Source organism: Centruroides sculpturatus, unplaced genomic scaffold, assembly GCF_000671375.1.
Source record: "Centruroides sculpturatus isolate CEXI.00-Female unplaced genomic scaffold, Cexi_2.0 scaffold17, whole genome shotgun sequence".
Lineage (NCBI taxonomy): Eukaryota > Metazoa > Arthropoda > Arachnida > Scorpiones > Buthidae > Centruroides > Centruroides sculpturatus.
Genome location: NW_019384462.1, coordinates 1,365,228 through 1,437,316, shown reverse-complemented (window position 1 = coordinate 1,437,316; position 72,089 = coordinate 1,365,228). Strand labels below are relative to the sequence as shown.

Here is a 72,089-nt window from a genome sequence, read left to right as displayed (position 1 = left end):
AATCATTACATTGATAGTTTTTCTTAAGGTATACAATAGGAGTATTGACAAATGGAAGCTTTTTCTTGCTTTTCAAAGAGCAGTTCGTTAACCGTGAGCATGCATTCTGACAGAACAATTTGTAATCTTTATTTCATCCTTGTTGAACCACTTTATTGTGTTGGCATTGTCTTTTTTAAAGAATTTTTTAAGCCATTTTTTAAATCACAAAATTATCTGTTCCTTTGGCTGGTAGGTTTTGATCATCTGTGAATGTTGTTTCAAGGAAATTTTCTGCCAAGCCATTGGCTTTTGTCATAGGATACTAATGAAAATGAGGTCTAATTTCTACATTAAAGAAATTACACAATACGAAAATTTTTATTATTATGAATGAATAATGATTATGAAAATGATTAAAATATTGCAACATATATTATTTATAATGTATTTTCATCTTACTAAATCACCTACGATTTGTATATATTTAGAGGAGAATAATATTTCAGCTAAATAAATATTCAGAAATAGACCCTACTAAATAAACATTAATATTTAAAATTAATTGACAAATGAGTGATTCAAACATTAATGAAGGATATGAGTCAAAAGTATTTAGTAACAGATTTTGTCATAATTTTAGAAAATATATTTATAGATATTATCACTTCCTGAATATCTGAAATGTATTGTGTGACTATTTAATAGAATGTAATTATGATGTCACAAACATTTAAATATTAACAATAGTAAATTCATTGCTTATATTATTTTTTTGTTTTTATTTCATAAAACAAATTAATAAAAAGTATGAAAACTCTATTTGGCATGTTGTGTTTAATTAGTCATAAGAAGTTGAAAAAGAAACTGGTTTTATTTATTTATTTAGAGAAATTTCCTATCCAATTTATTCTCTTCAAAACAATAAATATTTCTTTGCAACATTTTTAGAATTTTTGTGGCTGTACTAATATAGTTTAATGATAATTTTAGAGGGCTTTTTTATCGAGCCCATCGCGGGTTTGGTCAGGTCCACAATGGGGCAGTCAGTCGATGAGGGAAATAGCCCAACACGTCCAAGATCGACTCCCAAAAATTCCTGGGGATTTTTTTGATCTGCCCAATTTATTCCAGAGCTCCAGAGCAGCAGACTGTCACCTTAACTGTTCAGCTGTCTGACTAACTGTTTAACAATATTGTAAAAAATTGCAAAAAGATTGTAACTTCACTCAAACCTATTTTCTTAACCATTCTTAACCACTGTCCGACGCGCCGGCGGTCATACTAATTAGGGCCGTACGGAGCCATCCGACTGCCCAATGTTGCTATAACCAATGTAGTTTCACTCAAGGTTAAATTATCTTGGCCTTGTAAGACATTGTTTTACATCCTAGTGGTGGTCTCTCGCGCACATCTATAAAGTTGGCTCCGACCGCCGGCAGTCGTATGGCTCTGTACGGCCCTAATTAGTACGACCGCCGGCACGTCGGATAGCGGTTAACACGTTAAAAATTNGAATAATCCTAAAATTTTTAGCAAAATATCTCATTAGATTTTTTTTAATTAAATCTTTTTAAATTAATATTTTATAGAATACAAGAAGGTGCAGAAAAACCGCCAAAAGTTATGACCGAAACATCTTCAAGCGAAGAAGAAGAAGACGAAACAGAAGAGGAAAGAGGTAAACATTAGAAGTATTTTACTTAGAAAATTGCATTTGAATTCTATTTTAGTGTATATGTAGTACTGTTTTGAAAGGATGTGATTTGTCTTAAATGGAAGCACAATTTAGCAAAAATATTATGTATATATCTTATCATTAACTGATACAGTGCACTTAACAAGACACTTTCTTCTGAAATCCATCTTCAACAGCAAAGAGCTTTGATAACTAATTTTGTTACATAAGCAGATTAAAAAGTTACCTAAATTATCAATTTCAGATTATATTTTAAATTTTTATAACTTTTCCTCTAGTATGTAATGTTTGATTTACAAATTTATTTAAATTACGTTACTTTTTATATTGAAATGCTAGATATCAGCTATCGCAAAATTATGTCCTCTTCAAATCCATCTGTCATACATAGAGTAAAAACTAGCCAGATGCCAAATATAATTATTATATGCCAACTGTTTTGCTGGTTGATTGGTACAAATGTTTAGATAGGCACAATTATGTCTTTGTTCTGATCGGATCGAGTTGGAAATTACAGAAATTCAATTTTTCTAATTTTGCATTAAATTAACTAAACACAGATTGGTCGAATATAATAAAACAAAGTAAATTTTAAAATTTTTATTTCTTAGATGATTTGTGAGATAAATTTATAATAAATCTGAAAATAAATTGCATCCTGTTCAATATATTACATGTAATGAATTCAAGTAGAGAATATATGTCGAGATTATCTTTTATATAAGATGTTTTATAAACAGAGACCGAATATAATGATAAATACTGCCAAATGTTAAAATAATTTTTGTATAATGATTAATTTAGCGCATAAGTATTTGAATTTAGTCATTACGGATAGTCGTTTTCCTGGCCGTTTACAATTTTTAATATTACAAAACTATAGCCTTAATCACTCCTTTCCAGCAGATAATTTCAGTCTTACACTAATGTTTTTGACTTCCTTGAGAAGTCCTCCTCAGATATTTACAGTTTTTAATCACTAAAATAAATAACAGCTTATAGTGGTGTTTAAATCCATAAGCTTTGTATGCTAATACAGTATTCACATTGTCATTTAAACAGGCTTAAAATATGTGAACTTAAGCAACACTATGTAAGTGAAGCTGATTAAAACCTTGCTTTAAATTTAAGAAAGTGATTCGTATTAATTTGCTTTCTGAAACAAACTTAAGTTGTTTCATGACAAAGTTTTCTCTGATATCCATTCTTATATTCAAAATATGATGGGAATAAATAGGCGTATTTCTTTTCATTCACTTCTATTATAATAATTCTTCTCTTTCCAAATATATAATATTTGATGCAATATAAACCGTCAAGCCATTTATGTATCTTTGAGTGGTATAAGTCGCACTGAAATTTTGTTTTCAGTAATGCAACTTAATTTAATCCTGCTTAAAGATTATTCCAGTAGTATGAATACAGTATAAAGGGATAAATTTACTAATTGTAAATTGAAAATGGCTATGACTTATAGTAGAATTTCTGCAGGTATGAAATGTCAAAACCAACATAAATCACATGGTAGTGTACTGTTATCATGGTATCATTTGCAAATAACGTTATTTAACTTAAGCCGCAGATGATTAAAAACTTTCTATTTAATGGGAAAGTATGTATTTAGTAATACTAGGTTAGTATTTATTAATATATTTTGGTTTTGTTTTGATATTTTTAAAGAAAATTTTTGCTTATACACCAGATATCTACTACAGTTTAAAGCAAATCTACGCAATATTCAAAATTCAGTTTAAACATCAGTACTGTAATTTTCAACTATGTGAAATTAATGTTTGTATCTGAAATTTGCAGCCAAACGGAAGCTTTTTGAATATAAAAGAAAAACGCATTACAACGAATTCTATGCAGTGAAACTTGCACGCAAATTAATGTCGGCAGATGAGGACGAGGACGAAGACGAAGAAGAAGAAGAGAGTAACAGTAACGTAGAATCTAGTGAAAGACAAGTAGAAAATAAAAACTGTTCGGATTAGAAGCGGTTTGATTTAAAAAAATATATATCAAAATAAAATTCGATAATTTGTATTTTGATATGACAAAATTTCATATGGCATTTTATCTTCCCGATAAATGTTGCCATTTCTTGTCATTGCCATAAAATTAAAAAAAAAAAATTTAATAGACATAATTCTTAAGATTAAAAACTGTCATCAGAATTTGACAATTTTTTTTTTAGCACTTGGGGTTGTTTTTACACNCTAATGAAAATGAGGTCAGCAAGTGATTCTTTTGTGACTTTTAAGAAAGATGCAAAAATCAATAGAGAGGTTGAGGCACATGTATTTAGCCCAAAACATGTACGGGTAACGGGTGAGCGTCGCCATCTGGCAGTTCTGGACCGTCGATAATGGCGTTTGCTACGTGTAGCTTGGTGAGTACACAATCAACTTAAACGTCTTCATTTTTTTGTGTTTGGGGTTAAAATTATGATTTATTTTGCTTCCGCCATTTTTTCAACTTATTTCCCGTGAGTCAATGTGCGATGTTCACTGAGTCACGTGATGTTATGAACGTGTGCCTCAATGATTATTACTTGGACTTGGAACGTGTACTTCTGCTACCTGTACACGTTTAACGTTTGAACTTGTGCCTCAACCTCTCTAATATTACAAGAAAAGCTGTGGATTGTAAATACTCCTAATGAAAGCTTAAAATTTTACTTTCAAATAAGTAAATTAACTGTATATTAGTTATAAATTAGCTAAACACAATTAAAAACATTATATTTCTGTTAAAATTTTAAATTTTAATACACGAAAAAATTTGTCAAAAGGAAAGAGTATAATTTACTTTGGAAATGGACGGTTTTGTATCTTATACCATAATAAATTGGAAAATATTCAATATACGTCATTATCATAAATTTTCAAATGGCCATATTTAATCTCTCTATTGTTTAAAATGTATAACTGAATATAAAAGAAGCACATGAATATTCACTGTTTTAATTAAAACAGATTCTTCACAACAAAATTTTAAGAATTATTTAAATGTACAGTAACTGTGCATGTAGTTTCATCTCATCAATTACTCATTAGCAGCTGAATAAATATTTATATCTATTTTAGAAAAACCCATATTTAACCACACAGCATGTACTGTGAGTTTACTATGTAACAACCATTTTCAAACAATCAAATGTTTATTTTTTTAATATGGAATTTTTTTGTTTTTTCTATTCAAACTGTTGTTAAAATTTAATTTTTAACAACAATAATTTGAAAATTTTAAGAATAATCCTAAAATTTTTAGCAAAATATCTCATTAGATTTTTTTTAATTAAATCTTTTTAAATTAATATTTTATAGAATACAAGAAGGTGCAGAAAAACCGCCAAAAGTTATGACCGAAACATCTTCAAGCGAAGAAGAAGAAGACGAAACAGAAGAGGAAAGAGGTAAACATTAGAAGTATTTTACTTAGAAAATTGCATTTGAATTCTATTTTAGTGTATATGTAGTACTGTTTTGAAAGGATGTGATTTGTCTTAAATGGAAGCACAATTTAGCAAAAATATTATGTATATATCTTATCATTAACTGATACAGTGCACTTAACAAGACACTTTCTTCTGAAATCCATCTTCAACAGCAAAGAGCTTTGATAACTAATTTTGTTACATAAGCAGATTAAAAAGTTACCTAAATTATCAATTTCAGATTATATTTTAAATTTTTATAACTTTTCCTCTAGTATGTAATGTTTGATTTACAAATTTATTTAAATTACGTTACTTTTTATATTGAAATGCTAGATATCAGCTATCGCAAAATTATGTCCTCTTCAAATCCATCTGTCATACATAGAGTAAAAACTAGCCAGATGCCAAATATAATTATTATATGCCAACTGTTTTGCTGGTTGATTGGTACAAATGTTTAGATAGGCACAATTATGTCTTTGTTCTGATCAGATCGAGTTGGAAATTACAGAAATTCAATTTTTCTAATTTTGCATTAAATTAACTAAACACAGATTGGTCGAATATAATAAAACAAAGTAAATTTTAAAATTTTTATTTCTTAGATGATTTGTGAGATAAATTTATAATAAATCTGAAAATAAATTGCATCCTGTTCAATATATTACATGTAATGAATTCAAGTAGAGAATATATGTCGAGATTATCTTTTATATAAGATGTTTTATAAACAGAGACCGAATATAATGATAAATACTGCCAAATGTTAAAATAATTTTTGTATAATGATTAATTTAGCGCATAAGTATTTGAATTTAGTCATTACGGATAGTCGTTTTCCTGGCCGTTTACAATTTTTAATATTACAAAACTATAGCCTTAATCACTCCTTTCCAGCAGATAATTTCAGTCTTACACTAATGTTTTTGACTTCCTTGAGAAGTCCTCCTCAGATATTTACAGTTTTTAATCACTAAAATAAATAACAGCTTATAGTGGTGTTTAAATCCATAAGCTTTGTATGCTAATACAGTATTCACATTGTCATTTAAACAGGCTTAAAATATGTGAACTTAAGCAACACTATGTAAGTGAAGCTGATTAAAACCTTGCTTTAAATTTAAGAAAGTGATTCGTATTAATTTGCTTTCTGAAACAAACTTAAGTTGTTTCATGACAAAGTTTTCTCTGATATCCATTCTTATATTCAAAATATGATGGGAATAAATAGGCGTATTTCTTTTCATTCACTTCTATTATAATAATTCTTCTCTTTCCAAATATATAATATTTGATGCAATATAAACCGTCAAGCCATTTATGTATCTTTGAGTGGTATAAGTCGCACTGAAATTTTGTTTTCAGTAATGCAACTTAATTTAATCCTGCTTAAAGATTATTCCAGTAGTATGAATACAGTATAAAGGGATAAATTTACTAATTGTAAATTGAAAATGGCTATGACTTATAGTAGAATTTCTGCAGGTATGAAATGTCAAAACCAACATAAATCACATGGTAGTGTACTGTTATCATGGTATCATTTGCAAATAACGTTATTTAACTTAAGCCGCAGATGATTAAAAACTTTCTATTTAATGGGAAAGTATGTATTTAGTAATACTAGGTTAGTATTTATTAATATATTTTGGTTTTGTTTTGATATTTTTAAAGAAAATTTTTGCTTATACACCAGATATCTACTACAGTTTAAAGCAAATCTACGCAATATTCAAAATTCAGTTTAAACATCAGTACTGTAATTTTCAACTATGTGAAATTAATGTTTGTATCTGAAATTTGCAGCCAAACGGAAGCTTTTTGAATATAAAAGAAAAACGCATTACAACGAATTCTATGCAGTGAAACTTGCACGCAAATTAATGTCGGCAGATGAGGACGAGGACGAAGACGAAGAAGAAGAAGAGAGTAACAGTAACGTAGAATCTAGTGAAAGACAAGTAGAAAATAAAAACTGTTCGGATTAGAAGCGGTTTGATTTAAAAAAATATATATCAAAATAAAATTCGATAATTTGTATTTTGATATGACAAAATTTCATATGGCATTTTATCTTCCCGATAAATGTTGCCATTTCTTGTCATTGCCATAAAATTAAAAAAAAAAAAAATTTAATAGACATAATTCTTAAGATTAAAAACTGTCATCAGAATTTGACAATTTTTTTTTTAGCACTTGGGGTTGTTTTTACACAATGTAAATTATTAATATGTAAAATATATGTTTGTATGTATATTTGTTTTCTTTTTTTTTTATTTTGTATTGATTTGCTGTCTAGACTATTTATTTCATAAATGGAATTAATGCATTACATTTTACCGCAAGACGATACCAAGTTTCTTGTCATCCGATTTCATCGAACTAAATGCAGGTGTATAAACTCATTTTGTTGTTAATTTGAAAAAGAAAAAATAATGTATTGTAGCAAGTTTTATATTGGAATCAATCTTGCATATATACTGCCAAATAAATCTTGTTGTTATTTAAATTTTATATATTAATTTTTAAAAAAATTCATTTACATTAAGTTCGTTAAGTTATTGAATTTCTTTGATGGACGAATTTTATTTGGTTCAAATTTATATAGAGAAGTTATTTTTGGATTGTTTGCATGAATTTTTCTATATTTTGTCTTAACAGTATTACATATTCCTTTTATCGACTGGGATTTTTTTTTTTCTTTCTCTTCTCTTTGATTGAAAAAAACAAACAATCATTTAATAATCATTAACAGTAAAATAATCATGTACAGGATGGCAATAACTTAAAACTTAAAATAATTTATCCATCCATAACATTTTTAGACGGTGTAATGCTTCTAAATATTTTTGATAGCTTTTAAAATTCATTTTCTTTGTGATCATGTATGTCGATATGTTTGTATGTATACTTATATGAATTGCATTTATATACGTATACAAAAGTTACCTTTTAATTTAGGTACTTTATAAAAACGAAGAGCGTGTTTTAAAATTTTAAGCGCGGGATGACGCAACTGTAAAAAAGCAGCTATATATTGAGCCTGCTGCTTTACATATATATATTTTGGCTTCTTAACGTTTTTTTTTTTTATTTATAAGAATGTACGTTTCTTCTACATAATTTTTCATAAAAATTATATTTTATATTTACATTATATGCTGTGACGTTTATGCCGAAACATTTCGAAGTTGTGTCATCCTTTTTAAAGTAGTAATATATTAAGATAAAATGAAATTGTATAAGAAAATAAATATACAATGCTGGAAAACTTAGAGATTTGTCCACAAAGTTTGGATTTATGATAAAATATTGCTTCCAAAAATAATTTTAAGAGAAATTTTATAAGCAAATGCATTTTGATAACTAAATTTTATATTGACAATAATAATAATAATTGCCATTTTATTGCTTTCTGGACAGATCTCTCGACCATTTTTAATATGCATTGCAAAGCTTTATTTTTTTGAATTGGGGGAAAGTTGTATGTATTGTATATATATATATAATAACGAAACACTGTAAATTATAAAACTTTAAAGTTAACAGTTCCTTTACAGATATAATCGTTATTGATTTTGTGAATTTAATTCTTTCGTATTGATTTCTACTCGCACTAAAAATTTCATTTATAAAGTGATAACTGTGATATAAAAGAATTTAAAAAGCACATTTCATTAAATTGATTCTTAATGTTTCTTTCTAGTCTCATTTTCCTTTTTTAAATGTCATTCACGTCTTTGTAAATATCAAGAGAGAGAGAGAGGACGATTAAAAATGATTAACAAACCTGAATTATGTATTATTTAGACTATCTCTGTAAAAAAAAAATTTTTTTTGAAGTAGTTGCCGTAACTGTTTCGGTACTTCACGGTGCTTTTTGCTATCGTGGCTTAAAATCGGAAATGGGTGCCACGTTTCAATTTTGAAAATATCGCACTAGTTTAGTTGCATCGTTGCCAAAATATATTTCGTGATGCATTGAATCATCTCTATCTATCTTGTAATTCATTATCAGGTTAAATCTTTAGAGTTATACTTGAAATTTGTCTTTATATAATGCTTCAAATTATGATTTTTATCTAGTTTTCAATACTGTTTTCCTTTATATTATGAAGTAAATTGACATTTTAAAATATGCTAAAGTCATTCGTAATGTTTATGGTCCATTAACTTTTTATATTGCCATATTGTCAAAGATGCAAGTTTATCAGGGACTAAATTTCAAAATTAAATTTATTATTGAATCATATTTAATTACATATCACTTTAAAAATAGAGTAGAATCTGCTTATTGTCGCAATATAATCATGGATATTGTCATCAGTCAGTTGATTAGCTTGATTTTTAGATTATTAGAATTATTATGTCCCAAAAAACATATCAGTTAAACTATACCAGTACTTATAAAACTTACTGTAATTGGAGTTTTGGTAGGTTAAGTGATCATTATATTCAGGTAAATAGTGTGAATTATCTGCATGTTGAGGCTGATAGGCATTTTTAAGTTAACAGTTTGGTGCTTTAAATGTTTGTTAAATTATTGTATTGCAAGGAAATAAATTACTGGTATTTCATACTTCAATTACATGCCAGCTGTTGTTAAATATAGTACTATAAAAATCAACAGGCAAACAAAACTGGATTAATTAATTACTCGTATTACTGAATATAAATTTAAGTTTGGCATTGAAATAATTTGTTTTAATATGTCCCAAGATAATAAACAAAATTTCCATTAACTGTAATCTGAATAAGATTACAATTAGTGGAAATTCTGGATTATTCGTTTAACCCGCTTATGTTATCACTAAATCAATCTTATGTTTCGGACCTGTCGGTCCGTCATCAACGCAATGATATCATGTAATGTGTGTTCAGATGAAAAGTAAAGACTGTTTTTTTCCGATATGTTTTCTTGAATTGCAGAATCTAGTCCTAAGTAATAAAATAAAAGTCCTTGTAGACAAATTACGTACTAAACATAAGGACACAAAGACGTATAATTTAACGTGAAATATCAAATAACGATAATTCCTCATAGAAATACTGGTAAAGATTTTCATGATGGCCATATATTTGTTATATTGAGTAAAAATTAAGAGTCCGGATTAATCGGAGATTTTTTTAAAATATTTTCGAAGGATTTAATTATCAGTAATAATCAAATAAATAGCATTGGTTGGGAAGTTAATGCAAGTCGCCAGATTTCTGCATATCGAATTAAGTCGTTTACGTTATCACCGGTCACCTAAAAATATTCCAGGGCTCAAGATTTTTACTTAATTTGATTAATTAGCACGATTATTATTATATAATAAAATGCATTCTTCAAAAACAATTTATAGATTCTTACCAAATTTTAATTGTAAACAAGATCTCCGTGGTTTATGAGAGAATATGATTTCATATTTTTGTTAATTATATAATTATAATAATCAAAATAAAGATATGACCAAATTAATTATACAGACTTGTGGTCTTGTATTTTATTTTTAAGAAAAGTTTAAGCAAATTTTTGCATATAGCTCTATTAACGACGAAATTTTATATAATATATTCCATCATATGGTTATCCAATTTGATACGTTTGACTCCAATTCTGGATTTTATTCCACGTCCTTACTCGAGCTTGTTAATCTCATCCCGCACATTATATTTTATAAAAGAAAATTCCGAAACAGAATACATATCAAAGCATTTCTATTACGTAAATGATGTTACGTTACATCTTTATTGACCTAACGATATTTTGTTGTTTGTCCTATTTTACCATAATTTATTCCCTTAGAAAATTAACGATCAGAAAATTTAGTTTTTAATTTGAAAGAAAGAACTGAAAATGCTTTATTTAAAGTATAACTCCATTTCTACCTGATAATGAATTTTATGCTTGTATGGAATTATATATTTTAATGTTTACAATTGTATGTACTTAATGTGAATTTAAAGTTTTGATAATGTAACTTACTATAATAAATGGGACGTAAGTCGATTACTTTTTGGAACAGGATCCAATGAACTAATGTATTTATGTATATAGCTTTAAGAAGATGCTTCCAAAATTGCCATTATTTACAAAACAATTCTGTTTTGACCAATACAGAAATCTTAATAGATAGATAGATATTAAATGTGAATAGCCATATATATATACACACTTTGCATACATAAAAGATATCAAATGTCTATTTTTAAGTATACCTATTTGGTTTTGTGTGTGTGTATATTGAGAAATTTTAAAATATTTTTAAAGCCGGTAACTGAATAGCAGATGGCTTCTGGAACCACTAATATTTTTGGACTTATATCTTGAAAATTTAATAAAATCTTAGCATAAAAGTGGTGTAAATTATCTCTATTTACAGCTGTCATTTTCACAATAATCGATTCTTATCGACTTCATTATTCGACGCCACGACAAACAGGCAAAAGATCTTCGATTTTCCATAAAGTATTGTCATGCTAGTTTTTAGTTTTCGATCTAAAATAATTGGGAACTTTAGAATTCCGAAGCATTCAAGTGGCGCAGGAATGGAAAAAAATAACGTCATTACTTTATACAATTAATTATTTTACGTTTTAGAATATATTAATGCATTATTTTAGTAAAAGTTTCGGAAAAGTAGTTTAATTTTTTTTCTTTTTTTAAATTGTTTGTAATTAAACGATTGTGAATCAAACTTTATAATATGTCAATTTAAAATAATTTATAAATACTGTAATATGTAAGATAACAGTTGCAAAAACAAAAGATAAATAATGTACTTAAAAAAATGTAAAATTGAATTATTTTAGGTGCCAAAAAAAAGGTGTGCGCGCGCAAAAGATTGTAAATTTTTAAATAAAATTTAGTCCTTTTTATTATCCTTTGTTTTTGTAATTAATCAATTTTATTTAATAATTTACAATACTCCTTAACCAAATAGTTTTTAGTTTTTGTTTATTGACATATACAAAGTGTTATGGAACAAGGCACTGCTTTTTCTGACATCATAAACTGTTCCAAATCTAAAGAAAAAGTTACATACACAAATGAAAAAAAAAACAAACTCAACGAGGTTTACAAAATGTCATTTTTGACGCGGAGACGATTAAGCGTGTACTAAAAAAATACTGGAATGTATTCTTCTAGATATGCAAATTTACACCCGACAAATACATTTATCGAAGAATTAAATATACTAAATTTTCATCTATTTAAAACTTCACCTCGTCACTGACAAAAATGATATAAACTTAACGCTTTTTATTTACAAGTTTAGATTGTCTCCGTCTGAAAACAATTTCCGTCCGTATTGTCGTTTAAATGACGCGTACTCATTGGGAGAATTTATCAAAATCAAGAAATCCGTAATGGTGCTTTATAAGTACTTACTTGTATAGTTTTAATTTGCTAACAAGAAAATAACAAAATTAAAAATACTTTCTGTACTTTTCAGAAGTAATGCGAAGAAATACAGTCGACCTCCCTATAACAGTGTTGATTTTTTCGTTTTATATGAATTCCATGTTGTATGAGTCACTTAGATTTTACAAATACGTGAGCGCGCACACGTTCACAGCCCGGCACACGTATTTGTAAAATCTCAGTGACTCGTACAACATGGAATTCATATAAAATGGAAAAAATCAACACTGTTATAGGGGGGTCGACTGTATAGCGTCCTGAAATGTACATACAAATGCACTGTTGTTGAAAACAAATTAATGAAAACTTCTGCGCTTCTAGGTTTTTTTTTTTTTTAAACTCTTCCTGCCCTGTAGGCACTAAGAGAGCCTTTTTTTTTTTTTTTTTTTTTTTGTAGCAAGCCCATTATGGGTTTGTATCTTCATTTTAAAAACTGTGCAAATTAGAATTAAAATTTTGATCAAATCAAATATATCAAAATATTTCTGATAACGAATTTAAAAAATCTAAACTACTCATTGTTCATAATTTCAATAATCATTTAACGTGATACCTACCTACATGAAATATCTACAAAATCCATATGAAGATATTACAGTAACAATTAAATGCGATATTTTATAATTAGACCCTTGTAAACCGACAAAATAAACCAGTTTACTATTAAAATCACAAGTTTAAAAACACGAACTCGTCGTTGGTATTTATTTCTTGCCCTTCCTACGTCTCGTGTTTCGTTCGTAACTGGTTAACCGTACGTACGTAATAACTATCAAACGCGAGCACATGTTGTTGATTCGTGCAAGGAACGTCAAGGTAGATATCACGCTAAAAGTTAAAATTTCATTTTAATTATTTAACATCATTTAAGTGTTTTTAACACATTTTAACAATAAAAACTAGAATAACTCTCTTTTTTTTGTATATAAATATAGAATATATTTTATTTATGTACATATGTGCACTACCCCTTATTGTTTCTTTTTTAGGCACAATGCGTAATGTAGTCTTTCATTGTTATGGATTCGTAAGACGAAAATCACACGAAACCAACACCGTTATCGCTTTTGAATGTGGAAGGCTTGGCAACTTTTGGCAGGAAGATAAATCTTTTTTTTTGTTTATTTGTTACGATACCAATTAATTTTCCTGTTCCTGAGATTGAGCTGCCTGAATCGTCTTCCTCGTTTTTTCTCCCTTTCTCCATAAAACTATTTCCTAAATTGGCATTCAATATTATAGTAATACTAAAAAAAATACTTGCATAATACTATAACGGTTTATAAAAAAAGAAAACTTACTTGCTGTTTAAAATATCTTCTTTCTTCTTCATCTACCAAAACCAAATTAAGATAATATCGAACAGAGAACTTCTTATTTATGTCTTTCATCGTGGGTGTCAGATCATATCCGGCCAGGAACAATCTTATTGGTATTGATTCTCCTGAAATGAATGTAGAAGTTTTAAAAAATAGTAGTATTTGATCATTATATAATACTGGATGTTCCTCCCGAACCTCTCTAGTTTTAACAGCCTGACTCCTAACGTGCTGACCTGGCCATGCTCAAGCCAGGAGTCGTGCACAATATAATACAATATTACTTGATTTTGATCAAGTGATATTGTATTATAATGTACTGATTTAATGCAGTAACTAACTTTACCAGATGCACTTTCTATTATCATTGTTTACATTACTATATTTGCATTTCTTTGCTCAAAATTAATCCATAAAACTAGATAGGTTTGAGGTGAACACCTTTATAATAGTAAAATATATACCTCTAACTGGAGCTCCATCCATGATTTCGTATTTTGTAATTGTTTCGCTTTCGTTGAAAGTATTGGGCCCCGAACCAGTCGTCTCTCTCTTAATTATAGCAATTTCCATATGTTTGATTTTAATTCTGACGAGAAGAAAATATATTTTCCCAACAATAACATCTTTTAGATGATATCTATAAAATATTCGATTTTAAATAATTGTACTCGCTTCTCCGAAACTTTACATTTTAAAAGACTCACTTGGATTTGTTATATTCAAATTCAATATGCAAACAGTCTTCAATACCCACTTCCATTTTGATAGAGGAATTCATCTCCGGATATGAGGATAGGGTATGTACAATGAGATCCATCTCTCTAATAATATCAGATAGCCTTCGCAGGATGGTCACTCGGAGAAAGTATCTGAAGATTATGTATTGTAATATAAATCTTTATTTAATTTTAAGATAAAATTTGAAGATTTCGCACCTGAAAAGTTATAATAGAATTTAATTGCTAACAGATGAAACATAACATCATCATCATCGACGCACGAAAACCTCGTAAAGACCACTACGAGTTTATTTTTTAATCCGGTACTTCTCGAATTTTGAATTCACGGATCAGTTTTTCATTCCAATCCCTCGCAGATGAGTATTTTAATGAAATTAAATAAAAATAATTATAAAATGGAGAGAACATTTCAAGTAAAAGATAAAGGGAAATACAAGAAATGTCACATTTTTTAATATATCAAGATATATCATCTGATAGGTTTGGGTTTTTTTTTTTTCAGTTATGGCAACACAACACTTGGGCGATCTGCCTAAGGGATGCCTTCCGGGAGTCTTTTTAAGGGAAACTGGCCCCTATTTAGGCGTTACAGACGTGGAGAAAACGCAGAAATGCTACATGGCCAGCCCGTCCGAGCGAGGCGTGAACCCATGACCGAACTCCCGGTGTTCAGGGTACGAAGACTGTTCGGCCACTGGTGGGCTCCCCATCTGATAGGTAAATATGGACTTGAGTAATGGGTGAAAACTGGAATGGTCCAATAATTAAATGAATTTAACATTTTGGTGAGAAGGTTAGATAGGATTAGTATGGGAGAAAATCCATTTTAACTGGGAGAAAATCCATTTTAACATGACAAATAGTTAGGTAGATGCAAATTTAGCTGGATTGATAACAAATAATACCAGTTCAGAGAGGCAAAGTCATAACAATACAATGAGGAAGATACAAATTCTATAATACTCTCTTCACTTACAAAATTAGAGTAAACAGAGTGCTGTAGCAGGGGAAATTAAGGTACGTTTTAAAGCATTTCAATCAATTCACAATTTCTAAGAGCAAGGTTACACTTAACTTCAAATCATAGCAAAAAAAAAAAAGGATCTAATGAAGTGCTGTCATTCTTATTTTATTACGAATTTTATGGATATCAAAGCAAAGTATCTTCATATATTTTGTGATTCAGCAAGGTGGACAGAGGTAAGAATTATTCTATGTTTTACTTTATTCATTGTATATTACTCAAAAATTTTTCTAATCAATGAAAGTAAGTCTTCTTGAAAGAGGTTATTCTTATTTAGAATGTGACAAGAACGTGGGACTTGCAAATTTAAAGATCTACACGGAAGTAACCAAAGACTGGGTTGAACTTTTGCAGCCTTCTAGATCCAGACCATCACAGTTTTAAGTTATTGAAGTAACACAAAAAGCAATGGAACACGTTTGTTGACAATAGACACATGAAAAAATGTCAATTTCCTATTCATAAAATCAAAGTAGAATCATAGAACATCCAAGGCTAATCCAATACAAAAATAGTTTTTACAGTATCTGGGTACAAAATCCTATAATAGTATATCCAAAAACATGTAGCCAATAGAAACGACTTATAGGAAGACAAATTTCAACTTCCCATACTTTCGTATAAAGAGAAACTTTTTCCCTTAAAGTGACTAATTACTGAAATTACCATTATTTTATTCCTTTTTCAGACCTTTTGCCAGTTCCTGCAGCCAAATACTTTGATGATCCTGTTGTCAGGATGCTCAAATTTACTACATTGAACTGCCTCTTCGGTGATTTTAAAAATTATGTTTTGTGAAGCATTAATGTGACATTCCTTGCTCTTTTACTAAATACAGTCGACCCCCCTATAACATTGTTGATAATTCCGTTTTATATGAATTCCATGTTGTACGAGTCACTTAGATTTTACAAATACGTGAGCTGTTCACAGCTCAGCACACATATTTGTAAAATTTAAGTGACTCGTACAACATGGAATTCATATAAAACGGAATTATCAACAGTGTGATAGGGGGTCGACTGTACTATATATTAAGCTTTTAATAGGACTCCTATCTTGCGGTATAGACAAGATCTTATTTTATGATGATTCTCCCTACCTCAGGATCTTTCTTTGCATATCAGATGATTCTCTCTTAAGAAATTCGTATTTGTATACATTCCAAGTTAGCTAATTCTATGTTTTAATTATGAAAAGACCTTTACAAAATGTCTAAGAAAACTAATGTTAAATTAGTGTTTTTTTGAATACTTTATTATAACCAAAGATGGAAAAAATTTTGTATGTCGTGTGTAGTTGAAGATGAAGATAATGAAAAATACTGCAGAAAAAGTAGTTTTGTAGTCTCAATAGAAATGCTTGATGATTCACTTTAAAAAAATGCTTAAAACGTATCCTGATGATTCACTTGGTAGTGATAAAATGCCATTCTGGATTAATATAATCAAAGTAACGTATTATTTGGAGACAGAAGTCAGAATCAGACTCTAAATTCTATCCACAGTCCCAATTACAACACACATATCAACTTCAAAAAGTGGCAATAGCAATACAGTGTACAGGAAAATAGATACACAAGTCGAATATAGCAATTGCAATTCTCTTGGCTATTAAGATACAGTGCGATTCTTTACGTGTGCGACAGTTTCTCCAAAGTAAATTCGTTATATCCAATTTTTGATTCTCACCATCACTTTTAATACGACTTTTTATGCAGAAACTTTAGATAAAAATATTTGGATACCTAGTGGTATCTTTATTATAAAAGGAATTGCAATGTGACGTTTTAAAAAAGGACAAGGTCGGAGTCGCACATCGCAAATTTGCCAGAGTTGGACTTTTTGTTTACCGACAACCCCATAATGGTTGTAACTTATGTATCTAATGTTTCAGCTTAGAAAAATAAAGAAGCAAATGGAATCAATCTAACAACGAAGTTACATATATTTAGAACTAAAAATAATTTTAACATTTCATAAGTTAATTATTTAAGATACAGTAGAACATTTTAATACGACGGTAAAAAGCATTAAGTATATAATTTTATACAAAAATAATACGCTTTAGTTACCTACTTTAGTTTTACGTTGGCTCCGGTATACGATTCAAATGGTTTCTCTACATTCACGAATTCAAATGTGTAGCTTGTATTCTGACTCAATTCTCCAGGTCTACAGAGATCTTTAACCAAAGATGTGAATTCATGATGATTTCCTCGATCATAATACAGTTCTAGCAATGAAAATAAGTATTTATTATACTTAATATATTAACATTGTTTTTAAGTATCATATGACTGTTTAAAAACAATTTATATAAAACCGAATTAAAAATAACGAATAAATGTGATTTTTACATTTACCTACCATATTTTTGTGTGTGTAATCCAGATTAATTGTGTTTAAAAGTAAGTATACACAATATATGAAAAACTGGATACTTATTACATTAAAAAATTGTGAATTAATTTGTCCAGTAAACTAATTTTATTACATACGAACATTTTTGGTCATTTTTAAAAACCTTCCAGGCAATCTAGAACTCTGCTAATATAGAATACAAAATAGAATGTTTACATATTTAAAAATTAACAAATACAGTGCGTAGGAAATAGCTCACGATATGCAATGCTATGACAGTGGCATAGCGTGGGTGTCAGCCGCCCAGGGTGGAGGAAAATTTCGCCCCCTTATTTAGGTATTTCAATTTAAAAGACTAAAATTCAGTTTTGTCACAGAACAAGCAATGAAAAATTCCGTGATAGTGCAGCAACTTGTTTAAAATAGCTCTATTGAATAGTGGTGGTGTATATGAATGCAAATGAATTGTACAAGAAAAAAAAAAAAGGTCAACAGGTTGCGCTGGATATCCTCGGATGAAATTACCCGGACGGTGAGCCGATTCCCAAACGATAGCACTATCATAGGCGCGATGCAAATATAGATTAGAATGGTTCAAATTTTTACAAGCTATTATTATTATTTATTGTGAAATTTTGCCACCCCCTAAAAGGTCATTTTCCTGCCCCCTAAAAAGTGCCGCCCCCACCACGCTACGCCACTGTGCTATGATCATTCCAAGAGCTTTAGCAGATGTGAGGATCCAAATTCGGACTTTTCGTGTGTTTATATCATTTCACATTGTAGCTATACTTTCATTCGATAACTGTCAACTTTTACACTCCTCGCCTAATTGTGGAAATAAGAACTGTCATCCAGAAGTGTCTTCTTTTGTGATTTCATACAAGGTAATTATCGCCATGCAAACTTCTGTAAATTCTCTCTCTCAAATCGGGGAAAAATGTAATATCTAATACTTATCAAATCGAGAAATGTATCTAACAGCAACCCTATCATTAACCATTAAACAGTTGTTACGTTAAAATGTCTATGAGTAGGTCACTTCCGGTGCGCTGTCTCTCCTTCTATCTCGACTCTGATCGCTCACATACGCGACCACTCACGCCCGAACGAAACAGTTTCTGTGTCTAGTCGTGAAGACACAGTGGTGTCAGTCCTGACGAAACTTGTCATTGCGATCTTCGCCAACACGATGTCGACCTTTCGGTCACATGGTGCTGAAGTATAGGGAGGCCCTTCGGCATTGTCACACAATTTTATCAAAAGATGTGCCACGTTTAAATTGTCTAATGACACTGTTTCTAATGCCATTTATTTGGAACAATGTGAAACGAGAGAGACTTGAAATTATAAATAACCTTTTAACAGTCCTGCATCTTCCATTGTTAATGCAAATAATTGCAGTTTTATTTTTGCATGGGACAAAAATTAAGAAATCGGTACTGCGCCAATAATTTATTTGCATAATTTCCAATGGTACAGTACAGCATCAATTATCCGAATCAATCGGGTACTGGGGTTGTTCAGAAAATTGATTTTTCTGATAACCGATTATGTACGAGAAAATATATTAATCTATCCCGTGTTGAAATTCGTTCAGATCCCGGCACATTCTTAAGTACCCTCTCGTGGTTGCGCCAGTGCTGCCAGCTAAAAGACGCGCACCAACAAAAATAATATTGGAGCTGCCCAAGACGTAGCCAAAGATTGCAGTGCCACAGCACTAGCGAAAATTTAAATTTGCCGACTGGAAAGCTTTCGGTTAACTGACATTTCGGTTGATCGACATTCGGATAATCGATACTCTACCGTATTTTGTTTTGTAATTTTTTAAAATTGTATTTATTTTAAAATAAAGATAAATGTATATAAACATATATATTGTATACCACTAACGATATTCTAAGTTTTAAACAGTGCTTTTTTGTCTATTAAAAATGAAAAATTTGTGGTATGCCAATAATTTTTTGTTGACTGTACTGTATATTCTTGAAATTTTATGATAGACCATTCACATTTACCGTATTTACATGCATATAGGCCACATGTGTGTATAAGCTGCACCGTTTGTAAAACGATATATTTGGAAAAAAAAAAGCTTAGAATTCCACAGGAACAAGAGTAGAGACATGGATATACAGAAATATGGTAACATTGCAAATTTCAGGGATGAAGTGATGGTTAATGCTTAATTAAGGTGACCAGATGTCCTGCTTTTGGCGGGACAGTCCCAATTTTTAACAATTTGTCCTGTGTCCCACAGTGTTTAAAAAAGTCCCGAGTTTTGGAAAGATTAAGTTTTTGTCAATTATGTGTCATAAACTTATGTCTTATGTTTAAGATTCGTAAAGATCATTTTGTATCACACATACCAGTACCAAGATGTGCGTGAGCACTGGAAATGAAGAATGCTGCACCGACAAAACCCGTTGTGTTTGTTGCAAAGACCAACAGAAAATGGTTCGGGACGCACAGCTGCAGCAACGGAGCAGCGCGTGTTCACAGGATGTCCAAATGAGCGAACATTTTGTTCGTTGCATGTTACATGGCGCAGAGCTCTCATCTGTAGCCACCTTAGAAAGCTAGCAACTAGCGAGAGTAAGCACATCAGTTTGCATCGTTCTATTGCTAGCAGTGGGGCTGGGGTTTATTTTGGATACGACAATATTATATAATAAAAAAAGTACAATAATAAAGTGACATTCAAGGCATATTCAGGGGAAAAGTAATACAATTGTTAAAATATAGTTTGTCATAGGTATTTTATCGCAATTTTAAAGATTTATATTAGTCAATCAGTATATACATTTATTATATTTGTAAATTTTACATATGTTGAAATTTAAAAATATATAATACAATACAATTTTTGTGTTCTTTGATAATAAAATTTGATTGTTCTAGAAAAATTTTTTCAACAAGACAACCACTCCCCCCATCAATTTTGTCCCGCTTCACCAACGTTAAAATCTGGTCACCTTATGCTTATTGTTAAGTGTTTGTTCAGTGTGTGTTAAACATGGGTTGAGAGAGAGTGAGTTACATAGCAAAGCTCAAATTACAAAGTGGTGCATTATACAGAAGAAAATGGAAATTGAGCAGCAGGAAAGAAGTTTGATGTAGACGAAAAAAATGTGTGGCAATAGATTCAAACAAAGGATGCTCTTGAGAAAACACCGCAAAATCGGCAATCGTTTCACAGAAAGACAGAGAAATATCCCAACTTGGAAGCAGATCTGTTTAGATATACAGTAGAACCTCGAATATCCGGACCTCTATTATCCGGATTGTTCAAAATAAACAAAAATTTTACGAATATGCTGATTTGCACTTGGCGAATTATGACACTTTATGTATGTGATGGAATGCATAACTTTTTTTGTTTCAACAACGTCTCACCCAGCACAGTGGTCGTAAACTCTTAAATATATTTTACGTAGTAATAAAAATATAACNCTTGAAAGCAGATCTGTTTAGATATATCTGTGAAATTTGGTCAAATGGCTTTTCTGTATCTATTAAAACGATTCAGTTCAAAGCCCAAAGGATTGCTCAAAATATGAAATTTTCAAAAGTGAATTTAAGGGAAATTACGGCTGGGCAAGATGTTTTATGGCATGACATGAGCTTGTGATTTGGAAGTCACTGCAGAGTTGGCGCAGTGACTTCTTGACACCTACAAAGAGAAACTGCTTGCATTTCAGAAACATGTCTTTAGCTTAAGAAAGAAACAAGGCTACCACTTAAGGGCAATAATAGGCAAGGCTGACAAAACTCCTGTCTTCTTTGATATGCCAACTGACAATCAGTCAATCAGGCAGGTAAAAAACAATTCTGGTGCAAACAGTGGGAGCAGAAAAGCAATGTTGTACTGTAAAATGCTGTGCATCACAGCTGATGGAACCAAGCTACCACCTTACGTCATTTTTAAGAGTAAAACCCTGCTGAAAGAAACACTAATGCCTGGAATAGTTGTACACATTCAAGGTCAAGGCTGGATTACAGAACATATCTACATGGATAGGCTGAAGTCAGTTTGGTTTTGACACCCAGGTGCACTGTTGACGAAAAAGATGATAAAGATAAAGAAAAGTAGCATGGTTGTGATACCAGGAGGGATGACTGGAATGTTGATATATCCATTAACTGTCCTTTTAAAGTATGACATTTCTATCATGATTGGAGGTGCACTGCAACAGAGATAACACCGACCTGAAGGTTAAGAAAACTGTTCCTTCTCAGATGTGTGAACGGATTGTGGCTTCATGGAAACTAATACTAGAAGAAATGGTGTCCAAAAATTTCAAAGTCATGTCCATTTCCAATGCGATGGACAGTTCAGAGAACAACTCAAGTGTCACTGGTAGTGACAGTGAAGTTTCAAGTGAAGACATTGATTATATTTATAGTTCTGTAGCATTATTGCTTAGTTAGAGCCTCAAACAGCTCCTTTTTCTTCTTCTTACTTCTCATGCCTGGTGGCCTAAAACCTCCAAATAATCTTACTACAAGTCCTAAGGTTTGTAAAGACAATTAATGATAATAAATTGCTTTAAAATTATTCATTATCTCAAGTATAAGCCACATCCTAATGTTAGACAAAAAATTTAGGATAAAAAAGTGCAACCTATACATGTGTAAATATGGTAATGTTATAACTTATAACCATCCAATATATAATTACAGTCGACCCTCTATAACGCGGGTTCATATAATGCGGATTCGTATATCGCGGTGAAAAAATTGCGACCATATTCGTATAAATATGCTAACAGAGACTCATAAAATGCGGTAAAACGTCATCACCGACTCATGTCGCAACAGGATTGGTCGAATCTGGACCAATAGTGGACAAGCAGCCAAACTACTTACACACTATGGAGAGTTTAGGCGGGTAAGTTGAGTTTACTATCGTCTGTACAGTATGTAAATTAGGTACCGTAAGTCTAATACAGTACTGTAATTTTATACATTTCTTGTGAAAAAAACATTTCTTATTCAACGGCCATAAAAATTATTTCTATTAATGATGTCTCCAAAGTTCAACAAATTTTTCGCAGAAAAATAACTTATCAGAAAATGCGCCCGCCGTTTGGTGCACTGCTCCGCGACGAAAACAAGCTTAATTAAGCAATGGTGTCGTTGAACGGTGCACACTCGGCAAGTAATCCTACAATTTTTTGTTTATAGCATAGTTTATACGGATTATTCCCAAAAAATTATACGTGTTTTGGAAATGTTGAGTCAAATTAGTCTAGAATCGATTAATTTTATGGAGGAAAACCTTTCAAACAGCTGTAGTCCATAAACTGCACACATGCCGGGCTGTGATTGGCTCATATATTTAAGGATTCCTACAACGTGAAATTCTTATAAAGTGGAACGTATCTACCATATTACAGGGGGGGTCGACTGTATATCCTGTATATCTTTCCACATGCAATGTAAATTACATGCCATTATCTAGCCATAACGAAAATTTATCACTTTATGGCATCTTCATTATAGTTCTCTGAGCAATATTAAATGCTTTGGCTAGTTTCTTTTATATAATTTTACATATAAACTTAAATACAAGTTCAAAAATTTTGTTTTCTTATTATATAATATGATATATAATTCAAATAAAGAACCCAATGTCTGCAAATTTTTCTCGACTATCTATTTAGATGAATTTTCTATCAGTACAACTTTAAAGATATTTAAGTTGAAATCATTTCTACAGACTATAACATTTTCAATGAATAAAAGATATTCCTTAATTATATTAAAAATTTTATTGAAATGAATGAATATTTGATAAGGAGTGTTATAAAGCATTCATTAATTCATTGAAATAATATCTAAATAACTGGATAATCTAAACATCCTTCAGCATGTTAAAAACAAGCATTTTATTGTCTTCTAAAAAAAGTAAATTTAGGATTATACAACTTTTTAATAATTGACAATAAAATTACTTTTATGTATTGCAGTTTCATACTTAACAATTTCCATGATTTATTTCATGTTTCGACATAATCACAATAAAGCATCATTAAAAATGCATTAGCTAACCACATACATCTGCTTGTCAGATAAATGTAGGCCAACAAACTAATATATTTTTGAAAAATATTAAATGCATTGAAATAGCTTTATATTTTTAGAATATAATAATGAAATGATTCAAATTATGCTTAAATAATTGTTAAAATTAACATATTTTGTAATTAAACTTTGTGAAAATTGTTGAATTCTATAGCTTAAAAAAAATGTGATAACTTGAAGCATTTATAATAGACAGTCCTAAAGACTGAAAGACTAAATAATAATAAAATTTTCTATCTTCTTACGTCCTTTCAGCTACAAGAACACGATAAACACTAACAGGACTTTTAACCAATTTACAAAATCATAAAAAGGGAAGAACCTGAATTAAGGGTGCGACTATGCAGACGCGAATTTAGAGCGATTTAGTTTTTGCAAAGGAAAACCATGCACAAATGAGAAGCGAGAAATAATGCTGGCGAGAGCGAATTTCTGATTCTCGCACATATCTGACAGGTTTTGATATTTATCGCGTCTCGCCTCTTCTCGCCACATATTCTCGCTCGTGTCTGCATAGTCGCACCCTAACACTGGCAGAGCAAAAGAAAGTTGACTCTGCCAGTATTAATTGTATTCCTGTGGTTAGAAAGGATGTAAGAAGACAGCAAATTTGATTTTCATTTGTCTTATATCTGTTATCATTTCAAAATATATTTCATTCTTTTGTTTTTAAATTTTTACAAATTTCAAACTTTGTTACACAATACTCTGACATGATAATATTATATCAAGCTTCAATTGAGCTTGAATTATCGTCTACTACGTGAAAATTAAGCAAGGCATAAATGTATTACATGTTAAATTTTATATTTAATTTATTCAATTATTAATATTTATGATTACAATTTTTAGTTTACTTAAAAAAGTTTCCTTTCACATAATTAATAAAATTATTTAGTAGCGCAACATATTCATTAATATTTTTGAATTAAATTTGTTTAATAGTTTTCTGGTTAAGGATAATCTATATTTAGAACATCTTTTGTCTTATAAATTCAATTTTTGATTCTATTTAATATTAATGATCATTTTAAAATCATAAGAACGATTTCTTTTCAACTTTGTTGCAAATTTATATTTTATCTTAGTTTGAAAATTATTATTTTATCACTAATTAAATGAAAGTGGACGAGCTTTTCCATCCCCTTGTCATAGAATGTTGCCATCAATGACTTGAGTTGGGCACTAACATTGTTTTGAAGATCGTCATTAGTCTTGAACCTCTGCCCTCCTAGCCACTTTTTCTGTTCAGGAAAGAGGTGGAAGTTGCTCGGTACTAAATCGGGACTATACGCTGGATGTTTAAAGATGGTGAAGACTTGCACCTCTTTCCTGAACTGAAAACGTGGCTAGGAGGGCAGAGGTTCGAGACTAATGACGATCTTCAAAACAATGTTGTTAAGGCCATCTCAATTCATTGGCGGTAACATTCTGTGATAAGGGGATTAAAAAGCTTGTCCACAGATATGACAAATTCCTCTATCTTCACGGTGATTATGTCGAAAAGTAACCATGTTTGTACCTAACCTTTGGTAATAAATTCATTTTGTTATTTACACTTGTTCTTTTTTTGGACCATCGGAGCTTGAAAAAAAAAACAGCCTACATAGTTTCAATCTTTTAAGCAAAGTTAATCAATATTCAATGAAAAGTAGACTACACATCACAAATGTTTTCAGGATTGAAACCATAGTTTAAAAAGTTTATTAAAACAGTCATATTGAGAAAAGAATATATATCTGTATTCACTATCCACGAACAAAAAGTCAGTGTAAGAAGTTAATTAATAAGTATTAATTTTGTTTTATGTACACAAATATTTACTGACTAACTTCTGTTTCTGACTCTTGATCGTGGACTGTGAATATAAATATCAGTCATCATGACAGTCTATTAACTTAGAAAAATATTTATTTTTCTAAGTTTATTATCAATGTAAAGTCCATTAATACAAATTCCTAATCATAAAAGATACTACGAACATAAAATTTTAAATATTCTCAGTTAATCACACATAATTGCGTTTACAACTAACTTTGTATAAAAAGATTTTAAAAAGTATAAATAATAAAATATCTTTTTAAATTCTCTATTTTACTGTAAATGCAACTGATAAATTTTTAAACATTTTCAATTAATAGTTAACCATGAAAATAAACAAGAGATTAAATTAGTTTCGCAGTAATTACCCGAAGAAATATTATCGTAGTAATTATTTTTGCTTCCAAATAAAATTACTATCCAATTTAATTTGTTTTACTTTGTGTTTTTTTTTTATAAAATAAATATTAAAATAATTTTTGAACTTACCTATTTGACCAATAAATTCTATTTTAATGCCCTGATGCTCTAATTTCAGGCCAGGTTTTTTTAATGTTATATTTACCTGAAAAATTCAAATATTCATTTTAATTATATATTAATAAAATATCTTTTCTATTAAAATTTACATACTAATTTCAATTATAAATGATATTAGAGGAAGATAAAGTTTGAAATTCTGAAAAAAACTTTAATATACTTTTATTATTTTAATCTATTATATATTTCTTTGGCTAAAAAACTAAATCAATATTCATGGTGTTATTAATGCCAAACAATCTGCAGAATTATTGAGCTACAATTTTTGGGATACATTAATAATTAGTTATTCATTAATTTGAATAGAGATAGGTTGATTTGCTGCTATCTTGTATTAATTTTAATAATTATAATAAACAGATCTGGAAGTGAAGATAGGACGGTGGTCTGGGTAGTGTAATACCCCCTTCGCCCCGAGCATTTCGATCTAGATTGTGACTAAGGTCGGCGACTGTGCCGTAGTGCAACCTCTCTCGAGTGAAATGAGGTTCAATCGCGATTGACTCAAGACAGTTCTTGAAACTAGATCCAGTCATAAGAGAGATCCCACAATCCCACGCATGTGAGAAAATACAAGATGGCTGTGAAACACGTGTCGGGCTATCGACAGAGAAATAAAAAAGACATCGGGAGAGACGATGACATCTGTCTATTATTAGATATATGACAAGAAAAACTATTTATTTCTAACCAAAACTTCCATTTTGTTTGTTGGTGTTCGTGACTAACCGTGTAGTTATGTCAGTTTTATCATCGAGTGTAATAGTCGGGTTTTTCTTGAGCGGACTGCCTGTGCGAACAGCACAATGTTCGACCGGCGACAGTTATAATGTAGATTGTAGGTAAATCGAGATCGAAGTGAGTCGTGGATTGTGTGTAAACTTCTGCACAGCATGCAGAAGTTGTGGTTTGAGTCCTGCTCCAGCCCAATTCTTTTCTTCCAGAATTTTCTAAATTATAAATTAATTTGTTATAATTATTAATACAAGATAGCAGCATATCTGCCTGCCTCTAATCAAATTAATTAATTAAATTTGGGTTAGGAGGAGTTGTTATTATATATTCGTGCTGTTAATTTTCTTAATATGTAGTTTTAATCATAAATTAAACTATTTAATAAATACACTTACTTTTCCAGTTACAGATTCGCCATCGTAATATAAATAATTTTTCTCTTTCTTTCCATCTTCCGTCTTTATTTCTGCCATTTTCCGAGAATCTGTGCCATCCAGCACAATGTCTATATCAGCAGTTTGGCCAAATCCAAAAAAACTCTATTAAAAAAAATATTAAAAATTATTTATATCATTCAAAAGTACAGGTAACCTCCGTATAACATGGGAGTTATGTTCCAAAAAATTGCCGTGTTATACAAAATAAAGAACTAGTGCAAAAAGAGGGGGTTAGGTTCCAAAAATTAAAAAACACGCTGTTAAATCCTTATTTAAATTGGATTTATTATTCATTTTTTTCACAGGTAAAACACTTATTTATTATTTAAATAAATATTTTACCAGACCATTTTTTTATTCATCCTATATGATGATCTCAGCATGAGCATCATCAACTGGTAACAGTTTTTGGAGTGTGTTCATTAATAGCGGTCGCTCTGCAATGGGAGTGCGCTGCTGTTTGTAGGCATTTAGCAACGACGGTGAAAAAAGATGGCGGCGCCCGCACTATCGATAGTATCGTGATAGAGGAATCTATAATTCAAAAATGAGCTTTTAGAGGCAAAAGAAGAGTACCAATTGTAAAATTTAACCATTAAATGGATCATTTGTTGAAAGAGCATTCAAAGTAGCCACGAAAACAATTAGAATGCTCGCGCAGAGTTACGTGGAGATATAAAAGATCGCACCCTTTATTACATTTCATGTTGTACGAGGGTTTTACCCAATTTCCAAACCGTATTAAAGTGAACCCGTGCTATAAAAGCACTGTGTTATACTTGGATGTTCCCAATTCTCGAACCGTGTTAGAGTGAATCCGTGCTATAGAAGTGCCGTGTTATACGGGGTTATCTGTAGTTTAAGAAAACTAATTTTATACAGAAAATACTTTTTTAAATTTAAATTTTTATACAGAAAATACTTTTTTAAATTTATTTAAAAGTTTTTTTAATAAATAAATTCATCTTACTTTAATGTTATTAAATTTGTTCTGATAGAGAACATCTCAAAACAAGTTATCATATCATTTAATCTTTTAATCTTCTCCGCATTAAATTGTAATCTCTTAAAGCCAATCAAATCAATAATTTAAGAAACCACGTCATAACATACTTGACTATAAATCTGAGATTTATGTAAGAAATACTTGCAGATAAATTTATATAGATTAATTCTAATTTTGCCGAAGGATTTTTTTAATTGTTATTTTTTAATATATCGTGTAGAATTTTACAAAAAAAAAAAAAAAAAAATATATGTTCTGTTCGCTATCAAATTGCTAAAACAAGAATATATAAGAATAAAATTGGAGAGAAATCATATTTGATTATGATAATTTGAATTTAATTGAAAATCCCATTCAATAAACACTTTTCATTTTAAAAATTTCATTATATTTTCCATTTCTCATATCTGAAAAAGTAAACAATCATATTTTACTTTTATCTATTACGGTGTGCGTTATCTTGAAAAAATAAAATGGAATTTTCTATAAATTAAAATTCATGCGAAGAATGTATATTAAATGAAAAAATATTAACAGTATTGATACGAAAATTCATTAATAAAATTTATCATTGTTTGAAACGGTTATGTTATTGAACTAAATACTATCCCTTTCTGATAAACACCGTTTTAATTATCTGACCCACTTTTAACCAGCAATCTTTAAGATAATAATTATCTAATAAAAACACATCTAAATATAATTCATACTTTGTAAAATTTTAAACATCATTAGTGAAAAGTTTCATTTTCTTTTTTTTTCATATTGTATGGATTTAAACATAAATATTTATATGTATTTTTATAAGTAGAAAGAGACTAACGTCACAAGGAAAAGGTAATGCGAATGTTCGACAAGAGATACTGGTTTTATTTGAACAACAAATGCCCTCAAATAGTAACCACAAAAAATTTACGTAGTTTAAAATAGTAGGCCCAAATTTTGCAAACGTTAGCTCAAGTTTGATATGGAAGAGCGTAACTACTACACGGTGAAGATGCCATGTATCCAATTGTAAACAAGGATGAAGCTCCTTTAATAAATTGATGTTTTGACAAGTAAACTTTAGACTAGGGGTCCCCAAAGTGGTCGATAACAGTTCTTCAGGGGTCGATTAATACACGAGGGTCGAAAGGGGGTCGATTAATACCAAAGAGGATCAATTAAATTGTCTAGGAAAAAAATAGAATATTCCAATAAAAATTCGAAATACGGATATGATCAACAACATTACTGACTACCCTAGTTATAACTTGAGTTTTGCCTTAGCCTACGCCGCTTTAAGCATGTGTTACTCTGTTTTCACGCATCTGGCAACTGTACTAGTGTTGCAAACATGTTATGAACGCTGGTAGTTCATTATACACAGACATACGTTGCACTGTTACACTCTAGTAGGGTTGTCACTCTAAGTATTTTATATCTAAATGTAGATATTTTGTCCTTTACAGAGAAAATATCGTAATATATCGAAAATCATTAAGCGTTTGTTAAGTACATAAGCGTTTGCGAGGAAAAAAACGTTACAATTGTTCAAGCTCGAACAATCATAATGGCCTTTCAAGTAAAAATGGAGCTATTTAAATCTTCACTGGCACGATCCGATTTTAAATATTTTTCAAACTTGCGAGTACTAAAAGAAAATGAAAAGATTTCCGACCGTGATTTGGAGATATATATTAAACATCGTGATAAATTAAGAGAAGATTTTAAAGCACGTTTCGAAGACTTGGAGAATATGCATGTTCCCGAATGGTTTGCTAATCCATTTGATGTAAAAATAGATAATGAAGGTAGTGAACCTGGCTTAGAAGATGAACTGAGTGAAATATGTGTAGATCTCGAAACTAAAGTGTTGTTTAAAAATAAAAACCTCAGTGAATTTTAGAGCAATAACAATATTGCCATCTTAAGCTCAGAGCAGAAGCTGAACCTTTCTTACTTGCATTCCCAACTTCATACATGGCTGAAGCTGATTTTAGCTATGCGAATGCAATTTTGACAAAACAAAGGAACAGATTGAACTTGGAAAACCGTGGTGATTTGCTTTGGTTGAAAATTGGTAAGTTTTCAACCGAATATCAATAATCTTGCTGCTTCTCTTCAGACACATCCATCCCACTAATATGCATTCAGTAGTAGTCTCAAAATGACAGCAAGAGGTTTTTTTCAACCAATATAACTTATGTTATGTTTTCAAAGATAATTGTATGTTTTAAATATTATGACACGTATGGTTTAAGAACTATAAGCAAATTTCTATCTATCCATAATTTTGCTATTATTTTTTAAGATTATAAATCAGTGGAAAATATCACTTTTTTCTGTTAATGTTATTGGGTGGATTTTATAAGATGTGAGAACTATAAATTCTTTTGTTGGGTTGTTATGCAGGTCTCCTTATCGCTTAACATCAGAAATACAAAAATAATTTAATGTTTTTGTTAAATATTTAATCTGGGGGTCGATAAAAAGGCAAATATTCTATAAAGGGGTCGACTGGATAAAAAGTTTGGGGACCCCTACTTTAGACTGTCATTTTGTAAACACAGAAAAGCAGAACAGAGTACAGACAGTATTCAAAGAACAAAAAGTTCTTATTCTTTCAGTACTATCTGTTATATAATTCCTTATTTTCTAAAACAATCTACAATCATCTTTCATCTGACCAAAACGGCTTCACTGTTGTCAGTGTTTCTTAATTTCCTATGAGCCATAATTTTTTAAATGATTTCAACAGAACATTGTAATACCACCACGTCTCATCCTAAAGTGATAAAATTGATCACTTTTGATCACTCATCTTTATATCTTTTCATTGCTTCATTTTACTCTTTTATCACTATTTATCTGATAGTCAGCATGGGATACAGAATATACAAGCTTTCCTTGCTTGCAAATGCTCATGCTGGTTTTAATATTGCCTCTGTATATAATTCTGTAGTTATTCTCCAGTCATTTTTGAACTGCAGTGATCTTTTCTTTAATAAATACTTCCACTGGACTTTAGCATTGTGAATCATCATCTAAGTTAAACTCTCCTCTTTCAAATTGTTTATACCTTCAAAAGATAATTGCTTGACTTGTACAAATATCACAAAACATATTTTTAATTTTTAATACACACTCTTCTACAGTTAAATCACATTTGAAACTATACAATGAATTAATTTCAACATTTTGTTACCTGTTTAAATGAATTACTAGAAAACAATTATAATTAAGATTAAGAATTGTTGTCTATCAAACAATAGATAAGAGTGCTATTGCCAACTTTAATCTAACAAATTTTATACCAGATCATCACAAAACTTTCCTAGTAATCTTTCTATAAACTTAAATAAAACTGCTTTCTTGGAAGGTTTAAAAACATTAAAAACATCTGAATATAGAAATATAATCATCAAATAATGTAATTCTTCTTAAAGGATTTAAAGCTTATAATGTCGCTTTTTTAACGAACTTATCATACAGGAAAAATGTTGGAGACAAATAGGAATGAACTTGGACTTTATTGACATTAGCCAGCTGATGTCAATAAAGTGAGATAAGCATTGTTTAAAATCACTAAAACATCATATCTTCTAGTTTAATATATCAACATTAAACTTTTTAAACTAGAACATCTGATGCTTTAGTGATTTTAAGCAAACAATGCTTATATTTAGATGTTTCCAAAGTTTCTCTGTTTGACGTTTTTAAAGATTTTAAACTTCAAGAAAACATTTTTACTTTAGTTTGATATGCTCTTCTTGACTCATAATCTTAACATTTTAAAACAGAAAAATGATTTAAATCCACGAAGCAATTAAATATAGTAATTAAAATAACTCATTATAATATCAAACATTATTTGCAATTGTATTGAATTTCAGGTAAATAATAGTTTTACATTTATTTTTTATATTAGAACCATTTGTTAGCCAAAACGTGCCAATAAGTTGTACCAGAAGATAGCATAAAAGTACTTTTAAGTTTGTAGTACTAGCTCCGTAAGAGAAATTTCATATGCTCAGGCAAGAAGTCTGGTGACTGATACAATAAAAACAAATGAAACAAACTGGGCCACTCTATCATCGACAACAAATGCCGCAGACCAATTGAAACCGACATAAAAAGTAAGCGTATCTTTCAATGAATGAACACTACTGTCAGGTAACTAACTGTCCGTCCTTACTACATTCTCTACAGGTATGGAAAATAGTGATAATATTTTGAAAAGAAAAGGTAAAAATGTGGTTATTGAAGGGGCATCATTTGGCAAGTAACATTAAATTCGTAACAACAAATAGGGGAGAGAGAGAGAGATTAAAAATTTTGAAAAGACTGTGCTACAATATTACATTTATAAAGAAAATAGTATAATTAATTAATAGCATTAAACATGGCTGTTTAATTACTGTTATATTTTTCCTAAAACAGAACTTTATTTTAGAATTAGTCACTATACATGCATACCGACAGTAAGGTTTCCTTTTAGAAAAATGACACTATTTATATTTCAAGGATAAATTTATAATGCAAATTATATTTTGCATTAAAAATTTTTCCTTGCAAAAAAAAATATATTTATATAAATTGCTCAATTAAAATGAAACATGATACATAATTCAACTATCAATGCAACCTCAGCAAAAACTGTTTCAAAATTACATTATATAATAATGAATAATTTCTACATTTATTACATAAAATATAAAATTAACATATATATATTATATATCACAATTACATTTATTAAGATATAAGATCATTACTCAACAAAATAATATATTAAAAACTCAATGCATGTGTTCGGTGTTGCTTGGCTTTTGAGGAAGTAAGAGATTGGTGAGGTTGGAATGAAAGAGGATGATAACAACAACAGTAACTAAAATGTACATACAGTTGACCCCCCTGTAACACTGTTGATTTTTCTGTTTTATATGAATTTCATGTTGTACGAGTCACTTAGATTTTACAAATACGTATGCCGGGCTGTGCACGGCTCACGTATTTGTAAAATCTAAGTGACTCGTACAACATGGAATTCATATAAAACAGAAAAATCAACAGTGTTATAGGGGGGTTGACTTGTATATTGAGTATTTACAATAACGAAACTGCAAAACAAAAAATTTCCTGAGCTTAAGGAATGGAATTTAGAGGTGGTTGGAGATGGGAATTCCCCAAAGTATTTTTATCTAGAGTGTCAAAGAATATCATGTCAAATTTGGTGTGGATACATTGAATGGTGTAGAATTCTTTACGTAACATACAGACATGCATATTTTGACTTTTATACGTATAAATTAAATTTCTAAAAAAAAAATAGATTTTTTAATCATAATCGACAGGCTTTAGGGCATAGCATCAATGCTAGTCTACATAGCAGAATATTCATAAAGGTATTATTTGTGTAAACTCATATACGTACTAACTATGTACCAATAGTGATTATTTCTATTTGTAGTTAAATTTTAAAAAATATAATGGCTATTCAGTGGCTACTTTTGAGTTAGTGACATTCACATCATAACGTTTTGCAGCAGAAACTTGGAGAACTGATTATATTCTTTGTTAATGCGTGGAACCGATCCTATTATCAAGTGTCACCAGAGAAGAACGATAACTTATTTGATTCTAGTGTTAAATTATTGAGGTAAAAATTAAATTACATATATATATTTTTTGGAAGAACACAAGGATTTTGGAATGTCAAGTTATCCAGAGTCAAGTTTCCAGGACTCTACCGTATACAGCAGCGACGAACAACCTTTTTCTACATAAGGGCCGCATCCGAACCGATGCGAGCCGCACACACCAAAAAAAAAAAAAAAAAAAAAAACCGGTAAATCACAATTATTTATCCATATATAATTATAAATTTGCATAGGTATACTTAATTTAGCTTCTGGACCCGACGTAAACGTAATATATCGGAAATATTTGGTTAAATATTAGTCACTGCTAGTTTTAAACCAGTTTCGACGCGAGACCGTTATCCGCTTTCTCGTTTTAATTTTTACTAAATTCGCAGCCGGAAAATCTATTCACGTACATAAGTCGTGGAAAATAACGTTCGAATTTTTGCCGCACTCTTCCTTAAGCCGGGAAATCGATACGTCTATTTGTATCTTGCGGGCCGCGGGTCGCCCATTCCCCGGTATACGGAATCTAAAATAAATAGCAAATACTTCCACAAATAACTGATTACGTATCTTTCAAACATTGCAATCAAAACGCGAGTACAGTTGTTCCTTGATAATCCGACAGGTATGGGACCAAAGGTGTGTCAGATTACCAAAAGTGTCCAGATTACCGAAAATAATTACATATTTCGCATTGTTTTGCTAGCAGTAACTTACAATATTCTCTACTCCAACTGTTCGAACAGAACTGCTCACATAAAACACACGAAATGTGTGTCATCGTGTAAAAATTGGATGGGGAGATTCACATCGCGACATGCTTCTATGCAAGCAGACACGTAACGGGGACGGGTACCTTGACGGGAGGTGCGTCGGACTACTGAGCATGTCAGATTAAAAAACGTCGGACTATAGAGGGACAACTGTACTACCTTACTCGTAACGACGTCTCGACACTTGCCACAGAAATACGTATAGAATCAGAAAATTCTATAACAGAACTCGTATAACATTATTTACAAATTCTATGCTAGAACTTAATAAATAATGTTAATTACACTTTATTTTCTTAGTTGAATGATACTTGTTTACAATTAAAACATAAATCATGAAGCACAAACTCATTTATTCTACGTAATAACTTGATTAAAATGTAATTCAGTTTATGCTTCTTATATTAAAAAAAAAAACATGTGTTAGCAAATGAACTCAGACCACGTTTCTTGGAGCTATTTCTATGGAGTACTTTCTATAATTTACATAAAATAAATAAATTATAAAAATTAAAGTAAATAAGAGATTTTGCCATACGTTCTCGAAGTTAAAACAGAATAATTTTTATAATTTCATATGCATTTTTTTTTACCATTTTTCGATGATCTCACGTTACAGCGACCCAATCTTGTTAAATAATCTATATCAGTTTGTAAACTCACATGCGTACACGCTAGGAAATATACAAGATTTATTTTTTTCTAAAGATATAATTATAAGTATACGTATAAAATACTTTTTATTTACGTAAAAGTAATAATATAATATAATTATATTATTTTATGTGTTTAAATTTTTTTTTTCGTTTGTTTCAATCATAGCGTAATGTGGTCGTACTTCAGACGTTCGCCACTAGGTGCGGTAGTATCGGGAAGTCCATTTTGTGTCGTTGTTTACTGTTTTAATATTTTTTTTTTTTTTTTTTTTGACAGTGTTTTTAAGAAATCGTGTATTTTAAACGTTGTTTGCATAATTTCGAAGGCAATTATTATCCGGTGAAACAAATTGAAAATGTATTTAAGCCAATTAAAGTTTTGGAATTGTTTTAAAAAATGGAGACGAGCGATACCGCGTGCAGATGGTAGCAGCCTACCGCTCTGAGGGATCCGGGTTAGAATACGAACGGGTCGAAATTACCCCCTCGAAAAATTCCTGGAGATTATTTGACCCGTTCGTATTCGAACCCGGGTCCCTCAGAACGGTGGGCTGTCATCTTGACCGCTCGGCCATCCCTGCTGACCTGTGGGCACTAATAGGGCCTCTTTTAGAAAACCCGTTATGTGTTCGGCCAGGCCCACAATGGATGGGTGATAAAGTTCAAGATACTATATATTTGGTTACTCATAAAAATTTTTTAAAATCCGATTGGGATTATGTTCGTCAAAGCGGCAAGAAAGCGCCATGACACTCGACATGCCGTCGAATCTTATCCATTTTTTTTTTTAAAGAAAATTTTTAATGAAAATTTAATATTATTTTACATATAAAAATATATAAAATTTAAATAACTAAACATTAAATATTAACGATTTTATAGGAAAAAAAAAAACATCAGAACAATAGCAGAAACGTAATATAAAAACCAGAGGACGCTGTATATCAAGCATTGTGGTTCGTGTTTTGTTCGTAATTACTAAAAGAGGTTGGCATTTTTTAATTATTTTATAACGATATTACTTTTAAAGGTTATTATTTTTATATATTTAAGAGTAATATACTTACAAAATGAAATTGTTATGCTGTTTAAATTCAAAATTAACTTCTAAATTTATTAATACAGTAGACTCTCGTTAATCCGAATTCGGTGGCCCTCTGCATTCGGATTAACGAGTGTCTACTGTATTTGTGTATTTTTATTCTTCCAGTCCCATTCAAGTTGGTTGGAATTAAAATTTCTTTTTTACATTGTCTCCTTTGGGTATGAGTTATGGAAAGGGTGTCTAATTAGTTGAAATGTGACAAGTGATGGTGGTTTTGGGGCGATTCCAGGGGCCGTATTCTGGTCACCGTCTCTGGTCTCTTGTCTCTCACAAGCCGGTCACTGATTGGCTAATCCAAACGATTAGCCAATCAGTAACTGGCTTGTGAGAGACAAGAGACCAGAGACAGTGACCAGAATACGGCCCCTGGTGGGCACTTTTGTGTTTGTTTTTTTTTTTTTTTTTTTTTTTTTTTTTTCTCCGNATTTCAACCTATTAGCAAAGTAAAATGACTCGCTAATGTATCTAGATAAGCAAGCCAATGACACGGCCTGTTTTTAAGCAAGGTTATTTCATTAGCATTTTTATCCAGCTGTATTAAAGCTGCTTTATCAGACAATGCACCAGTGTTAAAAAAAAATGTTCATTCTTTATTATTTTATTGTTAAATGATATGCTAATAGTTCTGAAAGTGAAGTTTAGATGGAGGTCCAGGTAACATGACTGGCAACACAACTTCACAGTATGCAGGAATTGCAGGTTTGAGTCCCACTTCAGGCAGATTCTTTTCTTCCAGAACCTTCTAAGTTAATTATTATTTTTTGTTTCCATATTGCCTATATATAAACAAGGTCCAAATAGGCAATATGGAAACAAAAAAAAAAATAAAATAAAATAAAACATTAAGAACAGAGGTAAAAAGACTTAATTTAATTATGATTATTAAATTTATCAAGAGATGGTGCCTAGCACCTCTGTCTAGGCCAAATTACTTAATATTTAATTATTAATAGTAGCATCAATATTGCCTGATATAATTTGGCTGTAATCTAATAATCGGGTTTATTAATAATAGGAAATGATAGATAAGGCCATCAGGAAATTTCCAGAGATGCTGGATGGACTGGTCCATTCCCTCTTTGTTTTTAGGCCCTGATATTGATCAATATATTACCAGTGCCAATCTGTGTATTTCTGTACTGCTTGAACATACACCGTCCATTTATGGTGGAAAAAAATGGTACAGTAATAAGTGATGTGCAAAACATTGCTGATCTGCTAGGTTCAACGTGTTTAGAAATATCTAGGGTACGTTTGTAAAGTCGAATGAGTTAAATGCATTAGTAACGAATCGTTCTAAAAGTAGTAGTCTCGCTCAGTGCGCATGCTCTGCGGTGATGACGTTTCGAACGAAACTCTAACGAAGTTCATGAAGGAAAGAGTTAGTTTAATTTGTTAAGAAAATGGCGCCTGACAATATTGATGTATCTAAATCTACTCGAGTATTTAAACTGTGAATTAAAAGGTGAAATGATAGAAATAACTGTCCACCTGAAGCAATCTAGGAAAAATATTTCGGATAAGGCTGCACTAGCAACATTCATATCTTCGATTTTAGAAACAGCCATTTAGTTATAAACGAATCGGTCGAAAAATCTAACAAAATAAGAATAACGATGATGTCATTCTCGTTCAACTCGTTCGACTTTACAAACGTACCCCTCGTAATGCAAACTACTCCCAATTATTTATCAGTGTGATTATTATTTTTTTTTCTTTACTAAAAAAAACTAAGATTTTCAGACCCCTTTTTTTTTACAAATGTTTTACTACTTTCTTAAAATAGAATGGATATTCGACCAAATCATACTATTTACATCAACAATCTCAATGAGAAAATAAAGAAAGATGGTAAGTAATTTTATACAATGAACATATATTCATAGAAATTTAAATCTATACATTAAAACATTTTAAGAAGTAATATAGGTGTCCCAAAAGGTAGTTTACGGCTTCAAACTTTTATGTTCGGATTATGCGGTCTCCGTCACCTGCAATAGACGAGAAAGGTTAGTTACTATTTGTCAAAAAAATATTTTTGAGTTGGTATGTCACTTGAACCCTACAGTAGAACGGTTCATATATAATTCAAAGCCGCGATATAAAAGTTTTGAAGTTGTAAAGTATCTTTTGGTATCCCTGTATATTAATTACTATTTTTATAAATTCCTTTTCTATTTTCTAATAATGTTTATCAAACATACAGATCAGAAACAAATTTTTTTAATGGTAATTGTTTTTTATTGAGCAAGAAAATCCATGATATTTTTAATCATTTGATGTTAAAAAACACAATTTCTATGTATTTCTTACTGTTATCTTTTAAATTTCAGTAAATTAAATTTTAAAATGATGCTTTTTTTCTAACATCAAATGATTTAAAATATTTATTATTATTATTATTGCCAATTTTTCCTTATAGATGTTGTTCAATGCACGTGAAATTGAAGACCAACATAATGAAATATATACTAATGTATTGAGTTAGCTGTATATCAAGCATTGTGGTTCGTGTTTTGTTCGTAATTACTAAAAGAGGTTGGCATTTTTTAATTATTTTATAACGATATTACTTTTAAAGGTTATTATTTTTATATATTTAAGAGTAATATACTTACAAAATGAAATTGTTATGCTGTTTAAATGCAAAATTAACTTCTAAATTTATTAATACAGTAGACTCTCGTTAATCCGAACTCGGTGGCCCTGTGCATTCGGATTAACGAGTGTCTACTGTATTTGTGTATTTTTATTCTTCCAGTCCCATTCAAGTTGGTTGGAATTAAAATTTCTTCTTTACATTGTCTCCTTTGGGTATGAGTTATGGAAAGGGTGTCTAATTAGTTGAAATGTGACAAGTGATGGTGGTTTTGGGGCGATTCCANACTGAACTTAAATAAAACTGAAGTGAACTTACGAAGTTCCCGTGCTGGAGTGGATTTCCCACTCTCGCTTCAACTTAACCTTTTCATAGCGTTGACATTGGGCTCAATGACCAATTAGTACTTACTGAACCGTAGCACTATGCAAATGTGATGTGGCATGATTCCCGGCCAACCAATTAGCAATTACCAGCCATAACATTATGCAAATCTGTGATTTCCAAGCCATAGTCTTATGCAAATCATGCCGTGTGGCATGATTATCTGCTGACCAATCAGTGGCTGTACTTTCAGAAAGCCAACGGCCACTTTCAACCATCTGTCGATGACTGTTACAACTAAAAAAAACTTTGCTAGGTCTTACTTTCAGGGGGGGGGTCTTATATTTCGCAATTCAGCAAAACCTCTGCTAGGTCTTATTTTCGGGAAACACTGTATTGGCAGAATATTGCTTACACTTTTTACAATATTTCATATTACTATATTTTACAATTTGCTTACAATTGCTTACACTTTTACAATATTACTATGTATTAAAAATTGCTATGAACAACATAAATGTACCAGTTTTATACTGTAAAACTAATTTTCTTTACAGATTCTGTTAGTAACTCCCCAAATGGTTATACTCGAGAAAGAAAACTGTATAATTTGGTTTGTTTATGCTAATGAATTGTGTACAGCTGTTACTAATTCTGCAAGCCAAAGCATGCAATTTACTTTCTCTTCAACTGATGCCATTTGAGATCACTAACAGGCTCTATAAATAAAATCAATTAGTTCTACATTTGATTTTTAAACATTTTAATGTAGGTTCTCAAATATTATTGTTTACTGCATGATTTTTTAACATTTGTACATCTTTAGTTATCAAAGTATAAAATTATACATGGTCTTCAGGACCACTCTATATAGACACACAAACAGAGCTTTCTATCCAGAAAGTAACTTCCATTTAATTATTGAATCATTATCAATATAGTCAGACAAATTTTAATATACAACTGAAAACTACAAGCTCTGATTATTTTTTTTAACGTAGTGTTCAACTAAATTGATACACTTCTTGTACCATTTAAAGTTTTTTTGTATATCATCATCATAGAATTTTGCTGCAATTGAAGTAAGCCATGTCATAATACTGGACTGAAGTTTCTCATTATTGTCAAAGTGTGAATCTGTGATGTGAACCACTCCTGAGTTGTTCATAGTGTTCATTTCATAAATTCTATTAAAAGAATGTGTCTTTTGTCCCAAAAGACAGTTGTACAACTTTTCTAGCCGCAGATAAAATTTATCAACACTTTGTGATTTTTTTTCCTTTCTTTCTTTCTTTTCTTTTTCTTCTTTGGCAAGTGAATATGGCCTCACTCCATTAATTTTTTCCTGTACATTTACGCATACTAGTGATGATCTCATCAAACAAAACTTAATAACAAACAAAACATACTACTATACCTTATCTTGCAGCCGAAGTTCGGCTGTAAGATAAGGTGTAGTAGTAAGTTTTGTTTGTTATTAATAGTATGCAGTCTAGAACGAATTGATGATCTCATCTAGAATAGCATCACTTTTTCTGGCATAACACTTAGGGAAGGTTAATTCCAACCCATCTATTGTTTTGGTGTGTTGTTCTAAAAACAATTTAGTCACTCACTAGACAGAAAACTTTCAGTAGTCTAACATTTCAGTGAACACTTCATAAAGAACTGTGCAAGAGATATGCAGAAATATATTAGAAATATTTGAATTGGTAAAGCGGCAGTTCTGCTAGGTCTTTTTGTCAATCTTTTGAACAATGTCACAATCAGTCAACCATGCCTCTCCTCATTGTAGTCATTTGTCCATCTATGTGTGAACATACACATATCTCATACACATCTTCAATCATTTTATTTTTTCTCATGCAGTTTGTTGATAGATTTCATCCACTTTACAATTCTGGACTAAAGTGATCTTATCACTGAACAGTTGAACATACCTCAAAGCTGATGGTACGTTCAATTGCAGCATGCATTTTTGAATGGCCATTGTTGAGCAACAGTGTGACAGTAATATGAATTTCATTCTATCCCTGCTGAATGAGTACTGAATTGTACCAGAGGTACAGAATATTTTCTAGACCTGAAAATACAATTTCTCTAAAAATTTTTGCACACTAACACACAATAAAACAATAATTTACAAATGAATTAATAATTATTACTAAATAGTTTGGAAAATTCAAATTAAATCAATTAAATTTGCCACACGATACTAAACTAATAACTTAGGTTAACATAATTAAAAGAACACTTTAATGTAATGTACTTTAATTGCTGCTGAATCACACTATGCTTCTGATTAAACGCAGTGTTATTTTGCCCGTACGTCACCTGCCATGTACAGTACTTACCAGATAGCCCCCATATATATATATAGTACAATAAATATTGTAATTTTACTGAGTTTTTAAAGTATTTCAGAATATTTTGCGATGAAATTTTGTCTAATATAACTGTATATATTTAATAATAATTTTTAATTAGCATATTAATTTTTAAGTACATAATTTATAAAATATGTATTAGAAAAGGGGTGCCATCTGGGTAGGTCCGAGTGTCCCTTTTTCTTGCATTGCACAGGCTGCAAGATGAGATCACCACCTGCACCCTGGAAGCTTGATTGGCCACCAAGACCAAAGCCCAGATCACTTCTTTAATTTCTTTTTTTTGTTTTTATAAATTCTGTTTTTCAGAATTGAAAAAATCATTATATGCCATATTTTCACAATTTGGACAAATATTGGACATAGTTGCATTAACAACCCTTAAAATGAGAGGACAAGCTTTTGTTATTTTTAAAGATATTAATAGTGCAACGAATGCTCTTCGTTCCATGCAAGGTTTTCCTTTTTACGATAAACCAATGGTAAGCAAACTATTTATAATTTTGTATGAACGAAGTAAATAATTAACGAAAAACCGAAGATACTTAAATTTTAAATTTTTTTTATTGAACAGTTCTCAAATTACATATAAATCCAAATTAATTTTTATGCTTAAATTTTATGAAATTTAGAGAATACAATATGCCAAAACAGACTCTGACATAATTGCCAAAATGAAAGGCACCTTTGTTGAAAGACCTGCAAAACCTAAAACAAAAGAAGACGCTGTTGACGTTAAGAAACAGAAAAAGAAGGCTGCAAAAGAACAAGCTAGACAGGCTCAGCAAGCACAAGCAGGTCTTGCATTAGGTGTTATGGCGCCTGGAGCAATGGTTCCTGGAATGGTAACTCACGGTATGTTGACTATTTTAGGCTTTACAATATAGTAAACAAGTTTAATTAATTAAATATATATCCAGTAAGACTGTTTAGACAAATTTATATTTGTTTTCTTTCATCAATCTTTCTGAATAGTGAAATAACAGTAATCAAACATCTTTACTATACCCGATACGATTAAAGCTATCCATCAACTAAAGCCGAATAATATCGGGCTATATTATCTAACCCGATAATATTCGGCTTTGGTTGATGGATAGAAATAACAGTATTGACCTAAAATGAATATCTTGCAATGTTGATTGAAATTTTATTTGTTGAAAGAAATCTTATTCAATATTTAATAGAATGTCCGCACGTCGATAAATACCTTAGTAAAATCAAGGTTGATCCTTGTTGGGAATCAAAGAATCAGCTGATCGATGTCCTGGTGGTCTGCAAGGTTGTTTGGGAGAAGCTTCAATGAATCGAAAAAGTGTGAAAGTTTCTGAATGTCTTAAGATAGGCATAGGATTTGCGACAGCTACTTAAGTGGTATCCAAAAGGGATCGGGCGTGACCACTAGTCCAAAGATGGCGAACTAACGATAATAACGAACTCTCTCTGGCATCGTTGGACCTTGCCATTTTATCTGGGGGTGCTCCCCATGGTCCCCTTGCCCTTTGGCAATGTTTCAATGACTATGTCCAATAGCAAATTCTCGCTGTCACGTTCCTGGTGACAATTCGATGCATCATCTTGAAAGGGAAGTGACTCCATAGAGGAATAAAATCATATCCTTTACAATTTTAACAATTGTGGGAAAAATTATAGCAAAGTTTTAATTTCAAAAATTAAATTTTAATTCTCAGATTTTTTTGTCAAATCTGGGCTCTTACACAATGAAACCTATGTGTAAAATGAGCAACTTATTGTGGCACCATCACAATTCCAGGCTGTAATTTAAAATATATGCTCTCTACCTCAAATTATTAGTAGTGGTTTGCCTTTAACGACAGAGTCGTGCCAGTCATATATCTAACATCTTTCAGGGGAGAAGTTTTAAACTGAAATAACGTGACTTCCAATTTCCATTTGAAGTTTGTATATAGTTAAGCGGAGTCTCTTGTCCCTAAAGGTTTTTATATCTGGTCTCATATTTCATCTATCTAACTCCGTTCTCAAGATTAAGGAAAGACAAATGAATGGATGACAGTGGGAATTTATAGATCTGCAATTTGAAAAAATTGCAGCCCAATAAATATATTTTTAATTATCTTTCATATGATATAACTTTTATTTGTATTTTGTTACAACAACATTTAATGTAATTTTTTTTGTTTATAACAAAGAATTTTGCCTCTTTCAAGCTATAAGAGTTAGATCCTGAAAGAGTACAGACAAAATACATTTTGAGAGACAGACTTTCAGAATATATAATCAAATTTACTCCAACATGAATCATTTGTAAGTTAGTTTATAATTTTTGGAGATAAACAGCCTCTTGTGGCTACTAACAGTGTTGCGTCATTGTTGTACTATGACAACCTAATTACCATTCCTATCATTCCGTAAGGAATAAATAGCACATTTTATCTTATATGATTGATTATCTCTAATTTGTATTTAGATAATCTATTAAATTATTTCTCCATTAATAGATAAGAAAACTATAAACACAAATAAAATTTAAACAATGACTTTTCGTGAATAATAGTAAAAGAAACTTCCTTCAAGTAAAAGTTATCATCTAGATATGGCTGGTGTTGACAATGTGATGAAGCAGAATGCTGAATACATGCAGATATAATGTATTCGGTACACCATTGATCATATATCTAATTCATAATAATTTTGTCATTGTGAAAGCAAACATTATGTGGATAAAACGAGAACACAATCTTGTATTGTACTAATAATGTAGCTTAAATATTAATAACTACTGTAATTAGGAATGAGATACCATCTATTTCATAACAATCTTACAGATGTTATTCATAAAATTAAATGGATTTCCTGTTACGTTTTGCTTAATAGAGATTTTAATAAAAGATACATTAAAATTTTCAAAGTAATGAAAAATAATTTATTTATCTGGTTATAAATATTTGTACATGAATGTAAGTTTTTAAAATTAGATTATTTTTGAATAAAAAGTACAAAGATTATTGTTAATTCTAATTCAATATTTTTATTTCAAAAAATGCATTAAACTAAATGTATGAAGAAGTATTGAAGCTTAAATTAATCTTATACAAGACACTTTTAAAGTATGAAATTGTATATCAGATTCAGTCTTTTCAGAAAAATACTAACTGTACAGACATGGGGGAAAATGCTAAGATTCTGAAATTTATATACAGTGGTACCTCAGGATACGAAATTAATCCGTTCCGAAACTGAGATCGTATCATGAAAATGTCGTAAGGTGAATCATCTTTTCCCATACGATTACATGTAAAACCAAATAATTCGTTCCAACGCGAAAAACATTCTCTAATTAAAGCCAAGTAATACATTAAAAAAAATAACTGTAGTAAGAAAAACAAATGAAAAATGTGAACTAATGTAACATCGTATGGTGAGTTTTTGTTCGTATCGTGGAGCAAAAATATGTTCGAATTTCATGTTGTATCCTGAAAATTTTGTATGCTGGGGCGTTCGTAACCTGAGGTACCACTGTATAATTTTAGAAAGTAAAACTGTATTAGAATTAAACAAAATATACTACTAATTTATATGCTTTTTAGTTATATACTATTATATTAATTCGAATATACTCAATTTAATATAATAGTAAAATTTTTAATAGGTAGTAAACTAATAAATTTTATTATTATAGCACAACCGGTACCAATACCAGAACAACCACCTAATCAGATTTTGTTCTTGACAAACTTGCCAGAAGAAACAAATGAAATGATGTTATCCATGTTGTTTAACCAGTAAGTATATAACAATTAATACACGCGTACTTTTTAATTCAGAATAATCACGTAATTTGTAACTAGATTTTATATTTTCTCAATTATATTTAATGTTACGTAAAATTATTAGTTTAACATGTTGGGTCGCAAGAGTAATGTTTCTTAGGTAGGTGAGAATTTGAACATTCATATTTCATTCTATTTCCATTGCTTTTCTGACTTAATTCAAACATTAAATTAGTGGTTCATAAAATAGTTCTTGCTGTGACTCGAGTGTGATTCCTCTATTGGGTTTAATGATTAATTTCGACTAAGGTTTTTATTTGATTATTTGAATATATTGTTGGATGTGTGTTATTGAAATATTAAACTTATTGTTAAAATTACATAAGAAATAATTATTTTAATATGTTATTAAAAACTAGATGTGTGGCACATCATGCCACTAAAATATACATGATATATCATTAGTGATAAATTCCTTTTTATGTGGCCACGTTAATTGTATATTATTTATGTTATAATTCTATATTTATAATAGTGGGCTTTGAATCCCACTTGTTCAAAAATTCCATGAAAATTCGTTAATTTCTGTTTCTGCTGCTGCTGTGTTTTTTCCATCAAATGGGTGGAGTCTTGATGATTTTAAGCTAATTATTTTATATAGAGAGTAGAGTTAGGAATTAGTATGTGACAGAATCATTTTACGAAATTAATGGCATTAATTTGCTGTGCATAAAATGTATATTTAAGAAAAATTTTATAAAGTTTTAAGTTTGATGCGAATTATTTAAAAAGATTTTATAACAGGGAAGTAAGATTATTAGTTTAGATTGAAGTGGCATAGACAGAGATGAGTCGAAGTACAGTAATTGAAGAAGGGATTCTAATGAGAAAAGTCAGTATCTCCACGACAACAGTTGGATTAATGCATGCTTACTACATAATTAAATCAATATCTTATTTCGGATGATTTAATAAAAACGAGTAAATTAAATTACATTAAAAGCATTTTTATAATCTGACAGTTTTCTTAAATTAATATTTATGCTTACGGCATTTTAATGTCACTGATATATATCTCTTTTATAAGAATATTTTTCTGTACTTTATTTATTTATTTATTTATTTTTTATTTTATTTTGATTTTTCATTTGTTCGTTTCCATGGCATCTTTTCCACTTTTCAGAATTTACAATCCTTACAAAGAAAGTCATCTCCAGTCGATCTTAATTGGAATGCCTCATGCCATTCTCTTCTTCAAAGGCGTATCAGCGTGAATGTGGTGTGAAGTCGAGCCTTTTCAAGGACTTCTCCTCAAATCCTATTTTGTCCATGCAAATCTTGTAACTTGGAGAGATCTGAAGGATAAAGATGTTGGCTATTGCTTCGAGAAGAATGTAATTTTCGGATGTTTTATTCCAATATGTTTTTTTTTCTTTCTTTCTTTCTTTCTTTCTTCCTCTTCTTCTTTCTCTTCNAAAACGTCGTGTATTATCATTAAAAGACAAATTAAAGTATTTGTTTCGATTATCCGGATTTTTCCTTATCCGGACTACCTTCATCCCCAATTAGTCCGGATAATCGAGGTTCTACTGTATCTTCTCTTCTCAAAATATATATGCACATTACAATAAACTTTTAAATGAAAAATGTTTTTACGTATTTGAAATTGACAATTAAATCTTTGAAGAATGAGAGAAATAATGGCAGCCCTTCCAGTTTGCTGCAGTGCGAAATTAGACTTGTATCATTGGCAAACTATTGATCATGTGCCAATGGTGAAACTTTGATCTGATCGGCTGTGTGACATTTTGATCAATGGTTGCACACAAATAAATACTTTTATATATATAAATCTGTGGATGAATTATTCAAATTGAAAGTAATGACTTAATATATTTATTATCACTGTATTTTGAATTTTAGCATTAGATATTGTACTAGGAAAAAGTATTGAAGATTAAAAACCACTGGAAATCAAAATAAAATCTAATTTTATTAAATTTTATTTCAGGTTTCCCGGTTTCAAAGAAGTTCGTCTGGTGCCTGGTCGTCACGACATCGCATTTGTCGAATTTGAAAATGAAGTTTTGTCTGCTGCCGCCAAAGATGCCCTTCAGGGTTTTAAAATAACTCCTACTCATGCTATGAAAATTTCTTTTGCAAAGAAATAATTTTGATATGAAGCGAATTCAATTATTTTGTCTCTTAGCTTTAAGTCTTTTTTTATAACGTGTGACATTTTTCAATAAAATTAACTAAATTGAAATGTATGTAAATAATTTAAAACTGTAAAATCCAATCACATAGTCATACAAAATATTTCAATATTTATCTTCGGAACACGGAAGCCATTATTTCCAGTAAGAGCCGAATTTTAAAACCATTACTATGCAGTTGCGTTTTGATTTTTCTTGTTAGTGTTACTATTAATAAAATGATTAAAATGATCAAAGTTAATATAAGTTTATTTGGAACGACAAAAGCAGTATTTAAAACAGGTAGTTTAAGATTTGTCGTTAAGAATTGGTACTGTAGTCTGAAGAAAGTGACAGTTTTTAGAGTAAAAATTGAAAGTAATTTTATGTGTTTTCAGTAGTAGAGCAATGCAATACAATACCAATGGATATTTGAATGGATTAATGATGATAATGCGGATACATATTTGATCAAGATTGGCAGATAGCAGCACTTTAAGGAACTACACCTATACCGTACTACATAAATTAAACTGATACTAAATCAAAGAAATTTTAATTCCAAACAATTCTTTGTTATACTTTAAATTTTACCATTTATTCGATCAAAACAAATTTACATACTAATAAGATGGATGCCATTGTTTATGCGTAAAGAATTAAATCTTGTCTGAATATCTGATATACATTTTTCAGAATTGAATCTATATTTTGATTTTACAATCGCCAATAATGTAAACGAAGAATGATGTAAGAATGATCCCCTTTTTTTTTTATGGTTTCTTCGGCATCATTTTTACTTTACCCGCCATCATACAGTATATAATAGAGGGAAAGTATAGCGATCGGCCAAAAAAATGGCCCCCAAGATTTTTACATTTTTGGACTCTGTGACCTTGAAATGTCGTGAAATGCAATTTCGATTTTGTCCACCCAATTTGAAGCTTAATAAATCCTGTTCTTTTTATCGAAAAATTACGCTTTCTGCCATTTTATAATTGTAAATAACACAAAAGTTTTTAATAAAATATAACATATGTCACCGGAAAAGTTAAGCAACTCGTTGCTGGATTTTTTAAAAAATTAATCCAAGTCTTATAAGAAAAATCATTTGTTTCTTAATCTCGAATCCCTGGCCGGTTGGCCGAGCGGTCAAGGTTGCAGCCTACCGCTCTGGGGGTCTCCGGACGGGTCAAATAATCCCCAGGAATTTTTCGGGGAGTGGACCGTTTGGATATGTCGGGCCCCGTCCCTCACCACACGATTGCCCCATTGTGGGCCTGGCCGAATTCATAATGGGCTTGCCAAAAATAGGCCCTCTTAGTGCCCACAGGGCGGAAAGAATTTAAAAAACAATCTCGAATCCCTAATCACAATATACAAATTTATACTGAGGAATGACTGAAAGAAAATCTTGTGATGTTCCTTTTGAGGGCAATGTATTATTGCGAACAGGAAACAAATAAAACGAGTAAGAATACAAAAGATTTTTATTCTCAAACACAGGTTCTTTAAAATGATTCCAACTTACAGTCTATTGGGTTCGATATACATAAAATAATCGTCTACACTAACAATTCTCTGTGGTGGCAACCGACACGTGACAAAGGAAACAAAACACGTGGGGGCGACTTATAACTAAAACTTAACCTACTTAAAACCAAGGAAGGAGAAATAAAAGACTGAATTATAGAGTAACGTAGGACCGTTGCTAAGAAATCGAGTTATCCCAGATTCAAGTAACAACAAGCAGGAAAACCACAAGACAACCCCCAGAAAACGTAGACGTTCACAAGAGGAAAGAAATTAAGTTCTGGAGCCATTCAAAGATTCATTACCAAGACTTGTTTTTCGCCTCAAAAATATAAATTGTTACAAATCGCTCCCTCAACATGGAAAATCGCCCCCGTTGAGAAACACTGCTCTAGGCGATCAAGGTATGATCCTCCTTCGGCCTTATTTCGCAAGGTTTTTTTTTCACTCCTTGCTCGACTCCTCGCTCAGGACCGCACTCGTTTCTCCGTCCTCTCTCGACGAAGTTCCAGCTTCTTCTCTTTCTTCACTTCCTTTCTCCCCAGCAGTGTTGCCAGATCTGAAGGTTAAAAAGTAGCGTGGTTCAAGGACTTTAAACTACAAGGATGGCCAGATCCCGTATATTTGTTAGCGTGACCTTGGCTCTATGTGACGTCACAGCATGTCCTCTACTTCAACACGACAGATCTTTCAAATAACAAAATACGATAAAATATTAAATCATTTCTTAATTAATTATTAAATTACTACTAAATGTAAGCTGCTGTAGAATTTTCGGATTTAATAAGTGTACTGTACGTCAATAAATTTACAAGTCTTTTGTCTAATATTTATTTAACAAATTAATGAGCTATATTTTTTATTATGTGATTATCTTACTTAACTTTTTAATTTTTTTTCGACAATCACCATTTTCAGAAGGCATTCTTTTCAATATTTTATAGTTTTCTTGTTTAAGATTTCTATAATTAATTCTTATTATAGTTCTTAATTTACAAAAATCTTTTATTAAAGTAAAAGGTAAAACTGTTTCCACTGACTAATTCTGTACAACTCCGGGGCCTTTTTTATACGATTCATCGTGATATATTTCGAAATATTTATTCCATTCTATAANAATAGATAAAATAGATTTCATTTACAAAGTAGAAAAACTCATTTTAACTTCAACTTTACACGTAAAAATTACGAAGATTTGCTCAATATTCCGGATTTTTCTTATTTATAATCAATTTTTATTTTTATTTAATTAAGTAAGTATCGTAATTAATAAAATATTAGCGTGTAATTAAAGCTACGAGCCTCTGATCGTTAACGTTTCTACCATAAGGACATAGTAAGATGTTTCGTTTTCGACTACGAGTGACGTCAAATAAGCAACCAATGAGAAGCGTTTCTTCTCTATGAGGCAACCTGATAATCTAAGACCTTGCTCCTCGCGCACTTCCCCGCTCCAAGGACAGCACTGCGCATGACAGCAAATCACGTGGTCTTTCCTCAGCCATAGAGATGCAGCGCGCTCCGCGGCCAATGGGGTGCCGGTCGCGGGTCACGTGACACTCGGAACCTTCTCCCGAGCCCCCCCAAATCGGCCTTCGCGTCGCTCAGAGACTCGCTTTCAACTATATCACACGCGACTATAAGTACGTCATTTCCGGTCACGTGACTCCGATTCCGTAGCGTGTGGTTCATTAGGTACTTTTTTATCACAAAGGGGGGATCTACCGGTTGGGGGTGAAAACCCTCTCCCCCGAATCGACAGTTTTACCACTTTCGTACCACTTTCTTGGAATTTGCTAACGAATTATTCAGCGATGGAATTACTTGGTATAAAATCGTGAAATTATTTGCGTTTACTAGTGAAATCGCTTTCATTTGTACCAAGTAATTCCATCGCTGAATAATTCGTTAGCAAATTCCAAGAGTGGTAAAACTGTCGATTCGGGGGAGGACTCGGGAGACGAAACTCTGACGACTAACAACTTTACCAGTATTGCCAGATATAAATGTACAATAATCTATATATATATAAATGAATGTGTGTGTGTCTGTCCTTCATGCATTACCACACCGTTTATCCGATTGCCGTGAAACTTTGGGAAGTTGTTTAATATACTCCGGCGAAGGTTCGTGGCATAGTACGATTGCCATAAAACTTCGGAAAGTTTTTTAATACACTCCCGCGAAGGTTTTTGGCATAGTACATTTATCCTACGATAGATAGCGCGCGTTTACACGAGCATTCGAGCACAGTGCGTCCGATCGATTTTAAATTGTGAAGACCATTTCCCCCTTCAAAAAATATCTCTATATATGCATTTGTGAACTGTTATTTACGATATTTATAATAATTTTTGTTTAATCACTTTATTTCGACTTTTTCTTGCTAATTATGTATTCGCTCGAACTTCGTTAAAACCTTAACTGTACTCCGAACAACAACCGAAGTTGTAGGAAGAAATTCGCTTATTTTACCGATCTAGGTATCCCTCTTTTTCAAATTTTAATATCGACTCAAAATAATTTAAAAAGACAAATTACAATAGAACGGTTTATTATCCAACTATCAGAAATTTCACAACATGCCAAGGAAGAGAGGAAGGAGCAATTAAATAATAAAAATTATAAAGGATAAATATATATATATGTATCTGTGGCCGGCTCATGCGTCGGAAAATCTTCCGATTTATTCGTGTACGCACCAGACGAAAAAACAAAAAATATCGTGTATCCACGAGCACTCCAATAAATAAATAGAATTGAAACGACACTTTGAAATGTTTCCCCATGAAAACGAATAATAATAATAATAAGTTTCAATAAAAATGATAAAATGAAAATTTAATTTTATCATAACGAGTTTGCTTGAATTTCATTTCTTCTGAGATCGCAGCAAGCGCGACGGGTAAGCTAGTTAACAATATAAATGTACAATAATTAACAATAACAATATATATATTCAGTGATTGTTACATATGAAGAAATGTCTTTACATTATAAAATGAGCGTTACGGAAGATAATTTGGAAGACGACAATAGATATTTTGTTATTAATCAGTCAAAAATAGTTAAACCGAAGAAAACTACCTCCACTTTTTATTTGTGTAGTCCAGAAAAATTAAAAAACAAAAAAAATAGGAATGATGCTGAAAGAAATTATAACATGCAATTTCATTTAGAAAATTTGAATATGGATTCATCTGTAATGAAATATGGACAGTACAAGTCTATGAAAAGAAAATCTCCAAGTGGTTGGACTGTAAATAAAAAACCAAAAATTGCTGATGATAAAATCTGTGATTTGAACTCTCAAGAAAATTTAACTTTAAAATGTACTGAAAATTATCAAAAAGATTCACCCGCATTAAATTACAATCTAACTGCTTGTAATTCTTCTGAATGCAGTAAACAAGGTGAACTTTCTATATCTGATTTAGCAACAGAATCATCGAGTTCGGTGAAGACTTGTGAAATATCGTTTGAAGATATCTGTGATTCTAATAGTTCAAAGAAAAATGATATTTCTAATATGACAAAAACTGTAGATGAATCTTTTCATTTACCTATAGTATTTAGGAAAAGACGAAGAAGTGAAGATGAAGTATCACTACCAAAAAGTAAATATAATTATGTAAGACGAATGTCATATCCTACAGACCATCGTAATGAGATTAACTCATCTGTAAAGAGAAGGCGAATGAATTCTTTTTTCAGTTTACCTTCATATGATATTTCTTTTTCTAAAAATATTAATATTGGTTTTATTGATACACACTGCCATCTTGACTTTTTATTCAAACGTGAACATTTTCAAGGAACGTATAAAAAATATCAGTTGGAAAATTATGAAACTTTTCCTAAAAATTATGAAGGATGCATCACTATATTCTGTGAACCTCAATCATTTGCCAAGGTAATTATATTTTGTTAAAAAAATGTTTAATGTTTTTTTCACTTTAGATTATTTGTATTATTGAATAATCTGAAGATTTAATTTATTCATTTTCTCATTTCTTCATTTAAAAATGAAGAGACGAGAAAATGAATGAGTTAAAGAAACAAATTTACCATATTTCCTGTAATAATTGCCCACATAAATATTCTTCTTTTATTAATTGCCCATCTAATTTGTATTGTGAAGTAAACTGCATTGGTTGANTTTTCTCATTTTTTCATTTAAAAATGAAGAGACGAGAAAATGAATGAATTAAAGAAACAAATTTACCATATTTCCTGTAATAATTGCCCACATAAATATTCTTCTTTTATTAATTGCCCATCTAATTTGTATTGTGAAGTAAACTGCATTGGTTGACCTAAATACTAGTATATTAGTGATGTTTGATGTTATCGAATAATCGACTGTTGATACAATAATTTCCTACATGAAAGTTGGAAAAATAAATACTGTCTAATATTATCATCAAACATTGATAATAAATTTCAATAATTCCTAATATTATTATCAATGTTTGATAATAATATTAGACAGTATTTATTATGTTTTTTTTTATTTTTTACTTTGGTTTGACATCTCTTTTAGAATCATGCCTTTTTTCTTACATTACTTTTTCCAATTTTTTACTCCACTAATTAACCCTCAAGAATGAAAAAAAAATTACCGACTGGACAATTATTACAGGAAATATGGTGTAAAGATACAAATAAAATTTCTATATAAAAAATTCTCTTAGAAACAACTAGAACTATAACAAATTAAATATTATAATTTAATATTAATAGAATCATATCATTAATATTTAATTTAACATTAATGTATATATGTATTTAGTAGTACAGTAGAACCTCGATTATCCGGACTAATTGGGGATGAAAGTAGTCCGGATAAGGAAAAATCCGGATAATCGAAACAAATACTTTAATTTGTCTTTTAATGATAATACAACACGTTTTCTTATCTATGACATATCGGTAATATTAAAAATAAATACTGTATTTAAATCGTGATAAATTTTCAAGAAACAAATGTTTTATTGAATTCGGACTACTACTGACCAGCTCTAATAGACTAAGTATTGTTTAAAAGGCCCTCTGGTTGCTCAAGAATACGGATTTTATAAAATAAAAAGCAGTTGAAACTGCATTTTTATGAATAAAAATTTGACAAACTATTTATCGTTTTATGACGAGTAAAATTTTTTTGTCCCGTTTTCGGCTTTTAAGTAATGCATAAACCCTCGAGGCGCGAGGCCCTTCGGACCACGAGGTATAGGCGGTGGCCCACGTTGCTTATGCCTTACGCTGCCCTTGGTTATAGAAATGATGTAATTTGAGTATAAATTATTTATAGATGCGTATGTCAAGTTATATTTTTATTACGACGCAAAATACATTTAAGAGTTTACGACCACTGTGCCGGGTGAGACGTTGTTGAAACAAAAAATGCTATGCATTCCATCACGTACATACACAGTGTCGTAATTGGCTAAGTGCAAATTAGCAAATTCGTAAAATTTTTGTTTATTTTTAACAATCCGGATAATCGAAAATCCGGATAATGGAGGTCCGGATAATCGAGGTTTTACTGTAGTTACATTCAATTTCAACACTCAATAGTAATAGTTGTTTTCTGTTCAATAATTTGTAGATAATTAAAACTTAAAGAACTGAAAGGATAATATACAGCAGAGCATCAGTTATCCAAAATAATTGGGACGGGACAATTTCAGAGTTTTTTTTTTGGATAATTGATCACACTTGGTAGGGAAAAAATAAAATGGTTCTTACATCATGATTGTTGCTCATGATCCTTATATTGAAGTATATAAAACAAAAAATAACATAAAATACCTTAAATAAACTATAAATATTAATTTTAATTCTATCAAAACTTCCAAGAACGTCAGTCTATGAGGCGTTAAATATACTTGAAATTATTTTTTTTTTTATAAATAATTTCAAGTATATTTAACGCCTCATAGACTGACGTTCTTGAAAGTTTTGATTGACATAAGTTGGCGTGACATCCAACCCGTGAACTCAATACACCTAACAATTTTAATTCTAGTATAACAGAAAGGTTAAGGCATAGAAATTTAAAGGAAATAAAAAAATTGTCTAATTTAAGGTAATAAGTACTAGTCTTTCATTGTAATCTACAAAGTACTGATTAAACTTTTAATTTAATTTTAAAAAAATGCATATTTGTAAAATTAATAATAATGAGATAGCTCAATAGTGGACCTACAGAAAATTGTCAACAGTAATCATGATGTTAAAACTTTGTAATTTCTGGAATTAGTACTCTAAAGTTAATAATTTGTTCTTAACAAAAAATAAGATGGAAACAGTATAGCAAGACTAAGTGTCTTCCTATAACTTAAAGCATGTGATATGGGATGCCCAAAGAAAATAGTATAGTTTTTTAATAGGAAATACTGGAATTATTATGGAATCTGTATACAATAATACCTTGAAGTTGCCATAAGTGGGTCTGACAAAAATCACTTAAGTCAAATTTGCATAAGTCAGGGACAATTTTGCATATAAATGCATATAAATTTTGTTTAATTGGGTCCAAGGATGAACAAAAACACTAGTTTAGAAGAAAAATATTTAATAAAATTGCAGTTTTTTTTTATACATATTAATACAAAATATAAAAAAATAAATGAGTTACGTAAAAATGTTACTTCGATGTCGATGGCTTCATAAAATCGTCTGATGACAGGGTCTTCTTTTTTTTCACACAGAATTTCTTCATAGCAAGCTAATCATTTTTTTATTTCTTGCTTTATAGCTATAATAATATAATGCAATTCTTTGTTGGAGTCTGCTTTCTAAAATTTTTAAGCTTCTTTCAATAATTGAAAGCTTAAAAATTTTAGAAAACATAAGACTCAGTTCAATTATTGAACTGAGACCCTCTGTCAAACTTGCAATTGTCATGTACTTTCCTGGAGGAATTGGGTCTGAAGTGTCAGATACTTCAGTGACGTTTTGCTGAAGCTTCTCTAATGAGCTCATCAATTGTCAGCTCCTATGTGAATCCAACAGCTAATTTACATCATCACCATTGATTTCCAAATATAATTAACTGGCAAGATTAACAACAATTACTGTGTTTCCCCGAAAATAAGACATCGTCTGAACATAAGACCTAGCAGAGGTTTTGCTGAATTGCAAAATATAAGACCTGGCAAAGTTTTTTTTTTTAGTCGTAACGGTCATCGACAGATGGTTGAAAGTGGCCATTAGCTTTTTGAAAGTACAACCACTGATTGGTCAGCAGACAATCACGCCGCATGGCATGATTTGCATAAGACTATGGCTGGGAATCACAGATTTGCATAACGTTACGGCTGGTGATTGCTAATTGGTTGGTCGGAANTCTATTGAATTTTAATAAAATATAAGAAAGTCTGAAACAATTATAATATAAATTTTTATTTTGGTTTAATAACCAACCAAAAAATATATATAAATTCTTATTCAATGTTTTATATAAGAGGTTTATCTCTGTATTATAATGTTATTGTTTTCTTAATTTTTTAATTTTTGATATAAAGTTAAATGAAGAATAGAAGAAAAAAGACATTTATTATATTTATTATATACTGCCCATATAAATTTTTATCTAAATTCAATTATTAAAAACCAATGGGATCAGTATAAATATTAACACACTAAAATTAAATTTTTAGTTAAAAACAAGTAAAATTATACTCTTTCTATTTCTGACTTTGAGGATTCTATGAGCCAAAAAATGACAAATAAATGGCAAGGAACAATCATTATTTTATTAATACGATCCAAATGCATTTCGCCATCAGGCCTCCTCCATGGATACATCAAGATAACAATCACTGGTTATGCTTTATATCCAACAGTTGTTCCCAACATGCATCAACAACCATTCCAGCATTCAAATTAAGTACATTTGCATGTTTGGCGATACAAAATTGTAAATGTACNAGTTGCTATATGCAATGAAATATGCATAAAGTTCTATTATAAAAAATAATTTTAAAAAATATATCTAAAAAACAAAAAATGAAGGTTTTAAATTAATTTTTTCCATGAAATATTTTTCTTTTATAACTTCACTTTTGTTCTCAGATCTGTAAAAAGGAAAATGTTCCATAAACTTTGATATAATTTTATAGATATGGGTCTTTGTTCCTGCATTATATTGGTGAATTTTGTGTAAAATTTACTGTAGTACAATTTTTTATATAACTAAATTATATTTGACAAAAACTCATACGTTGTGTGAAATATCTTGTAAATATGCTCATTAGTATATAAAAATATATAAAAAATGAAAAATTTATAATAATGTTCTCATTAGAATAGAAAAATCATAAATTATAAATCATTATAATTGGGTTCAATCGTAGAATAAATATATGCAGAAATATTGTCAAATATGGATAAACTGGTGAAGTAGAACAGATGATCAATACTGAGAATAATGGGAAGAGGAGTTAGGTATCAGCAAACAGATAGCTCAGATCATTTCAGAACAGGGTTTGGAAAGAGGATGGTGTGTGCAGGGGCGCCGCTGGCTGTTTTAACGCCCGTGTGCAATACCGATTATGCCGCCCCTGTCTAACTACGACTACCTACGCTGAGCGTGCCAGAAAGGTTCTTTAGTGTTGTATCATAAGGGTGTGAAAAAAGAAAAGAAATACTTTACAAAGAAACACTATTTATTATTACTAAGTTATTTTTGTTTACTTAAGTGTAAAACCATATAAATATTTATCTACAGAACTCTTCTTGCCTTTATGTTTGCGAAATCTGCTATCAGTTTTCTTGTATCCAAGCTGTCTAAGATTTCGTGTNTATATAGAAAAAAATACTAAAATATTGTATAAAATAGAAAATAATTTAGAAAGAAAAATTGTAGAACATTTTTGTATCGCCAAACATGCAAATGTACTTAATTTGAATGCTGGAATGGTTGTTGATGCATGCTGGGAATGACTGTTGGATATAAAGCGTAACCAGCGATTGATATCTTGATATATCCACTGAGGAGGCCTGATGGTGAAATGCATTTGGATCGTATTAATAAAATAATGATTGTTCCTTGCCATTTATTTGTCATTTTTTTGGCTCATAGAATCCTCAAAATCGTAAATAGAAAGAATATGATTTTACTTGTTTTTAACTAAAAATTTATTTTTAGTGTGTTAATATTTATACCAATCCCATTTGTTTTTAATAATTGAAGATAGTTTACTTTTCTATTGGACAACTGTATATAATAAACAAATAAACAAAAATATATTGTTTTTCATATGGTTATTGTGAATTCTGTAAGATTGCCGACTTTTAGGGGCAATAAGTTAATTGCACGTCAGGAAAACCTAGGGGAGAATCATATGTGGGTGGTCAGGGGTGCCTATGCCTGTTTGAACGCCCGTGTGCAATACCGATTATGCTGCCCCCGTCTAACTACGACTACCTACGCTGAGTGTGCCAGAAAGGTTCTTTAGTGTTGTCTCATAAGGGTGTGAAAAAAGAAAAGAAATACTTTACATAGAAACACTATTTATTATTATTAAGTTATTTTTGTTTACTTAAGTGTAAAACCATATAAATATTTATCTACAGAACTCTTCTTGCCTTTATGTTTGCGAAATCTGCTATCAGTTTTCTTGTATCCAAGCTGTCTAAGATTTCGTGTTCAATTGAAACTATAGCTAAATTACTTAGTCTTTGCTGGTGCATTGTTGATCTTAAATAGTTTTTTATATAATTTTTAACTTTGGAAAGGACCTTTCATCAAATGCAACTGAAACCGGCAATGTAAGTAATTTCCTAGTGCTATTGCTATGCTCGGAAATGTTGAAATTAAGTCATTAGTAAAAAGATATTGTAAGAGGGTTTGTGGATCATGAGACTCGTTTTCTGGAAAATGCGACTTTAAAGTATTGATTTCATTAAACAAATCAATACCGTCAATGTCTGTTTCACTACTCGAAACGTCTTTAAGCTTCAGATTTAATCCTAACCAAGTTAAAATATCATTAATTATACTTAAACCCATGTGAGAAGAATTATTAACAAAATAATTGCAATTTGATACGCGATAGAGCTGTTCGAATACGAACAAATGCAAATTGAGAAGGAAGCTCTGTGGGGATTCCCTATTTTCGTCAGTCCTGTCAACTTCTGTCATAGAGCACGACTATGGGTACTTGGCTTTCGGGCGCCGCCGGATGGTTCAACCTGCCGACAGACGGTTCGCATTGCATCTTAATTCTGATAAATGCCAATAGAGGCGCTGCTAACGCTATAATATAAATAAGAATATAGTATAGTATAATAAACGCGTAATGTAAAAGGCGTCCCAACTGAATAAATAGTCAATAAGTTGCCAAGTGTTGATATATGTCACCTTAGTGTGTCTGCAAAGAATCAGCTTAATAACAACAACACGGTTTCATCAGAATCAAAAGGAAAAGAATATAGTAATTATGCGCTGGTCGGATTTTTTTCTCCATGCGAAGACATTTCTTATGCTATAAGTATGGTGGGTATTATGACAATGACTTTGAATATTACGTGACAGATCGCTCGATTTGCCGCCCCCTGGACGTGCCGCCCGCGTGCGGTGCACGCCTTGCATGCCCGCTTACGGCGGCCCTGTGGGTGGTGGCGGTAGGAGACAAAGATGACAAGTGTCTTACACGAAACTGTTTATTTTGACAATTAGTTTAACTTACATAATATCAATAAACAATGTGATCTGGATCGGCTTGATGGTGATGATCTCCGGTTGTCGGTGGTCGGATGCAGTCTGTGATCCGAAGATGCGAGCCCCGGGGCTTGAGTGGCGAAGTGTCTGCTGCACTAGAGGTGATGCTGGGACGGGAATGTTCCATTGGCGAGCGACGGTCCTGGCTCTGCAAGGTGGTGTTTGTCCAGAGGAGAATCGACCATTTGTCCTTGAGATTTGGGGATTTTATAAGATTTTCCCCGAATATCACCTTTTTAATTGGTCCCATTCACCCTCTCCCTTACTCCGATTGGTCATTCTTTTGTTTCTCGGTAAAACCTGAGACTGATTTTGGTTGGGAAAAGGTCAGAGAGGTGATAATGGAGTTTTTAAAGTCTGCGCTCGTATTTTTCTCTGTTATGGCCCTTTCCTTTGACATCTTTTATGCCTAAACAGTTCACCAGATGTTCTTGTGGCCATTTACCCCCTAACGTGTTTGGGCTGAACAGATGTCCTTTTAGTCATTAAATTCCCCCTTTTTTCGATTGTTTCGACCTGACACTTGTTCGCGAGCATCTTGACAAATATCTCTCTCTCTCTCTCTCTCAGTGGCGTAGCGTGGCGAACCAAAAGAATAAGATGTCAAATATTATCAGTATAATAAACAGTAAAAATTCACCCAGGGACCAATTTAAGATCACTGGTATCGTATATAGAATGTCATGTACAGTACATGTGGAAGTCCAAATTATTACATTGGAGAAACCAGAAGAAGATTGGAGTTGCGAATAAAGGAACATGAGGCCGCCGTTAGACTGAGAAGAATGGAATCAGCATGGTTTTTACATTGTAGAGAATTTAATTGTAATATAAATACTAAAATATTGTATAAAATAGAAAATAATTTAGAAAGAAAAATTGTAGAACATTTTTGTATCGCCGAACATGCAAATGTACTTAATTTGAATGCTGGAATGATTCTTGATGCATGCTGGGAACGACTGTTGGGTATAAAGTGTAATCAGCAATTGATATCTTGATGTATCCATTGAGGAGGCCTGATGGCAAAATGCATTTGGATCGTATTAATAAAATAATGATTGTTCCTTGCCATTTATTTGTCGTTTTTTGGCTCATAAAATCCTCAAAGTTGGAAATAGAAAGAGTATAATTTTACTTGTTTTTAACTAAAACTTTTTATTTTTAGTGTGTTTGAAATGTAAAATTATCACATGTTGGTATAACAGATTCCGAATAAATTTTAACGGAAAATAACAATCCATTTCATTGATTACTATTAATAATTGCTTCATTAATTTCATCACGATCTGACGCAGCTTCCATTTGAATAATTGTATTAATTACTTCATTCTTTTCGACCAGTTGGTTTGCGACAATTGTTGCAATCATAATTTTAACTTCGTCCACCATTTTGTCCAGCTGTCTAACTAAGAATAATTGTTCAATGATGCTTGGAACATTCTTAGCTCCACCCACTAAGCCACTCAGAATTCTAACTTAGGTGTTCTGCATTACTGAACACAGCCCAGGTAAAATTATAGCAAAATGTTATGCTGTAAAGCCTATATCTTTCCTATTGTCGATTACTATGGCCAAAATATTGTAAAGAACTGTTTTTTTTTAACTATAGATAATATTTGAATACTGTTTATAAAATATACATATAAAATAAATTGACAGTTATGATTGAACATCAATACTAAAACTTTTCCATCTGATGTCCAGCTACAAATTTTCAGCTAAAGAAAGTTCTTATGCCACTGACCTGCAGTGCTTACTCTGATGTATAACAGTGCATCCAGGATTAATCCTTGGTAACAATGAATCATAAAATGACTTTCCTTAGAGCTGCCACAAACTACAGCTTTGCTAGTGTTTTGCTCTTGCAAAGCTATAGTTTGTGATGGCTCTTACACTTTCTATTGAATAAGCATAAAGAATGCATTAAAAATCACCTCTTTTTATTTATGCTGTTGATTGCTAGAAAATCTACTGAGCATATACTTTTCAAAATTGCAACTGTGTTAATGACAATCTAGGCTAAACCATCTCTAATTAAGAATTTAGAATTTCTTCAATATAAATGAAACAATTTTCTTCTATAAATTATTCTATTAAGCTGGGTATCCACAAGGGCAGTTTTAAAGCACAATTTGAACTTTCAGCACTGCACATATGACCTTGGGGGTAAGTATCTAAATCATGCAGGTAAATGCATATTAGATGCTCTAGCTGAATGTACTATCATTTTACAAATCAGACAAATAAATTGACAATGAATAAAATGGTTTGATGTCATTTTCTACAAAATGGCTCAGTGGATAACTATAAATACATCAACTGAAAAATTAATAAGAGTTCACAATATTCCAGAAATTTTTGATAAAGGGATGAAAGTATAAAGATGAAAAATGATAAAAATAATTTTGATGTTTTGTTTTTTCTACAAAGAATAACCATGAGGAGTATTCAAATTTAAATTATAATTTAAAGTTCCCCTATAAATAACAAATAATACATAGAAGTTCTGCTTATCATGTGATACCTAGCATCATTTATGACCTTGAACTTGTCATTTAAAAATTTTGGTAGAAGTAATAGTCATGATGAAACAAAGAGAACAAGTTGAGAACTAATTGCATTCCTGTCACACAACATCAACAGCAGCAGAGTTGCAAATCAAATTGATGAGTTTATTTGTATGATCAGCAGATTACTGAAGAAACATTATCTCAATTTTGCAAATCAGTATTGAAATGTGCATGCTATCATCCAAGATCAACTTCAATATTATGTGGTGTTGAAAATTAGATCCCATAGATGTTAATTAACATTCACAGTCATANCAAGCAAAAAAAAAAAAAAAATGTCAACATGTTGTGCACGACATCCCCGGACGGCCAGTCGATTCCCAGACTGTCCGGATGGTATTCTGTGCTCATTTCAATCGGTCCGAATTGTAGGTGCACGAAAATATGAAATAAAATGGTTCAAATTCTTACAATATATTATTATTATTTATTGTGAAATTTTGCCGCCCCCTAAAAAGTGCCGCTTAGGGTGGGCCACCCCTGCCACACCCACTACACTACGCTACTGCTCTCTCTCTGTCGATGTTCCCCCTTGCCATTTATCATCGCGTCGCATTTGTTTTACAACGAGTAAGAAAGTTTTCTTTCTGCCTGGGTTTTGTCATTAACACGCCCTCTTGACCCAATTCAATCATTGAAACTCTGACTTAGGAGTTTCGTAATTAGTCGCAATTTCGACACGCTTTTACGACCCTCACAATTCTAAAATCTAAAGAAAACATGTTCTTATGTTTCTTCTTATTGAAAGTAATTCTTCCGATAATTTAGAAATTTTTTTTATAGCAATAAGAATAATAATAACTACAACATGATGAGCCCGGCATCGCCCAGGCAAAAAATAACAAAGGTTAAGATTATTAGATTATTTTGTACTTCTAATCTTTCTATTATATTATATTATAGCCAGTTGAGCAGCCCGATGCAGACATTGGTGCATACTAAATAGTTAGCATGCATAGCAATGATAAATAATTAATTGCATAGCTGACACTCGATACGCTGACAGAAACTGTCCATTTTTTCAGTAGCAGCAGTGTTGGTATAAATAATAAATTCCTATTACAGTACTAATAAAAATAAATAATATACTGAATTATACTGTAAAAATATAAAATAAATTAGTTTTTCACATTATTTAGTTCTGTTTTATTTATTGTTTTATATTTTTAGTGTGCTCTTTTTTTTTGTGGGAGAGGGGGAGGCCCAGTAAGAAGAAAATGTCCCAAAGTGGGTTAATCTGGCCCTGAGTGCCCTATGTATAAATGAAGTGCAATAGAGACAATTGTGAGGATCCATAGACTTATTTTATTCTTTTAGTAGTAAAGACATAATAATACAGGAATCTGATAGCATTTACTTATTTTTATTTTCATATAAGTATAAAATCAGCCAACAACAAAATTTCAAATAAAGATACTGTAGTTTATTAAAATTAAAATATAAAATAGGAATAAACTAGATACTAAATAGTTATTGCGATGAAATATATTTTGAACTTAATTGTTCACACAAAAAACACTATTCTATGAATTTTGTAATACTTACTATTGTTGGAATCAATAATGTTTCCTGTTGGTTCAAGTGCAAATATGTGAATCCATTTAATCCATGTAAATACACTATTCTTCTATATTAAAGCTAAAGTCAGTAAGGAGTAACACAGGAGAATAAACCTCTGTTACTCCTTACTGTTAGTCTGTTACATTGGTCAAGATATGTTTTGAGCAATATCTTTCTTTTCAGCTATTCTTGCTGTCTGTCGTAGCCATTCTTCTTTGCCACCAGTACCAAAACTGAGACTTCTCTTTGCTCTTTTTCCTCACAATCATCCTTCTTACCCCTGGATAGTTTTGGACAATGAGAACTGGATGACTTGTCCATTTGAGAATTTTTAACCGGAACAAAGAGCACTGTCTCAAACAGATTTCATACTATATATACACATATCACATTATAACACAGCTAAATACAAATTATATATATATATATCATAAGACTAACAGCACAAAACCTTTCTCACTAATTTCTAGCCTTATTAACTGGAGTACAAACGTTTTCGGCCTTCTTAATAGGCCTTCCTCGGGTACACTGTGGAGCGTCGGTTAGAAGAAGTTTAAATGCTTCTAACTTCTTCTAACCGACGCTCCACAGTGTACCCGAGGAAGGCCTATTAAGAAGGCCGAAAACGTTTGTACTCCAGTTAATAAGGCTAGAAATTAGTGAGAAAGGTTTTGTGCTGTTAGTCTTAGAAATAGTTCTAGCTACATATGCATAGTAATATATATCATAATTACAAAAAATAAGCTCTGTTATAATATAATAAAATATCAATAAATTGCTGTTATAATTGATATGATACAAAAAATAAGTAAATTCACATAAAACTTGTGTGTGTTAAATTGTAAAAATGAATATTTATTAATGTCTGCAGGAAACTGCTTCAACTATATCTAGAAGATTACAGGATGCCAAAGCAGCAGAAGAGAATGCTCTGGAGAAAAGAGAACAGTATCGTTGTGTTGCTTCTAGAGGTTCTATTCTATATTTGGTCATAAGCAGCATGTCAGAAATAGATACAATGTATCAATATTCTTTACAGGCTTTTAATTTCGTGAGTAATTTTTTTTTTTTTTTTTTTTTTTTCAGTTTCTAAATTTAAGTTTTCCTCTAATATAAAAATTATAAAATATAATTAAATTTAATAAATTGACTTTACTTTAATATTAGTACATACATCTGTAATGTATTTATGGAATGAAAAATGTCTGTAGAATGGAAAAATCAATACAGCAAACAGGAAAATAATTATAAACAAGTTTCTTCTGTAAACAATTACAAATGTGTACAATAGCTATTTTTAAAAACTTGCCTTAGTTAGAATAAAATCAATATTTATTAAATATCTTTCACAGCAGTAAAGTAGTAGAAACATCTTTTAAAGTTTGTTTTGATATAACCCATTTTGAATCAAACAAAATTCAAAAACTGACACTTATACTTTTTCAAGTGTTTGAAAGAGTATCTGTATCAGCAGTACAGTCAAACCTGGGTTTTCAAACTTAATTCATTCCTAAAAGTTGTTCAAAAACCAATTTGTTCTAAAACCAAAACAAATTTTCCCACAAGAAACCATATAAAATGGATTNCTATGAAATGCATTGTAAAATTGCTTTAATCATCATTATTAGAAAAGTCTAAAAATTTGTTGTTTAAGAGTGTTAATTTACACAATATAACCATGTTAAAAGAGTGAACTATGAACTATATAAAAAAGAGTGATAGAACAAATATACTATACTCAATATCACTATACTCATTTTATCTGTAATATGCCAGTGAAATAGATGAATTGAAAGTAATTCTCTAGTGCTTAAAATCACATAATCTTTGATATTATTATTAATTAAAGTAGAATTTTATATACTGCTAATAGAAAGTTTAAGTAAACATATAATTTAAGATATTAGATTCAGAATTGTTTCACAAGTGACTAAATATATATATATATTTTGTTTATTATAGTAGAAGTTCTCATCATTCTCTATCTTCAGTATACTTATAAATTAATGTTTATTGAACTGTTTTTTATGAATTTGCTTGCAGGTATTTTGTAACTGCATCAAAACCTGTGAAAATAATTCTGACATGGAAATGCATTTGCAAAGTCTCATGAAAAGAATTACAGAAGAAATATTTATGAAAGTGTCTCGGTAGGAATATTTAAAAATTAAAAAAAAAATACAATAGTAATTGGTTTTAATTTATAAAAATTTATTTTGTTTATTATTTAGTGGATTGTTTGAAGAACATAAACTTATATTTTCATTTATATTTACGACTGCTATTTTAAAAGAAATAGAAATACCTGAAAATGAATGGTGGTTTTTCCTTAGAGGAATAGGAAGAAAAATGAGAGTAAAATTATTTTCCCAACATTTCAAATAAAAGTAATACTTTACTAAAATATCACTTTTATCTAATTGTACTTTTTCATTAGGAATATCCTGAAAAACCAGCCAATCCTTCATGGCTTTCAGAATCAAATTGGCAAAGCTGTTATATTCTAGAAGAAGCGCTATCCTGTTTTGTCGGTTTGTCATCACTTTTCGTAAAATTTCCTCTCTTTATTACAATAGGATCACTGGAGGTAATTTTATTTAAAATAATTTATTTATCTTTATATTTTTAATATTTTTGTGAATTTATATATTTTAAAATGTAATTCCAATATATATTTTTTTATTTTTGGTGGTCTCCAGAACGAATTAATTAAATTCCCATTAAAACCTATGGTAAATTGATAATCGGTTAACGAACAATTCGGATAGCGAACAAAGTCTTGGAACGAATTATGTTCGTTAACCGATCACCCACTGTATATACATACTGTACATTAAAAGCGTAATGTTATGTCACCACCTACCGAAAATTGAAAAATAACACTTTACAAAGAAGTGCTACAAATAGAGACTCAACTCTGACTGCCTGTATGAAATATAACTAAATCAATCAAGACCTGACAACAAGTACTTTATTTACACTTTCTCACAAGAAAATACATCACACATCAAATGTATTTTTGAGAAGTGGTCAAAAAGTATTAATGATTATTTATCTTATAAATAATATATCTTAAACTGCTGTGAAATTTCTTGAAATAATTATCAATAAGATATTTTCTTTAGATTTTTGAAAATAACTTTTCATTTATAGCATTTAATTTAAAAGGAAACAAAAATTATACTATGAAATGCATTGTAAAATTGCTTTAATCATCATTATTAGAAAAGTCTAAAAATTTGTTGTTTAAGAGTGTTAATTTACACAATATAACCATGTTAAAAGAGTGAACTATGAACTATATAAAAAAGAGTGATAGAACAAATATACTATACTCAATATCACTATACTCATTTTATCTGTAATATGCCAGTGAAATAGATGAATTGAAAGTAATTCTCTAGTGCTTAAAATCACATAATCTTTGATATTATTATTAATTAAAGTAGAATTTTATATACTGCTAATAGAAAGTTTAAGTAAACATATAATTTAAGATATTAGATTCAGAATTGTTTCACAAGTGACTAAATATATATATATATTTTGTTTATTATAGTAGAAGTTCTCATCATTCTCTATCTTCAGTATACTTATAAATTAATGTTTATTGAACTGTTTTTTATGAATTTGCTTGCAGGTATTTTGTAACTGCATCAAAACCTGTGAAAATAATTCTGACATGGAAATGCATTTGCAAAGTCTCATGAAAAGAATTACAGAAGAAATATTTATGAAAGTGTCTCGGTAGGAATATTTAAAAATTAAAAAAAAAATACAATAGTAATTGGTTTTAATTTATAAAAATTTATTTTGTTTATTATTTAGTGGATTGTTTGAAGAACATAAACTTATATTTTCATTTATATTTACGACTGCTATTTTAAAAGAAATAGAAATACCTGAAAATGAATGGTGGTTTTTCCTTAGAGGAATAGGAAGAAAAATGAGAGTAAAATTATTTTCCCAACATTTCAAATAAAAGTAATACTTTACTAAAATATCACTTTTATCTAATTGTACTTTTTCATTAGGAATATCCTGAAAAACCAGCCAATCCTTCATGGCTTTCAGAATCAAATTGGCAAAGCTGTTATATTCTAGAAGAAGCGCTATCCTGTTTTGTCGGTTTGTCATCACTTTTCGTAAAATTTCCTCTCTTTATTACAATAGGATCACTGGAGGTAATTTTATTTAAAATAATTTATTTATCTTATATTAATCTTAATGCATACATAAAAAATAACATCATAATTATTAATTGTTTCAAAAGTTAAAATTTGGATTTACCTCTGATGCATGATGAATGCCAAATGTTAAGTAATATACTGTACATATGACAAGAGAACAGAAAATTTTGCATCTGTTAATAATTAATCAAATATACTGTATATTTATTATATAAAATTATAAGATCTTGACTACCAAACTAAAAAGTACTATAAATAAAATATTTTTTTTTCATGAGAACTTACTTTAAAAGTTAAGCAAATATTATTATGAATACAAAATTAACTATGATTTGTGAAGGAAAGAATCGTACTTTTATTTTTTTTCCTCTCTATTTAATTAGTATTATTATTTGGTTTTTGGCACATTAAGGACTTTACATTCTTCTTGCACTGGGACTCTAAGGGGAAAAAAGAGATAGTGAACTTACTGTTGATTATTGGTTACACCACATCTTCACCCATGATTGAATAATTCACTTAATAGCTGTCACATTAAGTAGTTCTATCCAAATTTACTGTGATGCCACTCTACTTCGTGGTACAAGTAGATGGCTGATCATGAAGCCAAAGAAGAGTAGTAGTATTATTGTTGGACTAAAAAGTAGGTTGGTATTGGTATCACCTGTGCAACAACACTTTTTTATTTCTTTCTTCAAATGATCATTGTACTCTCAGACAGAAAGGCATGTTTAAGACAAATATGGTGAGCTTGTAGGACTTGGAATTTGCTAGTTGTCAAAATATTCTCCCAAGTACTGATGGGTTCGTATTGCAGGTATATCTTTTAGGCAGGAAACAGCTAAATGGTGGAGCAATGAATAAACAAAAGCATAGGTTCCATCCTGTTCAAATTTTACAATTATCATCAGTGGTGTAGCATGGGTGTCAGCCGTCCCCTTATTTAGGTATCTCAATTTAAAAGACTAAAATTCAGTTTCGTCACAGAATAAGTAATGAAAAATTCCATGCTAGTGTTGCCACCTTTTTAAAATCACTGACCTGGACGATAGATGAGGTTTGTTTGAACAGACGTTCCTGACGCATGCGTAATGTCATTTTGCAATACGAAGAATAATGTGCAGTGCATGCCGGTTCTAAATCAGTTACAATTAGCGACTAGGGAGACTTGGGTAGGAGTAACGTAAGTAACCTAGATGACTTAGCTCTATTGGATGTTGGAGATGTGTTTGAATATGAATCATACAAGCAAAATAAGGTTGACAGGTTGCGCACGATATTCCCGGACAAAATTAATAGTTCACCCGGATAGTGAGTTGATTCCCGACTGTCCAGGTGAAAACCAGACAGGTGGTAACACTATTCCATGCTCATTTCAATTGGTACAAATCGTAGGTGTGACAAAAATATGAAGTAAAATGGTTCAAATTTTTACAAGATATTATTATTATTTATTGTGAAATTTTGCCGCCCCACTACGCTACGCCACTGATTATCATCTGTTTATCAGGCTAAAAATCTTAGAAAATTCTCATCACAAAGAACTCTTCCTTCTAAATAAAAAATATTTCATTATTTAATACTTATTTAACAGCTTCTTATGATAACCAAATGTTTTATTTTATTTGAAAAAACATTCCTAGTCCTAATCAGACCATTTTCAGTTTCTTTTGTGACTTGTATAAACTACTTTATAATCCATAATGTATCAGAAAGAAGTGATTCAAAACAAACTTTATAGAATATTTGTTGATTATAAAGGAATGGTGCAACAAAATAAGCAAAAATTTTTAACTTCATTGATATTTTAAAACAAAATAGCAGCAGTTTGTATTGATAATGTTGATTATCTGCATAGGAAGGGACAAATTTTATTTCTGATATTAAGATAAAAGATTTTAAAAAGTTAGTTGAATAAGTTCTCACTCATATCAGTTTCCTTGCTATATTTCAATGTAAATTATTATTAATTTTTCTAATGATGGAATGATGAGGCAAATTTTCTTGAAAAAATAAATTTAAATTAAATTATATATATTAACAATAATATGAATGATTATTTTAGAAATACAGTGGTACCTCAGTATACGTCTGCTTTAGAATACGTCCAATTCAGAATACGTCCTGTTTGGACGAAACAAACTTTGCTCGGTATACAACTTTTGTTCGGTATAAGACTTAATTTAATTATATGTGCCACCTATGAACAAGTAGCACTATCGGTGTACTAGACCAGACTAGACGTTCGCGGTGCCACAGTTTATAACTTTGTTAAATTTCTTCTGATTTTAATTTGTAAATAAAATTTTCTTATTTTTATTAATCATGGATTGCAAAAAGGCAAATGAAAAGCAACAGAAAACTAAAAAAAAAATTACTAGAATTACAATGGAACTGATAAAAGAGATTGTTGAGAAACATGAATGTGGCATGCGTGTTCGAGATTTCAATTGCTGCATACCGTATTCCGAGAACGACAATATCGACAATCGCAAAAAATAAAGACATTATTAAATCTGCTAACGTTGCGAAAGGAGTTAAATCAATTTCTAAACAGATCAAAAACATTAGATCATATTGAGAAATCACTTTTGCTTTGGATAACTGAAAAACAGTGTGCTGGCGACAGTGTATCGGAAGCAATTATTTGCGAGAAAGCTAAAAAGATACATGCTGATCTCATGAAAAATCAAGCAGGAACTAGCCAGGAAAGCGAGGTGTTTAAAGTCAGCCATTTTTTTTCATGAGAACGGATTAATCATTTTTACATTACTTCTTATGGGAAAGGTTGGTTTGGTATACGTCCTATTCGGTATAAGTCCAAATATTAGGAACGGATTAAGGTCATATACTGAGGTTCCACTGTATGTGATAAAAATTATGAAATAGATTTACACACACATTCACACACATTGGATGGAAGATAAGCAATACTTTTTTTTTTTTTTTTTTTTTTTTATGGTATAACTTTTAATTTATGAAGCAACATTTTATAGTTTATTTTGACATTGTTTTTATTATTTTTTCTTTAATTCTATATCAAAGAAAGCATCTTATGATGAAAAGTTCTGTTTTGATGTTTTGATTTTGAAATTACTACTATTTCTCACATTTTTCAAAGAGAAATTTGGTGCTATTTCAAAATGTTACAACTGTTTTAATTAATCATTGTAACCTCAGTTAACTTTCAAATTAATAAGCATAAAAAAAATCTTTAGTTTAGATCATATTAGATAACAAAATATAAATTAAAACAATAAAACAGAATGATACGGCTAATTCGTTTTACATGTAATCATTTAACTCTTAGAAAATAACAACAGGAAAGCTGTAGGGAATTATATTCATAAGTTGAATAGCAGTTACATAAACCATTTGCATTCTTGGAATAAGGAAAGATGGTAGCAAGAAGTCAAAATTGCAAGTTGAGTCAAAACAATCAATTCGCAGTCTCCTGAAAGTTAAAAATATTAA

At 30.6% G+C, this 72,089-nt stretch overlaps 4 protein-coding genes across 4 annotated transcripts in view; 3 read left to right on the top strand and 1 right to left on the bottom strand.

Annotated features, from left to right (window-relative positions):
* LOC111620910 (protein phosphatase inhibitor 2-like) overlaps window positions 1–3,813 on the top strand; it is a 13,577-nt gene extending 9,764 nt beyond the window's left edge. Inside the window, exons 3-4 of the mRNA XM_023362933.1 lie at window positions 1,572–1,660; window positions 3,491–3,813. Of these exons, the coding sequence (XP_023218701.1) occupies window positions 1,572–1,660; window positions 3,491–3,672 (271 nt within the window). The 3' untranslated portion in view covers window positions 3,673–3,813. The remainder of the gene's footprint in view (window positions 1–1,571; window positions 1,661–3,490) is intronic.
* Window positions 3,814–13,641: 9,828 nt separating this feature from the next.
* LOC111620909 (vacuolar protein sorting-associated protein 26B-like) lies at window positions 13,642–35,718 on the bottom strand. Its single transcript, XM_023362932.1, has 8 exons — window positions 35,606–35,718; window positions 27,562–27,705; window positions 26,381–26,456; window positions 17,696–17,852; window positions 14,558–14,722; window positions 14,315–14,490; window positions 13,833–13,975; window positions 13,642–13,749 (listed from the first exon to the last, which is right to left on the bottom strand). Exons 1-8 carry the CDS (start codon window positions 35,606–35,608, stop codon window positions 13,672–13,674), a joined length of 942 nt encoding a protein of 313 aa, XP_023218700.1. The 5' UTR covers window positions 35,609–35,718; the 3' UTR covers window positions 13,642–13,671.
* Window positions 35,719–36,584: 866 nt separating this feature from the next.
* LOC111620908 (U1 small nuclear ribonucleoprotein A-like) lies at window positions 36,585–49,005 on the top strand. The gene is made up of 6 exons (XM_023362931.1): window positions 36,585–36,655; window positions 38,560–38,624; window positions 42,393–42,565; window positions 42,716–42,938; window positions 45,745–45,847; window positions 47,847–49,005. Exons 2-6 carry the CDS (start codon window positions 38,561–38,563, stop codon window positions 48,004–48,006), a joined length of 723 nt encoding a protein of 240 aa, XP_023218699.1. The 5' UTR covers window positions 36,585–36,655; window position 38,560; the 3' UTR covers window positions 48,007–49,005.
* A 16,270-nt stretch (window positions 49,006–65,275) lies between these two features.
* Window positions 65,276–72,089, top strand: part of LOC111620924 (dynein heavy chain 6, axonemal-like) — an 81,590-nt gene continuing 74,776 nt past the window's right edge. The window contains exons 1-4 of the mRNA XM_023362952.1: window positions 65,276–65,476; window positions 66,469–66,575; window positions 66,657–66,780; window positions 66,863–67,012. Of these exons, the coding sequence (XP_023218720.1) occupies window positions 65,426–65,476; window positions 66,469–66,575; window positions 66,657–66,780; window positions 66,863–67,012 (432 nt within the window). The 5' untranslated portion in view covers window positions 65,276–65,425. The remainder of the gene's footprint in view (window positions 65,477–66,468; window positions 66,576–66,656; window positions 66,781–66,862; window positions 67,013–72,089) is intronic.

What these genes read in the sequence shown, in the direction of transcription:
- LOC111620909 (XM_023362932.1), bottom strand. An exon ending in GGAGCCAACGTAAAACTAAA is followed by an intron (nt 14,723 to 17,695) that starts GTAGGTAACTAA and finishes CATAATCTTCAG; the next exon opens with ATACTTTCTCCGAGTGACCA. An exon ending in TTTGAATATAACAAATCCAA is followed by an intron (nt 14,491 to 14,557) that starts GTGAGTCTTTTA and finishes AATATTTTATAG; the next exon opens with ATATCATCTAAAAGATGTTA.
- LOC111620908 (XM_023362931.1), top strand. Translation starts at nt 38,561, where the DNA reads ATGGATATTCGACCAAATCATACTATTTACATCAACAATCTCAATGAG. An exon ending in TGAGAAAATAAAGAAAGATG is followed by an intron (nt 38,625 to 42,392) that starts GTAAGTAATTTT and finishes TCTGTTTTTCAG; the next exon opens with AATTGAAAAAATCATTATAT. An exon ending in CTTTTTACGATAAACCAATG is followed by an intron (nt 42,566 to 42,715) that starts GTAAGCAAACTA and finishes TATGAAATTTAG; the next exon opens with AGAATACAATATGCCAAAAC.